Raw genomic sequence first — 72,089 nt, forward strand, 5'->3', positions numbered from 1 at the left:
TCCTGATGATTAAGCTCACTTAATTGTGCCTTTTGACAGTAGACTTTGTTCTATTATGTGCAAGTTAAGAGTGATACAATTTTGAAACAAAGTGCGATTTGAGTCTTCCTATAAATCTCTGTAATTTGTTCCTGAAACTCTAATGGGAAACCTGTAGCGAGTGCTATGCTAGCAGTGCACAGAAGGAGGGTTGCTGGACGAGGAGCCAGTGTTCCCACACATGGTGTGTCTGTGAGTCATTGGACAGAGCCAAGTCGCAGGAACACGAGCAGACCCTCAACCTTCTGTTCAGCCTAAATGCACGCAGAAGAAGGGAAAAGAGCAGGTGTGCCCTGGGGAGAAAGGGAGCGATCCTACACCAAGTGACACTAACATAATGTTCACTCTGGAGGCATGTCAAAGTTGCCAGGGAGGGGGAAAAAAAAAAAAAGAAAAATAAATACAAGAACCCAGAGATCGTTATGAAAAATACGGTCAGCAATTTGGATAATTGCAATTATGCAACCAGAGAAGCCAAAATAATTTAGTCAGTGTGATTAGGTATGTAGTAACATTACTGCATTAAAGATATCAACAGGCTATCTAGAACCAAACCCACATTTTCCTTCTGGATAAATGTTATGTGCCACCTCTGGCATGGTAGTGCCTTTATGGAATAATCCCATTTAACCGAGCTGCCTTTCACCAAATTTCCAATGGGATGTACAGAAACTGGCCATCTGTCCTCCTCATCTCTCCTGCATGCAGAGGTTGGGGAACCACAGTGCAGCAGCTTCATGACCCATTAGCTTGCACTAACTTCCTCTTTGCACACACCTCAACCTTTGCAAAAGGAGGTGATCAGCAGATTTTTATCACACTACAGATTTTGGAACACTTACTAGAATCACAGAATCACAGATTATTAGCAATGTTTTAGCACCGCTTTCTTGGTGGGGAGTGCAAACCCCAAAAGAAAGTCTCTGTTCAGCCCTGTGCTGCAGGGAGGATATCAAACAGAAACACTCAGAAGGGCCCTTCTAACCATGACATCCTACCTCTACTTGCCTGGGGGAAGAATGGTTTGAAGGCAGAGATCTGGGTTGCCTGTGCAAGTAAATTTGGAGAGAAGGGAAGTGTATATGTTTTGGCTGCCACTGAAGTCGTGGGGAGGTACTGAAACACCAGAAATGCCAAATAGTGCTTCCTACAGTGGATCTGCACAGCTGGGCCGAGGAGAGGTGCCAGGCAGTGGGTGAAGCAAAACCTGCTCCTCTTCTCCCCCGGGAATGTGTTCAAGCCCAAGTTCTCCCAGGTACTCAGCATCCCTGCATTCATGCATGATTGGCTCACCCTGGTAAAGACTGGCAGTTGCACTCTTTGCAGAGCTGCAGCTGCCTGCCCAGTGTTTTGATTTTATTGGTTCTTTGTTGGACCTTTTATTGATTCTTTTGGGTGACCGGTGTCCTGGCTTATATAAATTTTTCACATAGTACATTCAACTGGACTGTCCCGTTCTTAAGCTGGCTGGCAATTGTTGCCCTCTCTGTGTTTACAATCATCCTGTATTTCATTCCACTGAGATATATTGTCCTTGTCTGGGGTAAGTAAAGTCTATTTTAACAGTCTGTGCCACTTAGGAAAAAATGTTTTTTAACGGATGAGTTATATTGCCAGTAGTTTGCTGTATTTATGGTCATGAAGCTCCTCCATGATAGAAACAGACAGGTTAGTTAAAAATCGCAACTGTGTAAAGATTTAAGCCCACCTCTAAAATGCATTTTTCTCAGCTGGCATTCTAGACTTCATCATACTATAAACATGGAGCCATGAGGATTCTTTGTATATCAAAAAGTGATGCTTTGTCTAGATATTACTCTGATTTATTCTCACCACTTATACACAAACAGAAGCATTTAAATCTATATAGTGTATTTAGGACAATATGCCCTTTTTACTGCACTACTTTGTCTTTTGAAAGTGTGTGTAAACATAACAGCAAGAAACCTGTTTAAAGAGTCACCTTCAGTCTGACAGAAAGGTATATGTGGTATTTGGCCAGCTGATAACGAGCAGAAACTGAGGGAGCTGGGGTAGGCAGTGGTGAAGGGGTGTTTGTGTTGTGACTGAGCTAAGTTCTTACCAGTTATCCTTATATTTATTCCTTAGAGTGATTTTAAACAGCTACTGTTAGCACATCAGATGCAAATCATTCATTTGTTCATTTTTAATGCAGTTCTACATCGCTAGCAGCTGTACCCTTATTCAACGGTGTAAAACTGTGAAGAGAACTCTCAGTTAAATCTTTCTGAAGACAAGAATAACAATCATTTCTTTGAAAAACCTTTGAGTGTGAGAGACGACCTAAATTCATTGAACTGACACTGGACAATGTGTTTTTTTAGATATAACTCAGTATTACTAATACTCTTACAGAGTCTTTGCAAATAAATGTAACACAATATACAAAATGGGGAAAGAATAAGGAGAATTTGCCCCCCCTTTGGAAAAGAGGGAATCAATAGAACTATAGAAGCAGATGTATGGGCTTACTGTCTTTCCTTGTCTCATTTATTTGCCACATACCTGTTATCCCTAGGGTGCAACACAGCCTTTGATTGTTACCAAAATTTGCAATTCTTCTTTGCATATACAACACGGTAGGCCTTTTGTTTTACTGAAGCTACTTGGTCTGTGTCCTTTTTCTAGTGTTTTTGCACAGAATTGGCATCTTGGACACTTGGCTTCATACATATTGATTTCATGCAAGAACTTGAGCTTATAATACCTTTCCAAGACCCTCAAAACTGTAGAATCAGCACTGTTGGTTCACAGGTTATATTAAAAGACACTCAGCCCTGCAAGACCCTGGGATGTATTACACTTCCCAAAAAAGGATATATTCGGGTCTCTGTTTCAGGTAGGGCAGAGCCCAGACTCCTAAACTCTAGTTCACACCTCCCAGATCATGAGTGACTGGCATAATTGCTATTTTTGATGCATCTTGCACATGCTCATGCCCATGTGCTCGCTCATGTGTGCTTTTGTTGTTGTTGTTGTTGTTTTTCGCCTAGCAAGCTACCTAGCTAGTCACTGATATGACTTAAGTGCCTTTGTTCATAAGAGGATCCATATGCACATTTTTTCTCCTGCACTTCAGTTTGGGTGACTTCTTGCTCATCTGCTGTCTAGGGATTCTTTCTTTAGATAATTGTTCTGCCTTCCATGTTGTGTTGTGAGGCGGGACACAAAACGGCATAGATGAGGATCCAAAATCAGTGGAATCCAAACCTCCTTAGGGATGAAATGCATTAACACAGAGCACTCCAATGCTATGTGTTGGTTTGAGCCACTCTCCCTTCAGCCTAGGAAACTGCCCTGAAAATGTCATATTCCAAACACATACATACCTGTTTTCTCCATTATTTTACATTATTAGCCTCCCTGGTGTATATTCATTTCTTCATCCTGTTCATGTATCCTGCGTTTGAAAGCAAATGAGCTCTGTTGTTTGACTTTCATCCGTAGGAATCTTTGAGCTGTTCTCTAGCTGTGTCTGCCCATTTAGCTCTTTGGGAAGGCAGATTTTTTTTATGAAAATTCCTGTATGCTATGGCTGGGCTTATGTATAGCTGTCTATCCTCTGTATATCCATGGGGACAGCCTCTTTCAGTCTGCTTTTGCAGCAGACTCTTGGTTCTTTCCCTTCCAACCCTGTTTCTCCCTTGGTAGACTACTGGTCTTTGAGCTGCATTGGTCACAGTGGAGTAGGAAAAACCTCTGCACTCAAATCTCATTTTGCAGTGGTGTAGAGTCCTGGTAGCTTCTACAGCTATATGTAGAAAGCAGTATGAAGAAAATAGTTTTTATCAGAAAAATGTCAAGCTTTTAGAAAATACCTATATCCCTCATCATCTTTTACTTCCTCTGTAGTCTCTCATCAGTTTTGCTGCTCTCTTTTTTTTTGAGCCCTGACCTGGATTTATTCATGCATTTATTTTCCATGTGGTAACTAACTGGTTCCCTTTATGAGGAGGAAGGGATAAGGTTGAGACCATATCAATTCATCGATGTTTGGTGTGGTGGCCATGTTCAGTAGACAGAGTGGTAGACATTGTGTTTCTTAGTAACTTCATGATATAAAGAATCTTCTCTGTTTCTCTGAACATGCCTCCTATTGCAGCATCTTTCAAAAACGAGCTTCAGGTCTTTCACGACCCCTGCTTTTCTCGTCTACCTCCTTTAAAGAGACAGAGCAGCATTGCTCTGAGTGGGAAAAGGGAATCCTCTCCTTAGTTCGTGCAGTGAAAGAGGCAGAAAAACTACAAACCTCACAGGATATCATTGTTCAGGGGCCTTTTCCATTGTTAAGCCCTATCCTTAAAGGCACCCCCTCTCCTGAAGGTGTCCCACAGAAGGGAACGATCTGCAAATGGTATGCTTATCTAGAAGGAATAAGCCACTTGCTAGCACTAAAAGAAGGACCAACTAAGACCTTGAAATTACAACAGCCAGTAAGCTCAGACATTACAACATTATGTCTTCCTTATAAGCCTTCACCTATTAAGGTAGCTCCAGAATTCACTGTATCCTCTAAAAAGGATGGAGTGTGGTTTACTGATGCCTCTGCCCGAAGAACAAGCACGGGGTGGAATTATAAGGAAGCAGCCCTGGAAATAAGCTCAGGACGGTCAGTAACTGAGGAAGGTGACGGTAGCGCCCAGGTCGGGGAACTCCGAGCCCTGCTGTTAGCTGTGGAAAACGGAGCTGAGGTAATTAATACTGATTCCTATGCCACATTTAAGGTAGCAACAGAAGGGATATGTCAATGGGAGGCAAATAATTGGGAGGAAAATCGTGTACCAGTGTGGAGGACAAGTGACTGGCAGAGACTTTTGGAAGTAAGCAGACACCGACCTTTAGAGCTAGGATGGGCAAAGGCACATGCAAAAACTAGTGCACCAGCGACAAAGTGGAGTGAGGAAGTCGATAGGTTAGCGCAAGTGCAAATAGTAGCTGCTGAAGGAGATGAGTGGCAAAGGCTAATCGAATGGTTGCATGTAAAAAGGGGACATTCGGAGAAAAATGACCTATATCACGACTGTGTGGCACGGGGATGGCCTGTGTCAGTAGCATTAGTTAGTGAAATCATATCAGCTTGTCCTCAATGCCAACTCCGACTGAAAATGAATCATCCTAATCAAGCTCCCCCTCAGCACATTCAAAGAAACAAAGTCTTATGGAGCACCTGGCAAATTGATTATGTAGGACCATTAAGATCCGCTCATGGTCAAAGATATATCCTGGCAGGCGTGGAAGTAGTATCCAGACTAACCATGGCTATGGCAGTAAGTGCAGCCACTGGTGAGAATACTGTGAAAACCCTGCAGGACTGGTTTAGCAGCCTCCCAGCACCAGAGTGCATACAAAGTGATAATGGCAGTCACTTCACCGCTACTGTGGTGCAAAACAAGAAGGAATAAAATGGGTGTTTCACACTCCCTATTATCCCCAACCTAATGGTATAGTGGAAAGAGTCAATGGCATGATTAAGAAACATGCAAAAGTGTCACAGCCTAACTGGGATCTGCGGCTATCCCAAGCAGTCTACACAGTAAATAACAGATGGGGAACTTATGGAAGCCCCAAAATACAAGCTTTCTGTCTCACAGGACCTCCTGCTCCCACCTTATCAGAGCCCTCAAAGTCACAAAATCATACACCTATTCAAATGCAGGTGAGACAACCCGTGATGGCACAATTGCCTTCTATTGGTGTCGTTCCTTTAATTTTGGCTAAACCTCAAGGACTATGTGCCTGGGAAGCCACTGATGCTAGCGGGAAGACACACTGCATAAGCAGTCGGTGGATCATTCCAGACGTCTGACCAAATATAATTGCTTGTTTATGCTTGCAAAATCAATAACAATATCAAATTTGTGCCGGTCAAGGCAGAGACCGAGCATTCTTCCTTTTGTTTTCCAGGATGTCAAAAACCCGGAATGCTGGACAATTGTACCTGGAAGCTACTGATAATAGTAGTGCAAAATTAGTGCATGATAAATATCTTCCTTTTATTCCAAATGGAGTAACCTGTTTGGCCTCACCCCACCAAGACAAGTCTTGTTTTCTCTTACAGTGATCCTCAAGACAGCAAATGAAAATGCTGCGCCTGAACTGCTGGACTGAAGTCTCTCTAGCATGTGCTTCTGTTATTATTGTGATTTCATTTCTCATAGTAATTTTAGCGTGCAGGCTCAAATCATAGTTCAAAAAGAATGGCCTGTTCCAGCATATTATCTCTTGTTATTAACATACTCTGTTTAGTAGCTCTCCATTCTTATCTTCTGCACTGCTTTATTATCACTACTTTTAAATAAAATATGCCTATTTCCTTACACCCATCAGAAAAATAGAGGGTAAGATTGTCCCCCTTCAAAATAATCATAACTTAAATTGCTCTTGGTTTGGGGAACTTCAGGACTTCACAGGTTTTACACCATTTGGCCCAGAATTTTCTTTCGGTTCAGTATTAAACAAGCCAGTGTTGTGGTATTGCCAAAATGTGATAAGTTGCTCCAATTGGGACCAACACAATTGGGTCAGACACTATTGGCCAGTTTACATTTCCCTAAAAATAGGCTGTCTGTGCCATAATCACAGCATAAAATATAAATCACTAAGTGAAGATTTTGTGCCTTGTAATGATTGCCATATAGCTTCTGGTGACACTCTGGCTGGTTTGATCTGGGCCTGCAGTGATGGCAATATGTATACCTCCTTATGGGCTGGATTACCTTGGGCCTTCCAATATTGTGCCCCATGTGGAGGAGGACTCCTCTCCGACCCCACTGGATGGCTCGAACAAAACGGGCAAAAATAGAACTGTCAGGACATGTAGAGGGATGGCAGGACTAAGAAGAATCCAGAGTCTTCCCATCAAGACTGGGGTCCTGGGAGCTCCAGTTTGCACACAATAAATAATAAATGAGGGTTAAATGTTTAGCACAGGTATGGTTATATGTGTTACAGAATGTTGGAGAAGGTATGTGCATGTTAAAAGATGTGGGGGGGAAACGTGTTGGGATCAAAGAGAAAAGAACAAGGTTTGGGTTTGAGAAAAAAAAAAAACTCTGTGGAACATAAGAAAGAAGAAATTACAGTTTAGTTCTGAGGCTCTTCCCAGGATCTGTCTTAGATGGAAGGATTTTTTTTTTTTTTTTTGGATTTGGTCTTGCTACTGTGCAAATGCGATTATGGTTAAGTAAGCTAGCCTATCAAGTAGAAAAACTAGCTAATGCCACTGATACCAGTACACAGTTGCTCAATCGTCAATTACAAGCCACATCAAAAATGACTCTTCAGAACCAGATGGCACTGGATGGCACTGATGCTGTTACACCAAAATGGACTTTGTGGCTACCTAAACCTCTCCAGTACCGACTGCTGCATTTATATCCCTAATGTTACAGAGGATCTCGATATCCAATTAGAGAAGATATGACAGGTGGCGAAAGACACCCATGAACTCCGGGAATCAATGAACACTAACTGGCTGGTGAAGGTGTTTGGCTGGTTTGGCTTTGGTGTCACTGGTTGGATCCAAAGTTTAATAGAATATGTGGTGATGTTCACTGTGATGATAATTATCCTAAGTATAGCAATATCCTGTGTAAAATCTACTATAATGAAAGCTATTAACGTAAAGATGATTGTACCGCTTGTACCCCTTTACAGGTGGATGCCTGAGTACTAAGACTCTAATTTGAGACAAAGTTTGTTATAATCATTACTTACTATTGTAACTCCAATAATTTCTGTATGTATTCTTGTAGAACTAGACTCCCTGCCTTTTCTGTAACTCCCCCCGTCTAATGTACCAATGTACAATCACTCGCTTAACTGCATCATGTTTAGGCCATGTACTGTTAACACCTAAACGACTTCATGTGAAGCTTGAGTGACTATAGTCATGGGGTGGATAATGTGGAAGAATTGTTTGAAAGCAGGAACTGAGAGGAAAACTAGGGCCTAACAGAAGTTTTGGCATTACAGAAGCTTGCTTGGGGTGATACACAGTTGCCACTTTCAGGATGGTTGGTACGCACGGACTCAGCTCCTCCACGGTTCCCTAGGCAACACAATCTGCCCTCCTCGCAGCTGCAAAGGGGAATAACGGAGGATGGAGCGGAGCGAAGACACCGCGGTCAAGCTCTGTTGCACTCCCTGTGTTGGGCTGCTGCTAAGTCACACAATAGCTGTCTAATGGGAGATATACGATAACATGTCCGGTGCTGAGCCAGCAAAGGTGGCAAATCACTCCTTTCAGATGAACTTTGCTTGAACTTTGCTCATTATAATGTGAAAACCATACCTCCATCCCAAAAGTTACCCACCTCCGAGATACGACCACTCCTCACTGAGCATGCGCTCTAGATTTTCGGTTGACTGTACCTTTAAATGAAAACGAGAAACTTTTTCACCAATCAATAACAATATTAAGTATGACTCTAGTCACTCAAGCTCCACCTGAATGTAAAGAAAAGTATAAAAGGTGAACTAAGGATGAAAAGGAGGAGGGGGGAGGCAATCGGACCTACAGTTGACAGACTGTTCGTGAATCCGATACTGCCAGAGTCGAGCTTATAGTGGATCACACTATTTGGGAACTCGATTCGCTCCTAGGAAGGCGATCGGACCTACGGTCCACAGACTGTTTGTAAATCCAATACTGATTTGATCTCTCTCCCCCCCACCACCACTACCACTATGGCTTTCAAACTGCAACATTTCACACCTTCCTGTATTTTAAATTTCCATTTGACACTTGACTGGAAGCATAATTCATATCTAAAAAAACTTAAAGATCTTCGCTGTGTATAAAGTAAGAATAGAGAAGGATTTTAAAAGAACTTTTATAAAGCCTTTGATTAAAGGGAAGGAAATTCCTTCATTCCATGGGCTGAAAGTCCCAAATGTAATGCTTCTCAAATTCTTGTGAGTTTGTTTTTTCCCTTCTTCCCTCTCTCTGTCCTCTTCCAAAACAGTTATTTTAGTGTTTATCATTTAAATACCACCACCACGAATTGCGTCCCCATTCTGTGTCAGTTATAGGCTCCATGGAGCACATATTTACACCAATGGGTAAAGACTGTTGTGTTTTCCGAGCATGTGTTAACTGGTCTGATGTGCAGCCGTTATTAAGCGCAAAAAATATGTGTCTCACTCCCTGTGTCTTGATTCTGCACCAATGGGCATCTCTTTTGGGACAAAATTAAGAAAAAGCCATTGCAAAACAGAAAACCTGTAGTTTGTGAAGAGAGGTGTATTTAAACTGTGTGTTATTTGAATTCTTCATCCTCTAAAAGCCTTCTTTTCCTGCGCCGTTTGCTGTTCTTTGTTAGGAATTACTGTTTATAATTAAATACAGTGCTATGATTTTTGCTGTTTGGCTTCTTTCTCTCTGCTAACTCAGAGGCTGCACTTTGATCAGACACTCTGCAGCACAAATAGTGGCATTTTAAAAATAAATCAAAAAAAATTTTTTTGAAGTAGTTGACACGCTTGATACTGAATCTATCAAATGTCAGCAAGCTTAAAGCCAGAGTTTGTATTTACCTTTTGATTTAAGTTATGATAAAGCAAAGGAAGAGGTGAAGAGAGGATCCAGAGTCATGCAGTGTGTTTGCACCAACCTGTCACAGGAAGGAAATTGAGCTCATGTATTATTGAGAGGAGAGAATTGGGAGCTTGATGTTTGCCATCCCCAGAGCCACAGCAGTTGGATACAACTGACAGTAACAGAGATTAGAGAAGTGGGGCTGTAACAGATAAGGCATTAGGTGTGTTTATAGGAAGGGGTTTGCATGGTGGTTGCCCTGTCTCGGGCTAGTTTATTGCGTTTCGTGAGCAATAATTTAAATGATCAATTTAAAAGAGGGAAAATGGCAATTGTGTGAGTGGAGGACGAACTCTCAGCTTTAATTTTGAATTTCCTGTCTTTTCTCTGACTCATCCTGAGCATTAAACTCCCTCTGCTTTAAATGCACAGTTGAGGAAACGTGATATGTGCTTCTGTAGCTACCTGACAAGTTCTGAGTTTTAAAAAATATGAGTTCCTATACCAATATTTTAGTTCATTTGCACAGACCCCTGAAGGGTGAACATTCAGCTCTGATGCTGAGCAATAACCTTTCAACCTATGTCTTGTATCCATATAACAAGGAGCATGCAGCTCTCGCACCAAATTCCTTCATCTGGTGACTAAATTCAGTAATGAGAAGCATACCCAAATTCTGGTATTATGTCTAAATAATTTGTTTTAAAAATAACTTCTCAGACCTTGGGTTCAGCTATGAAAGTTATTTGATGTCTTTTCATTTCCAACCATTTCTGTGTTTAGCTATTGAGTGAAGAGCTGGATGCACTGTGTGTGTGTAGACCCTGTATGATAAACTCTGCAAGCAAACAAGGAGAGAAACTTTCATTCTTAACCCATAATTGGTCGAGTTATGCCAGGGGATAGGGTTAAACTGAAGCAGTGGGTGGGTTGGCCCCTCTCAGAGGGGCAACCTGTCCTCTGGTTGGAAGTCAACCAAAAAACTTGGAGCTGGCGAGTGGATGAGGAGCTCACTGTGTTGGAGAACTTCTCTGGAACATGTATTCGGTTTTTGTAAGGTCTTGGGTCTTCTTCTAAGGTCTTTTGGTGGAAGAGGGAAGAAGAAAGCTGGAAAAATTGGCAAGGTTCAGAGTTGCAGGGAGGTGACAGTGATGATGATGATGATTTCCTTCCCTGCTGAAGTGTAGCGGGCCTGGTGCCCACCTGAGGTAGAGGGAGCCGGGCCTCCCGCCGTGTGCCTCAGCTGGCCATCGGTGGGAGCCCGAGTGTGCGGCACATCAGCCTTTCAATGTTGCTGTTGGCTAATATCCACTGTAGGCAAACCAGATCATACCCAACCAGAGAGCTTCGTCTCTCTCAAACATGGTAGCTGCTGTGGTAGAATATACATTTGAAAGGATTTTTCTGGATTTGTCAAAAAAAGAGAAAATTCAAATCTTAATTTAATAATGGTAGCGAACTTCCTATAAGTAGAGCTGTGCTTAGAGCCTTTGCTGACCATACCCATGGTTTAATCTTATCAGTTCCCTCCCTGTTTTTTTTTGCATTGAGTTTGAAAAGCCCCATCAGGGAACAAGTAATTCCTCATGTTCCATGAGCACTCCTAAAATCGCAAGGGGTCTATGGAAAAGATATGTTATCATCAAGCCACCCAGTATCCGTATGAAGTTCAACCTTTAGTAGTTGAAGAGCCATTATAGATAGTGGGTCCCCCATGCTGAGCAGGGGTGCTTTGAAAAGCTTGCAGGGATGATTGGTTGTCCACTGCAAGCTGCCACATCTTGTTTGCTCTCAGAGGAGGACTCCCACAGGCCGAACATATTAGGATAAAGAGAAGAGCATGAGAAAAACCTCATTTTAAAAAAAAATCAGCGTTGTAGCTTTAGTGAGAAAGAACAAATGTTATGTTTTAAGACTACATGGGCAACTAAGACAAATAGACAAACAAGCTAAACAATTTTGATTGCAATTTTATGTGACTTCCTTTACATAGAGATATCTCATTTAAAAAAAAAAATACTTAGCTTTGCCCTCCCTCATTTTTTTGAGAGCATCACTGGCTATAGCTAAGCCGGTGTATAAATGGTTACATATCTTAGCAAAACCTGTGCTGGTTTTAAATAAAAAACCATGCACCTTAGGTGCGCTGGCAGTTAAACAGGAATGAAGTCGTCTTTGCGTAGTTCCCCTGAAAACCTGTGACATTTAGCAAACATGTACATGCTCGTTTAGGTAAGGCAAGAACTTCAGATTAATTAGACTTCAGCTGTTGGTAAGTGACAGGCCACCAAGGCAAACCTGCCTGTGTCAGCACTTTTGCATACCCTGACTGCTTGGGCTTTCCGTGTTTTATTTTCACTTTCTACTGCTTTCAACACTGTTGACAGTGTTCCCGCATCACTCAGTCCTCCTGAAAGATTAGTGAAACTTGTATTGAATGAACCCAAAAGTTGGAGCTCAGGTTCTTAACTGGACTTCTGCAAATTACTCCTTCACTCTTTTTTCCTTCTTTTCTTTCTTCCCTCCTTAGTCAGTGGGTAGGTAATGGGAGGTAATAGTTATTCCTGATGTTGTTATTGACCAATAAAACAGTCTGTTTTCTGTTTTTTATGCTATCATCAGCTTTAGGCAGATAGAGGTTTCTAGTATTTCTAATTAGCTATTTTGGAGGTGTTTTAGCGTGCTCCAAGGAACACCTGGTTCACAGATGCCCCTGCGTCCTAGAGTTCTTAGAGTCCTGCTGCTTTAACATTGCATCTGTGCTACAAGGATTTCCAGCAGGACAAATCGCACTAAATATTATCCAGTTCATCTTTTTCTTAAAAGAAGACGTTTTGCATTTCTAGAACTGCATAGTATATGGCACTAGAATAGTTAGCTAGTGATATCCTGACTTAAAACAACTTGCTAGGCAAAACAGAATCTTTTTTTTTTTCTGCAGAGATTACAAAATAGAGTGCGACAGAAAGAAAGATGTACTTTCAGAATGTTTCCTGATGAAGAAATTGGGGAAAAGAGCTGTTAAATTACTTTTGTAGGCTCTCCCTACAAATGGGAACTCAAATGTGTGGCTTGGGACTGGTCAGGGAGCTTTTCAATACATAATCCTTATTCAAAGTGAGAGAACGCCAGGGAAAAATGGTGTCACCATTTAATGAAGGGTTTGCCATGCATACCCACTGGATGTTTAAGTTAGTGTTACACATGGAATATTAACTCTGACTCTTGCAAACTTTTGAATGTTTAATTTTGCCATGTTAAGAATGTTCATTTAGCATATATTCTTTACAGTATCTTGGAGAGATGTACTTGAGACGAGTTTAAATAGATAAGTAGGATTTAAATGCCTTTTTTTTTTTCTCTCTGAATGACATTATGGCAAATATTTTTAGAGAAACTGGATTTAACAATATCATTTCTCTATCAGACATAATGCTTTTGTTGCTTTAATTTGTATCTCTAATATATTGCATTAAGGATATGAATACTCTGAAGCACTTGCCTTTCCAGATCCACTAGCTCTTGCTGTAGTTTTCCAAGTCCCAATTATTTTTTAAGTCCCCAATTATCTATCAAATTTGTAACAAAAGAAAACTCAAAGATTGCCAATTTATCTGCACTTGTTGCATTCCTAAGAAAGTATGAGGATAGTATTTTTTCATTGTGTCCTGCAACACAGAAAACTGAAGTTCATTTTTAGGCCATCTCACATACAACAGAGGCTTTTTGGTGCTATTTTCTTGCTGTGGAAAATCAAAAGGGCACAAACAGAAACAATTCTAGTATGAGCTGACCCCTTTATTTTATTAGAGCAAGCTGTTCTGAGTGCATGTATAAAAACAATAATCAGTCATTAAACACTGAGCAGTTGTAACGAAGATCTGGTTCCAAGACCAAACCAGTGTGAGTATCTTCAGAGGATTAATTGCTATGAGATCATATATCTCAGCTGCAGAAAGGCTAAATGGAAGTTTTTGATGCAGCTGGCTTGCTTATGTAACTTATTCCCTCTAGTCAAGCAACATCAATTTCAGAAGGAGCTATTATCCACACACTTTCTTTTAGGGCTCTTTTTAAAATATTATAAATTGCTATTACAGAAGAATTACAATTGGAAACGTTACTAATTAGTACTTCCCTTCTGAAGGCTAAAATTTTAAATTATTCCAAATCTATTATTGAATCCATCAAAAAAATCTTATTCTTAAGCAGCACTTTTTTCTCTTTTCCGTTTAGAAGCCGGCCTCTCCTCAGCCCCAAGTCTGGCCAGGGATCTGTACAAAGATGCAAGGCAAGAAGAGTGTTCACTGCTGTAGAGATGTGCAGCAGGAGCTCTCCGAAGTACCCAACGCCTTCCCATTTCCATTCTTCTTAGGCAGCAGGATTGCTCAGTTCAGCTGCCTCAAGAGCCTCAGTACCTTTAAAGAACAGCTCAGGATTTTCTCTTTCTCTTAATTAGTTAAATGGACCATCTGATAGGACATGTAGCACGCAATCCTAAATTAGGTTAGAGGATTAGTGCAGAGGATTTATCGTGTGTAGCTTGCATGTATTCACAGGCTGGAGAACAAAGTTACCACACTAAACAGGGTTTAATTTTTAAGGAGATCCATACTTACTGTCAGCATCTGATGCCCAGTGGCTTGTCTGAACTGGCTTGCCTAATTCTTTGCAGGTTCCCCTGCCAACATAACTAGATTTGTGCCACCGCTTCCAGCAGCATCTTTATTCCGGAGCATCCCAAGAACATTACCAGACCAACATTGTACACGTTGCTGGTGTAATGGATGTGTTGAGACACTGCAAGGCAGCACGACTTAGAGTTGAGCCAGGAGAGCACAGGGGCAGTGGAGGGTTTTTTCCATGTTTCATTTATTGATAGATATTCTGAATATTAGTTTTATGAAAAATTATTAAAATAGGTAGGTAGATACTTGTAAGGAAAAAAGTGGCTCGTTAAAATTCAGGTAACTTAAGGATTGCTGGGCTTGAAAGCCAAAGTAGAGTAAGGCACAGGAGTGGTAACAAAAATTTCCAGGACAGAAAAAGCAAAGTTTAATTTAGTGCAAATGACACAGCATCCTCCCGAGGTCAGCATGGACATCCAGATCTGTCTGACAGCTGGAAGGCATTGGCATTGGGGAAGTTTGGCTAAAAAAAAACGCACTGAATGAGTGCATCTCACTTCCAGGAAATCCTGAAATCATGGGAGCTGCTACTAGGGTCTCTGTGAAACTTCCACTTTCTCAGTTGCTGAGAAAATAACGTTTGCCCAATACCAGTGCTTAGCAGTCAAGCCTTAACCAGGGGAACTAGCTTGGAAGTTAAGTGCTGAGAAGATGTCAAACAGGGAGCTTATGTCCCATCACCATAGATTCCAGTGTTGCCAGTAAAGACTTCAGCTGTTCTCCAGAAGAAACAATCATGTTTGCAGGTATTTCTTGAAGAAACTGTGAAAGCTTTTGAAAAGTTTCTAGCTCCCTAAGATATGTATGTACTAACCAATTACCAGAAAAAATATTTTTCAAATTAGAGTCATTACTAGGCATTACTGGGAGTGTATTTGAACAGGCTACCTCTCCGAGAGCTAAAGTAAAGGGTGAAGACAGATTATAAACTGAACAAAAATTTAGCAGCATCTTATTAAATAAAACTAAGCACAATTCTAGCTGCTGATCGTGGAAGTCTTGTTCTGTGTGCTCACAGAAGCTTTCAATGGTCTTTTCTGGATGGAAAGTATTCAAAAGTTCCTGTTTTACTGGCAGGGACTCAACATAATCCAGTCGCAGTTTCCCATTGGAGTCCCTCTGCTGCAGAAGCACCAGTCCTGCGGGAAAAACAAACATGACTAGTGACAGCATATTCAATTTGGCAGCTGAACAAGATTTTGGGTTGCTTTTTCTGACAGCAGCTAGGAGTCCATTTAAATTCCTTTTTATACTAAGTTAGGTCGATGCAACTGATAGGTCACATATTTACCATCCACCAATTTAGAAGTAGACAGAACCCTTAGAACAGCTTCTTTATCATTTTTACCTTAATTTTCTTACTGATTTTGCTAGGTTGCAAGATAAAGATTATTCACCTAGAAGTGGAAAAGAGATTCAAATGTGTCTTATTCTAAAATTTCAAGTAGCAGTACATAGAAAATGTAAAAGGAAAGTATTATTGCTGATGTCAAATTTCATTAAGCATTTTACAGGCTGTTATATTTGCTGAAACTGACTCCAAGCTATAGTTATCTCATTACAATGATCTTTATTTTTCCTTTCTGGATGGTGCAGCTGACTGTCCTAGGCCATGAAGCAAGATAAACTGTTTTGGTAGGAATCCTAGTCTCCCTTAACAACTAAGCTACAGGATTTGTTCTTAGCAAATTGCTGAAATGCAAAAGTTAAATACTATAATAAATAGATATAAAGTAATTAAATGGGAATGTTTAACCTGTTCAGATTATGCTAGATTCTCTTTAGTAATTCTTTTTTATTAGTACAAGGGAGCTATTAGTATTTAAATAGTTTGCAAATGTCTGGATAAGTTTATGAAATGCCACACCAGTAAGAAAAAAATGAAGGGGGTTACACATCCTAGAGGTGCTGATTTTCATAGAACGACACAACAGAAATCCTTGTATGTGGATTTGGGCTACAATGATAAAGTAATGATGCAGTTTGATAACTTGAGTATATTTTCAAGAATCTATTTTAATTACCAGATGCCATGGCTAATGATTTCACCTCATTACCCAGTATTAGAGTGAGATTACAGCAGTGCCGTTTCATTCTATCGCTGATTTTGTAAAATAACTAACTTTGGCAAGTTGAAGAGGGGGCAAAAAGTAAAAAGAGACTGCAGGGACGTATTGAGCTGGGTAAATACCCGTTGAATGAGTCGCACGCTTTCTGCCACAGCGTTGTCAGCTACTCGACAGGCCCAAGGCCTGAGTGTGACACAGGCCAGATATGGGTACGTGCAGCCTGTGGCCTTGCGAGAGGACCTTGATGAATGCAAGTGTGAGTAGATCTACTCCCCCAGGACAGCAGCATCATCCATTGCCTGCTCTTTGCAACAGCCCTGGAAAAATGCACAGCTGTCAGGGCAATGCCACTTCCAGTTGAGGAGCCGGGCTTGCTAAAATATTGGCTAGTGCATCACTGAGAGCGATGGAAGAGAGTGCAGGTATTGGCTTGGTGTGTCAGGGCTGTGGTGCAGGAGAGGCATAAAACACCTGGGAGCCCCCGAAGTGCCACTCAGCAGACACAGAGACAGAAGTGCAGGGGGATGTATTGACTGCGAGATGGTGCTGGTATGACACGCACAGAAGTAGCCTTTAGGGGGCAGGAGAAGACTGCAAATCCAGCCATCTTCTGCCAAGACTCCAGTAACATTTTGTTTCTCGAGCTTAATTAAGTAATAGGCTGTCTAAATACAGGGCATTCTTTTGCCTTATGGCTGTACACGGAAGGATTTTTTTTTTTTTTTAATTCTGAACTAAAGATATAGTGCACAGAGATTAAATTGACACAGCAGGTCGCCAGGAAGGATATCACAAATCTTAGTAAATGAAAAAAAGCAGTTGATATCCAAGTCCATTCTTTCATTCTTTGCAGCTGTTCCGGATGGGCTCGGGATTCGGCAATAATCAGCCAGAACGAGGTGACTACATTAAGCATTTATTCAGCCGAGAGCACCTAAAAGCAGCAAAGTATGGATAACTACTCACGAGGTGATACCTGCCAATCTGGACCCGAATGTCCTCTTGAGTTGGCAGACGAGAGAGAGAGTTGCTGACCGGCTCCCGCGGAGACAGCGTAGGCCTCAAAGTCAGGAGGATCTTCTCCCCCCGCTCTCTCCACACTGTCCACTTTTATGCTCGGTGCATCCTGGCACGTACGGTCAGTACAACCCAGGAGGCAGGCCGGGGGGTGGACAAACGCCACCTCTAGTTGCGCAACTCTCCCCCCCAGGTACGCAGGCGCGCATGCCAGTCGGGGGTCTCAGCCCTCAATTCGAGGGTCCTGCCTTCCTTCTCTTCTTCCTCATTTCCGGGTGTTTGACCTCCAAAGCTAGTTTGGAGGACATCTGCGGTTAAGTTGGCTACAAGCCCGGCCGAGCGGCCGGCTTCAACAGGTTTCCAGGGGGGCTGCCTGTGAACCGGGCTGAGCAGCTGCATCCCTGTTCCTTATCGCTCAGTCTGGGCAGGCAAACATCTTCTTTCTCAAGGTCTGGCCTCTTCTTCTCACAGGAGATTTTTATGACTCTACAGATCACAGAAATTTCCATCTCCAATACATGCCACCCCGTGATCTGTAGAGATCATAAACAATCATAAGGATTCCCACCTCCTATACATACCACCCCGCAATCTGTAGAGGTCAATCTATTGTAGCCAAGCACCCGAAGAGATAATTTTTTCATAGCAGTTCAACCACGTCTCGTGTCATCATCACTATGCAAGGGAGACAGCATATGATAATATTGGAAATAGAAATAACAGCTCGAATAACAGTATCTATAGCCATGGCCAACCCCGTGTCCATCGTCCAAATGGAGTCCAATCACCTTCCATTCTCAATTGATGAGTCAGGTCCTGTAACGCCCGGACCTGGGCATGCATAGACGTGGTACGATCGCTTAGAGTCATGCGGCACATGCCCCCTGCCTCCTCACATCTACGGTCATGTACAAGCAGAAGCATAGCCATTGCAGCAAGGTTGTGTGCCGAACCGAGTTTACATCTACTAACAATGATGGCAAAGCTGTCGTTGTAGCACTGCAGGATTTTTCTAGCCAGCATCCTGGTCTGTGTAGCGTGGTGGGTGCTTGCGCGGCAGTGATCCCTGGAGCAATGACGTTCTTGCATCTCTCTCTCTTTTTTTTTTTTTTTTTTTTTTTTTTTTTGAAACCTGGTCCCTAAAATAGTAAGCCGCCCTACTGTGCAGGGTGGCGTAAGCAGTCCAATGGGCCTACGTGCAGCAGAGTTAGCATAAGCAATTTTTCAGGAAAGTTCTGTGGTTTTGTGCACAAGTTAATTACGCTGTCACTCATGCCAGCAGCAGGCTGCTTGGCCTACATTCGCCTCCTAGATGGTCCTCAGAGACAGAGGTGGCCATCACTCACATCAAGGTCTGGCATGGCATGTGTCCCCACTGCTCAACGCCTAATGGGTTGCAACCAACAGCGGAGCTCGAGGTTCTTCTTGGTGGCGAACACAGAGGCCAACCCAGTCTTGCCCTTGACTATGGTAGGAGGCACTTAGGCTTCAGCTGGTCATCAAGGCAGTCTCACTTGCCTCATGCAGTAGCAAGGCACTATTATGGCAGCACACACACAGCTTGTCATTAAACATGGGTAACACACACAAAATCATAGCCTCTAATAATAACTACATTGTGAGCATGTTGCAGCTTGGAGCGGGTCAGGAATGCCAGACAGCAACTTCATAGAAGCTGGAACTGACTTCGTTTATTAGCTTTTCATGCAGTACATTTATATGATTCTTAACAATTAGTGATGTAATTACACAGGCTCCTAATTGGTAGACAATGATCTAACTCAGACCCTTACAGCCCCCCTTACTTGTTTAGCTCATCCTTTTAGTTCAACAGCTCTTTTATTCCCTCTGACCTTGGTCTACTTTCTTATCTCCTAGTTAGCACTCCCTTTGTTCTTTCACTGAAACCTGAAGGCTGGAATTGAGCAGGCCTGCTGGGCAGCCATGTACGCGGCTCTCTAGCCATCCCTCTACAATTCCCCCTTTTTCTTTTGTACCAGCAAGGCCTGCTTAGTAGTACAGGACACTTCTTCCTCTCATGATGTTCTGCAGGCTCACACTTCCCACCGCTAGGGTACCAGCTGTTTGCCTGCTACATCTGATGTATGTGAGGTTGCTTCCAGCTAAGGCCTCTCCCATTTTCTCTGTCACCCATCCGATTTCAGAAACCAAGCATAGATAATTACTCTTGAGGTAACACTCGTCGGCAGGATACTGAGACTGAGTATTCTCTTGAGTTAGCAGATTAGAGGGTTGCTGACAGACTCCCAACTCGGCAGGCGTCCCCGCAGAGACAACGTGGGTCTCAGTGTTAGGAGTCTCACCGCCCCCCCCCTTTACGCTCTGCTTTATCTGTTTAAGCCCGGTGCATCCTGTCACGTAGGGCCAGTACGTGCCAGCAGGCAGACCGGGGGCGGGTGGACAAACTCCACCTTCAGTCACATAACCTTCCCTCCTGGTCGTGCAGGTGCGCATACCAGTAAGTGGTCGCAACCGTCAGTCTGAGGGTCTTGCCTTTCTCATCTCCTCCCTCTCGGGTGTTTGACCTTCAAACTAATTTAGAGGATGTTTGCAGTTAAGTTGGCTACAAGCCCGGTTGAGCAGCCGCCTTCAGCTGCTTTTGGAGGAGGTCGGCTCTGAGCCTGGCTGGGCAGCCGCCTCCGCACTCCTTATCTCTCAACCCGGGCAGGCAAACATCTTCTTTCTCAAGGTCTTAGGTTCTGTTTTGTACAACAGTTTTATGATTCTACGGATCGTACAAGTTTCCAGCCTTCAACCATACCTCATGTCAGCATCAATATACATAGGATGAAACACATGATAAAGAGGAACATAGCAAATAGAAATACTAGCCCTACTAGCGGTTGCTATCCTCGTCTAAAGCATTACAATTCTTCAACCCCCACTTTAAAAGAGAAATCAAATCCCCCCTTTTCTTTAGATTAGGTGACCCCGGGAAGCAAGCCAGCCTTGAGGCGTCAGATTCGGATTGCGTGAAAAAGCAGTTAATAACCGTGACATTAAAGCGCGCAAACAGGTACAAGCAATCATTAAGCCAATTACAAACAACAGTCCCCATAGTAACAACATTAACAACGATTTCATCAACGATTTTATCCATCCCCCAATTCCTAACCAGTCCGTTAGTCCATCTAGACCGAAGAATCCCACATCCTTTGTTACTTTCTCTGTATGCTTGGTCAGGTCGTGGAGCTGTTGATGTATCGCCGCTGAATGATCCTTCAAGTCCATGCAGCACATGCCGCCACAGTCCTGACACCCATGTCCGTGAGCAAGAAGCAGGAAATCAATAGCGGCACGGTTTTGTAATACAGCGTGTTGTACCTGGGTTAAATCATCTGACAATTCGCTAAGCACCATACTGGTTGCGTTTGCCTGCTTGACTGCCCAGCATGCAAGATGTTCAATATTCCTGTGGGCTCGGGCGGCTGACACCCCAGGACCGAAGAAAGACGCCACTATCACCTCCCAATCATTCCATAAATCAACATCATCAATGCAATCACTGCTTATAGCAACCTTTGTACTTCTTCGTCGCCTAACTGCTATTTTCCGGCTCCCAGGAGGCCCGTGGGGCCATATCATACTAAGGCGACCGATTGTGCAAGGTCCTCCCATGGGCTGGGCTGGAATGCCAGCCCAGGCTCTATTTCCACATATAAGGAAATATCCGGGAGGAAGTTTACGAGGCAGAGCATTACCTTTAACTTCAGGGACTGACCCGGCGCACCAGTTTTCCCAACTTAACCTGTTTCCATTCGGGTTTACAGGGGTGGTGTTATTGGATAAGCGGAGTGGATAAGGCAGTGGTACTGCCGTGGCACTAGTATTTAAAAAAATGCAAGCAGTAGCATTAAGAGAATCTAGTAGCTCAAACTCCTGTGGGGGGTTATCCATATCCAGCTGACCGTTAACCCACTGGTCGAACTGCGACATCACGACAGACATGTTCTTATAGTCACACCAGCTGCTACTTGCGTTCTTACAACTATCATCATAGTGAGCCGCAAAAACCACCGCTTCGCTATCGTTAAGTGGGACCCCTACCAAACAGGTCACAAAGGGTGTGCTGGGTGTCGCTAAGCTAGCACAAAATTGTGTAGTATTTAGCTCCCTGGCCAATGTTACCCAGATATTTTGCCGAGGGTCGAACAGCCATGGGTGGAGTACCGAAGCCTCCCACTCACAGACATTAAGGCCCACGAGAATCAGCACCAGAAATGTCTTCATCTTGCGTGGGTGGCGTTGGCCCCTCTGCTACCTTCGTCCACCTGCTGGGCACCCACAGGGGACCTGAAATGGTAGAAACACACATGTAACCCCTGCCGAGGAACAGCACTTCAGCAGGACCTTCCCAGATTCCAGTTTTCGGGTTTCGGAACTGTACCCACATTCTGGTCTCCACGGGAGGAACACACTGCGTGTGCTTGACAATAGGGGGCACTTCCTCTGCACCAAAAATGCACAGATGATTTAGCACAAAGAGAACAACTGAAAGGCGCTCTTTTGGGTCAGAAATGTCCTCAAACTTTCCCAGATACTCTTTCAAGGTTCGATGGGCTCGTTCTACTACTGCTTGTCCCGTAGGGGAGTGTGGGATACCCGTACTGTGCTCCACCTCCCAGGTATCACAGAAATGATGGAGTGTCTGACTAACATACGCGGGGCCATTGTCAGTCTTAATCTTTTCAGGTACCCCCAAGACTGCAAAGCATGCTAACAAGTGTTTTTTTTACATGTATGGCCTTTTCCCCAGGCTGTGCCGTTGCCCATATGACTTTAGAAAAGGTATCGACACAAACATGGACGTATTTCAGTCTTCCAAAGCTCGACACATGCGTGACATCCATTTGCCACAGCTCTAAGGCCCTCAATCCTCTCGGATTAACCCCGATACCCAATCCTGGACCATGGTGACTACACTGTGGGCACGCCTGCACAATTCCCCGTGCATCTTCCAAGGATATCCCGAACTGTCTTGCCAAACCCTTAGCATTAGCATGCAACATTCCATGACCCACTCTTGCTGCCTCGAACCGACTGAATGGTCCCATCCGAGGGGCTACACTCACCAACTTATCTGCTCGGGCGTTCCCTTCCCCTAGGCCTAATTCCCATGTATGGCTACGGATATGTATCACGCAGTAGGACTCGGACCTCATCATAATCGCCTTCCTTAGTTGAAAAAACAACTTTCCCAATCGCTGATCTTCCATGGCCTTAATCAAGGCATCTTCTATTCGGTCTACCACTCCTGCTACGTATAAGGAGTCAGTGACCACATTCAAGGGTACTGACACCCACTTGGTGAAGGCCCAAACTACTGCTTTCAATTCCAAGGTTTGAAGGGAATCCTTCTTCTCCGCGGATAAAGTCTGAGACTCCCACCGATCTCCATTCCGCCAGGTAATTGCGGCCAAGCGCGACTTTTTACCTGCATCTGTGAAAGCTGTCACCGCATTTGCCAATGGTCGCTTGGATCGCCTAGGGCGTTCGACCCAATCATAATTGTTTAACAAATGACCGATTTTCCCCGACACTGGGCGCGATATTATGTCCCCTGAAAAATCCAACAACGCCAGCTGCAGAGCTGTCGAGTGCCTAATTGCCCACTCTAAATCTTCCTTTTGTATCGGTAGACCTATCATGTTTGGCTCTTCACCTGCAATCGCTACGACCCGATCCCTACCTTTCCGAATTAGAGATCCCAGAATCTCAAAGGGTGTCGCAAGGGCTGTTTTTGGGCGCACTGCAGGGAATACCCATTCTAGCACCGATACCTGCGTCTCTCTCCCTTTTTCTTTTGTGAGCTGACTAATTACAGCAGCGTAACTAGTCGGCCCCTTTAACAGTAGTAAGGTTATACCGAGGTCCAACCTCCGGCGGCGGGCTAACCGCTGAGACAAGACCTGGGAGAGATTCTGAAGGCACTGTTGTTGCTGCTCTGTCAGGTTGATTGGCGTCGCTGGGTCGGTACCTTTTAGTAAGGGCACTAACGGTGCAATCTCATCATTGGTGATACCTAGGACAGACCGTACCCATTGCAAATCCCCCATAAGGGTTTGCACATCAGACAACGTGCGCAGGCTCACCTTCAATTCTGCCTTCTGTGGCCTAATGGTAGCCTCTGATATAAGCCAGCCCAAGTACTTCCAAGGCTGAGCACGTTGTACCTTTTCAGGTGCGATTTGCAACCCTCGCTCCCGAAGGGCCTTCGAAATTACTTCCTCCTCCTTTACCGTAATAGGTTCTGCTCGCGCAAAAAGGATATCATCCATATAATGATAGATCAATGTGTGTGGCCACTGTGTACGCAATGGCTGAAGGGCCGCAGCCACAAACAGTTGGCACATTATCGGACTGTTCTTCATTCCCTGGGGTAACACTACCCACTGACAGCGCCTAGCAGGTGCTGCCCTATTTATGGAGGGTAGCGTAAATGCAAAACGGACAGAGTCCTGGGCTTGCAGCGGGATGGTATAGAAACAATCTTTTAAGTCAATTATCAACAAGTACCAATTTTCCGGGATCATAGAAGGAGAAGGCAGGCCGGGCTGTAGAGCCCCCATTGCCTGCATCTGTTGATTAACTGCACGAAGATCATGAAGTAACCTCCACTTCCCTGACTTCTTAGGGATAACAAAGATCGGTGTATTCCATGGGCTAGTGGAGGGCACCAAATGACCCGCCTTTAACTGTTCCTCTACTAACTCTTCTGCTATTTGCAGCCTCTCCTTCGTTAGCGGCCACTGCTCCACCCGGATAGGGTCTTCTGTTATCCAGGTGATAGCAATGGGCTGCTCGACAGTAGCCGCTAAGGAAAACCCTGTCCTGACGCAGTTGAGAGAACCACTCCTAGCTGGGCCATGCACTCCCTGCCAATCAACATCTGAATAGGAGCAGGCAACGGCAGGATAGACACGTGAGTGCTGACCACTTGATGGTCTATTGTAAGCTGTACAGGGTAAACACTTTCCTCTGTTTGTTGAACCTCGCCTACACCTCCAATGCATGCTGCTGCTATCCTTTTTGGCCAATGCCGTGGCCAACACTCGCTTGAGATGATGGTGCAATCTGCACCAGTGTCCATTAACCCTTGACAGCACATGTTTTGGCCCCGGAAACTCACTTGCACCTTTACTAACGGCCGATGTTTCATGTTTAGAGTTAAGAGGGCTTGTCCTCCTGTAGATCCAAAGCCTTTTTGCTTCCGTGACGGCAATGAAGCCGCCCGGGGATTAATAGCCCCTAACAAATTCTGCAAAGGAACTAATTGAGCCAATTTACTGCCTTTAGCAATAGTTACTGGTGGGGTCAATGTGTATACCACCAGGTTGATTACTCCTTCCGAATCCGAATCAATAATCCCAGGTATTACAAAAATACCAGACATTCCCGCCAAAGATCGTCCCAATATCAACCCCCCACTTCTTTTCCCTGACCAAGGTAAGCCCTTAAACTGGGATGGGATTCGCACGGGGGAGGCATCTTGTAGACAGATGCTTACTGCGGCTGCCAGGTCAATGCCCAGGCTTCCCCTTGTGGCAGGCAGCCAGAGCTCCCCCCCTGCACCATTGTTCTCCTCGCGCGGGCAGGGTTCGCGCTCACATTCCCGTTTCCCGAACAAACAGTACCAGGGGCTGATCGGCACGCCTTTTGGGAATGAGTGTCTCTCTGACATCGGGGGCACCAAACACGCCCTTCATCACAATTCTTCCGAATATGTCCCCGACGACCACACCGAAAGCACTTAGGGCCATCATCACTCGGCCGTTTCTTCTGTCCCTTTCCCACAAGGGGTTGCAGTGCCGCCGCTAACACTCGAGTCGCCTGCGCCTGCTGAGCGGCTGAGTCAAGCAGTGCCTGCTCTACCCGAGCCCCTAAGAATGCTCCTGGGTTTCCCACACCCCGACGAACAATCTCTTCAAGCATTTCCTCAAGGGACACTCCCTGAGGCAATGTCACCAGCACATCCCTAGTTCGCTTATTAGCATTCTCGACTGCTAAGGACTGTGCCATAAGCCTCCTAGTTCTTTCATCTAACGCGTCCATTTCCTCTAAGGTCTTAAGCAGACGATCCACAAACTCACCAAAAGGCTCGTTTACACCCTGTTTAACATTTACAAAAGACGGCCCCTTCTTTTCCTCTGGTAAGGACATAAACGCTGATAAGGCGGTCTGTGTCACGAGCCTCAAAAGAATAGGAGGATACTGCATCTGCACCCCCACATCCGCGAAGTTTCCCTGTCCGATGACCGTTTCGGGCCGTAAATTAAACAACGGATCATCCTGCCCCCGCGGCACAGCGCATTCCCGTGCCGCGTGAGCTGCCCACTGTCTTTCCCATAACAGTAACTGACCTGGTGTCAAGATTAATTTTGCGATTTGTTGACAGTCACTAGGAAGAAGCATATCGCTGTTAAAAATGTAGGATAGCATTTGTCTGGAGGGCTCGCCTTTGATCCCCCAACGCACAACCGTATCCCTCAATTGACTCAGAATTTTCCAGTCAAATGGATCCCATTTACCCGCTGCCCCCCCTTGACCATCCGGCTCAAAGGTTACCGGGCACGCTACCCTCATAGCCGGCTCCCATTGACCCTCCAGAATTGCATCCCTGATAACCCCAGACCAACGCGAAGAGGAAACCCGCGGACCCGAAAGCCCCCCGGAAGCCCCCGACCACCCCCCATCTGTGGCTCGCCCATCTGCCTGGGCTTGAACCAGCGCTCTAGAGGCTTCTCGGAACAGCTTATCAGAGGGTCGGTCCCGGCTTCGCTCTGGTGGTTGCTCCTGTGGTCTATTTCCAGCTGCCCCTGCCGGGAGTGATGGCGCCGATGGCTGCTGTGGCGATTCGGGAGTCGCGGTCGATTCGGCTGGCGCAGGTTCCGGTGGTGGAGGTGATGACTCCAAGGGACGCTGAAGTTGTGACGACCCACCTCCGAGAACGCTATCGATCAACTCCTTGGCGGTGCTCTTTGGGACTGCAGTGGCGCCTCGTCCAAGGGGGCCCTTCTGCACTGCCGATCCCTCAGGAGTTGATTCCTCCCCTTGCAGCATCTGCGTCGCGGCTGCTACCATTTTCTTTTCAGCCTGCATACACTTGAGCTGATTCGCCACCTCGCGCCAAGTTTGACCCAGTTCTTTGGCAGCTTTGTTGCCCTCCAGAGTGGCTTCCCATAATGAGTTCCCTATCTCACGCCACTCTGTTATACTAAAAACAAATTGTGGCTCCTTTAAATGTCCTTTCTCCCTTGCCCACTTAATCAACTCATACAGCTTCTTCGTGCTCACTGCTGCTTCCCTTTTTGCTAATAAGTCCAGCAGCAGTTGTTCAGCAGCTTCTCGCTCCATGTACACGTGCACTGGGAATTCTGCTTCTAACCGTTACCCCACGCCGTCTTCCCGTGTGCGCAATCACGGCCGGCTTACCCGCTCCGGTCCCCTTCTTGGTCGGATCACTCGGCTGCACCCGTACGTCGTCCTCCGGAATCCCGCCAGGTCCCTGTACCAGTCCCTGTTCGGAATCTGGTCCCTGTTCGGGCGCCACTTGTTGCAGCTTGGAGCGGGTCAGGAATGCCAGACAGCAACTTCATAGAAGCTGGAACTGACTTCGTTTATTAGCTTTTCATGCAGTACATTTATATGATTCTTAACAATTAGTGATGTAATTACACAGGCTCCTAATTGGTAGACAATGATCTAACTCAGACCCTTACAGCCCCCCTTACTTGTTTAGCTCATCCTTTTAGTTCAACAGCTCTTTTATTCCCTCTGACCTTGGTCTACTTTCTTATCTCCTAGTTAGCACTCCCTTTGTTCTTTCACTGAAACCTGAAGGCTGGAATTGAGCAGGCCTGCTGGGCAGCCATGTACGCGGCTCTCTAGCCATCCCTCTACATGAGCACACATATTAGAGTCATTAAACACAGTCTGGTTATAACTTTCATTACTTAGCACGTATTTACATGTTGTTCTAGAACACACCCAACCTTTCCCTACATAAGCTAATATGGTTTTACTATTACTCTGCGGATTGATCCCATAATGCCATCCACCCTCTTCAGTATGAAAAGGAAACATTGTTCGCTTTGAGGGCATCGTATTCGGCGGTGGGTGGGTGGGGTCGGGTAGAGCACAGATAGACCTTCTCAATGGTGACATCTGCCAGGGTCAGTACGTAGGTGGTGGCTGCGCGGAGGCCCTGGTCATGGGTGAAGTTCACAGATCTCCATCACGCTTGAAGCTGTTGCTCTTTCTCTGTGGCCACGTCCCAGACGATGTTTTCAGATCTCGGTGGGGAGGACTCTGTTGTCTCCGTCTCTCAATATACCTGCAACGACACTCTGCACCCACGTCTGGGCCTGGGTGCAAGTCAGGACAAAGGAATCATTATTTTGTTCAATTCCCAGTGCTTGCAACACACCTCATGATCTCTACATAGGGTCACTGGCCCTTCCGTGCCCCTCATACTGGAGCTTGGGTGTCACTTCATTCTTGTATTCTATACTGAAGTTATGTCCCTAGTCTCTCTGCAAGGATACAAGTCAGAGTACAGCTCTCAATTCTCCTCCTCCCTCCGGAACATCTGGTCCACTTCCGGGGAAAGGTGGGGGGGGGGATGGGGAAAAGCGGAGGGGGAGGGTTTGCCTTTATTTTTGAGAAGTCATCCCCCGGGATCCCATTCAAGTATTCCTCTCTGGTTTAATACCAACCCTTCCCTAGCAGGGAAGAGACTAGAGTTCGCTCCAGATTCATATGCTACAGTCAAGGTGGCTACCGCACGATTCACACGGGAGATCCCTCTCATCAGGGTAAGGGGCATCCACTCTTTGGTCAACCCTCTATTGTTGAGCACCCTGATTGATTGGATCACCTGGACCTTCCCTGGTCGCAGCACCCCAGCAGCTTCAAGAGTCTGGTGTACGGCTTGATGGCAGTCAGTCACAAGTTTGCCCTTGACAGGCTGGTCACCCAAACCCCAAACAGAGATTACTTCCCCCTTGCGCTTCTCTGGGTTCCTGTGCACTACTGTGACCTCCGCTCCCGTGTCCACCAAGGCATGAACCGTTTGTCTATTTTGTTCTGAACAATAAAGGGCACGTGTAACAAACGAACGATCGTCTTGGCGAGCGATGTTACATTGGAACCCTTCAGACACTGGAGCTTGGCCATGCCCCTATTCTTGTTTTGGGCGTCCAAGCCCCTCCTGAGGGGGAGAAACTGTCTCCAGCTTCTCCTTCAGTCTGAATCTTAACACTGTCTGCTCTATATCCTCCCACGGGTGCAACACCTGTGATCTATCAGCCTTGGACATTATTCCTGAGCGCTGCTTCGCAGCCTGGACCGCACGAACATTATATCGGCGTGCTAGTTGGCGTAATACTTCTGTTGGTTTCCCATCAATTTCCTGTCTATTAACACCCTTCTGTAAAAGCAGACGGAAGAGCCAAGCTCGGTCCCCGCATTCCGACCCTGCCTTCACACTCAGCCCTCTTTTCTCACCGCCGCCTTTTCCATCCACCTCTAATGCCAATCCTGGAAGGTCCCCTATCTGTTGCAACTTTTCAATTATGTTCTCAATAGGGTTTCCTTGTTCTGACATCAGAACTGGAATTAGATAGGGGCGCCACGCTACTGGGCATCCCTCCAACAACTGATTTCGCATCCCAGGTAACAACGGCTGTTGCAGATAAAGTTCTGGACTTCCCAATTCTATAGCAATCTTCATGGCATTTGCCTTAAGCATCTGACATGCTTGTCTTATAGTTACCCAGGAGGAGCTGGATGGGGGCCAATCACCATCATTAGTGTGGCGGTAAGCGAGACCCTCAGCTACCACAGCAATAAGACTCTTGCCGCTTTCCGTCCACTCTTCGCAGGGCGGACTGTACATACATGTCATTAGTTAACCCCAAAAACCTCGAGGCATCAACATTGTCAATTATCACCGAATCAGCCCCTTCTCCCATTAAGCTTACCATCCAGGACTGTGGTTTCTCCCCGGCTTGTTGTTTATATTTCGCTAGCAGATTCTTAATATCTTCGGGGGTGAAATCGGTTAGCTCATCCTGTCGCACCACTTGTCCTGCCCTTGGCAGCACAGCTTTCCTTCGTATTACCGGGGCAGCTCGCCTTTTTGGTTTGTCCTGCGATGGGCCCTTCTCCTCTGGTGTGGGGACTTCCTCGTCTGATTCCCAAATATCCCCATCCCAAGTTTCCGGGTCCCAGTCAGGGTTGCTGATAATAGTCCACACCCGGCTCCCCTTCTGCCCCGGTTTTCTCCCTCGCCTGTTCTTTACCACTTGTGTCATGTACTGTGTCACCAATCTTATATGCACACAGCAGAGCACCTCCCATCCGACCGGCATGTTGCAGTCGGACCGAGTTCTTAGTACGGTCAGTCTCCCCAAATTGACCCCAGTACTGTAACACTGCCATGGGGTCCTTCTGGGTCCATGGTTCTGGAGATACCTGGGTGCAGGTCTCCCATCGGTTCCACAGAGTATTCCATGGTTCTGGCCCCCATTCAGGACGCTCCCTCGGAGGTGCAGCCTCCCTGCAGTCGCCAGTGCTGCCTGCAGCTCTCCCGAAAAAGAACCACTGCATGTCGCACACACAATAAAGACCACAAACACAAACAGCACGAACACGAGTTCTATCAAGTGGCACGACCTCACCTAGCTATGCACTCCACTAGTGAGTTCCACTGTTTAATTGCTGAATTCCATCCTCGTCGCCAATTATGTCCCAGATGGGCTCGGGATTCGGCAATAATCACGCCAGAACGAGGTGACTACATCGAGCATTTATTCAACCGAAAGCACCTAAAAGCAGCAAAGTATGGATAACTACTCATGAGGTGATACCTGCCGATCTGGACTCGAACGTCCTCTCGAGCTGACCGGCTCCCGCGGAGACAGCGTAGGCCTCAAAGTCAGGAGTTTCTTCCCCCACCCCGCTCTCTCCACACTGTCCACTTTTATGCCCGGTGCATCCTGGCACGTAGGGTCAGTACGACCCAGGAGGCAGACCAGGGGACGGACAAACGCCGCCTCTAGTTGCGCAACTCTCCCCCCCAGGTACGCAGGCACGCATACCAGTCGGGGGTCCCAGTCCTCAGTTCGAGGGTCCTGCCTTCCTCCTCCTCTTCCTCATTTCCAGGTGTTTGACCTCCAAAGCTAGTTTGGAGGACGTCTGCGGTTAAGTTGGCTACAAGCCCGGCCAAGCGGCTGGCTTCAACAGGTTTCCAGGGGGGCTGGCTATGAATCGGGCTGAGCAGCTGCATCCCTGTTCCTTATCGCTCAGCCTGGGCAGGCAAACACCTTCTTTCCCAAGGTCTGGCCTCTTCTTCTCACAGGAGATTTTTATGACTCTACAGATCACAGAAATTTCCATCTCCAATACAGCAGGTGCTTTCTTTTATTAAAAAAAAAAAAAGTTATGTTAATTCTATTACTACAGTATATTTTAAGACAAGATGTATGTTCCCTGTCACTGAAGGAAAAATATTGTTCAAAATATTTATCATGCGTCTGCCTAAGGGGCAATATATCTTTTTTTAGAAACTAAGGCATCCCTCCCACCATTATCCCTAAACAGCAGTTATCACAATTACAATATAGAGTCCCTTCTTAAACTAATTACCAAGCTAATTGTGTTCTTCAAAGGCAATCACATTAATTTTCATAAATGCTGAACAAATTTGTGTTGAAATACATGATTATATAGAGATTTACTGATCTATTTTTGCAAGCTAGTGTAAAAATAGATCAAAACAAAAGAAAATCCTTAGCACTGCTTGGTGCCTAGGTAGTCTTTATCTTCATTAATGAGTTTGGAGAATATAGTTACATATGGTGTAAAATTCAGAATAAAAACATAACCATATTGGGGAAAAATGTGAAAATCCTGCTTAATGCTATATTCAGCTGATCAAGATAAGTGTGAAAACAGTAATATTTTATTGTGACCAAAACAGCCTGGCTTAAAAATGTTTGAAAATAACATTGTATTTTAAGCCAAAAAAAAACCCAAAACAGATCCTGGTAGGCACTTTGCATGCACTCACTGCCGTGCCGCAGGAGCAGCCTGCCGATCTCCAGGTGTCCGCTGGCCAGCGCGTCGTGCAGCGGAGTCACTCCACACGCCTGGCAGAGCAGGTCGAGTACGCAGTGCTGCCATGGTTACACGCCTCGTGCAGGGGCATCCAGCCGGCGTATGAATTAAGGCAAGTTTTAGGAACGGGCAGGAGTGGTACTGAAATGCTAATGCTGCCACTCATTAGGCAGCCAAGCGCTTTACTTGTTCACGCGTGCTAGGGTCACAACGGCACGTTGGGATTTTGAGCTGGAAATTGAGTTGAAAATCATTCGAAAAAAAATAAAACATTTTTTTTTTAAATAAATCAGTAGAAAATGTGATGAGTGTTACCACATACTCTAATTATAAATTAGCCTTTCATCAATTCTTGCTTTAAAGTCCTGATTTTGAGTTGCTTAAAATAACTAAGGCAATGTTCATGCTATAAATGTAAACTTTATTTTCAAATGGCTCTATCTTCAAATTCTCTATCTGGCTTAATTTTTTAATTCTGTAGAGAAAATAAGGAACTTACCTTTAACATTAATGCCTCTTCCAGGGAAAGAGAGAAGCTGAATCAGTCTCTCCACTTTGTTTCTTATGCAAACTTTATGCAGGACTGTCTCTCCTACCATAAAAAATTAATAGATTACACTAGACTAGGCAAGATGGCAACTAAAGAAAATAGTCAAAGTGCACAGAACTAGGAGATCTGGCTATATGCCAGAAAATTCAATAATAGGTAAGATTTTCCTTTGTCCTGTTTAACCATCTTTTAAGGAAATTCAAAAAAAACCCACAGAGCTTCTGTTCCACCAAAAATGAAATGTACTGCAAAAGGTTTAGCACAGGAATTATCTCCCCTCAGTTCAAGGTTTAAAGCTTCAATCACACTATGAAAGCACCAAGTGATCACAGAACACCAAAAATACTGGGTTTTGAATCAATAAAACTTTAGAGTGCAGTTTTCCTCCCTTAAATTTATTCATGAACCTACATTAAAATGTATGGTTCTTTTTACACAGTGTTTATAGCTTAATTCAAATGAATGTTTCTGGCTAAGCACAAGTGCCTCTACACACCCAAGTATAATTCAGAACTTCAGATCTGTTAACAGATGGTTTGCTCTTTCTCAATAGGCTGCCTGACTTGGCTACAGTAGCAAGGGAGGGGGGAAAGAGAAATAAATTAGGGGGTCCTAATAAAAAGAAAATAAAAGAGAGAAAATTCTCTGGAAAAAAATCCCAAGTCTTAGTATCATGTAAAGCTGAAGTGTGAAAAACTGAACAGCAAGCAAGTGACAAATGCTGTATATAGGTAAAGATACCATTAGTCTCTGCATGATAAAAACTTCAGACCCATTCTAAATGCTATTTTGCTTTCACTAAGTGATTAGATTTGAACAAGAGCCAGAGGAAAATCTTGATGCCAGGTGAAAGATGACGCACCAAACATCTTAGGAATGAAAAATATCTTGGGCTAAATCTCTCAGCCTTTGTGATAAGATTAACATGGTATATTTTGTTATATTAATACTTTCACTGTGTAAATCTGTCAGCTCCATCCTCGTTCTTTTCAGCAGAAGGTACTACTTATGATTTTAGCAGGAGAAGAATAGAAAAAAAAAGCTTTTTTTTTTTTTCTCCCTAGTCCTTCAGCTCACTTTTCTTTGTAAAAGTCAGCATGTAATAATTCACATCAATTTTACTTGCAAAAGCAATAAAGAGGGACCAATTTTAAAAATGCATGGTCTGGCTCTGTTACTGAAGCTCGCTCAAATCCCCAGAGAGGGTGAGGTTTTATGTCCGTCAGTGTTTGTGACACAATTCTGATTCTAATTTTTTGAATGATCATGGCTTTCTTTTGCCAGTTTTTTCTAAGCCTCCTCATGGGTACCATTGCTAATATAGTTGTGTTTTAAAGGATGCAGGCAAATTTCTGATGATGATGATTAAAAAGTAGTTCCAGAAAATAAGCCTGTTCAGGTAAAGCCTTATGTAAGTACGTTTTATTAAATTTGTATAATAAGTGGGTCCCAAATGAATTACTGCAGTGCTGTTTTATTCCTTAGGTACTTGGTTTCCAGTATAGCTAAGACAAAAGCCAAATGCCTTTCAGAGTCTGGGATGAATGCCTGGAAGAAAACAGTCCATATGCTTAACACAGCTACGTAACATAGCATCCTCCTCGGGCTTTGTTCACAAAATGTCTAGGCCTGAAAGAGATGAAGACCAAATTAGACTTTCAAATCAGAAGACGTTGATCCTAGCAAGCACAGGTTGAGGTGGATTAGCAAAGTAAGGTGGGCAGGGTGGGAATGAGCTCGCCCAAGCTGCACGCTGTATTTGCTGTCTCGAGCAGGGGGCAGGGAGGAAGGCAGCTTTATCCCACCATATCTACAATTCCTCCTTTCAAACGGATGCTGAAAGAAGAAACAGGAACCAGAGGGAAATATTTCCTGGACGCAGGCGGTCATTTTAGTTCAGCATCCGTAAGGATGAGATTTCTAAACCTGAAACTTGATTCGACCCACTGAAAGTCCTTAACGTGAAATAGATAAATAGAGTACCTTTAATATTGATCTTGTAAAGATGAACCTCTTCAATCAAAGGGTGGCAATTCTCTTTGGTACGTGAAACCTCTGCTTTTGCTCGAAGTTTCTTCGCAAATGGAGCGCACTCATTAAAGAATAACTAGCTGAAAATACAGCAAAGTGGACGCATGTCTAAAACCTATACATTATATTTTAAGATAACATATATAATTAATATTGTTACAGCATGTATATATGTCATACTTAGATCCATGCATTTCAGAGCTATTTCTGAAATGTCTTAAGTAATTTCTTAGCCTTTTAACTGTATTGAAAACAGTAAAAAAAGTAAATTTCCCACAATTAAACTTTTTTCAAGATAAATCCATAAATCTCCATTAAATTTAATATTGGGAAAATATATCAGACCACATATCTGGAGGATGAGGGGTACAGGGGACCCTCAGCCTAGAAGTGTTACAGGTTTATAGTGGAGCTTTCTGTCAGTCTCGGTAAACAACAAAACAGGTCACACAAAGTTCAAAAAATGTGTCAGGTCAGGAGCTGTCCCCCAAAGCAGAATAAAACTGGTGATGTTATAGGTATTAATCACAGTAGATCAGGCAGCACTTCAACTTGGTTCTGCTTATCACCATTTAGAATCAGTAATGCCCTCTGAGACTCGGGGCATGGCTGTTGCCCTATTTTCCTTCTCTTTGCTTTCTTCATCTTCCTTGTCTCACGCGTTCCTCTCTCTCCTAAAGCAGGCAAATAGGAACAGAACTGTTGCAGAAGTAACATTATCAGTGACTGTGTGCAGGGTAAGTTAAAATGTAGTTTCTTCTCTTGTACTTTATGTAATAAAGCCATCCACCCATAGCTTGCTGTATCTGAGTTTTTAAAAATATGATCCCTAAATGATGTTTGCATATATAGATTGTTTAAAGTCACCTTCTGCAACCTTTTTCATATTGATGTTTTAATGTACCTTAGTCAATATTTCACCCTTGTATGCTGGCCTCAGAAGTGAGTGGGCTCTGTCTGAGCAAGAACGTAGGAAGTTCTGGGCCTCTCTCTTGGGATTTTTTGGCAGCTGAGAAAATTTTGATCTGGACAGCTGTAGTCCTACAGAAAAGCTAATTGATTCTCAGGGAGTTAATGGAAATATTTACCAGCTTTTCTGCTCCAAGCCTGGGGAGCAATTTGGCAAAGAAATGCCACTCTCCTAAAACTGAGGGTTGGACTAAGCCAGTGAGCCTGGTGCAGACACCAAGCAACCTGGGTGCTAACAAGCTCTTAGGTGCTCTTGCACTGCTCGGATAACCTCGGATGGGTGGCATAGATGTCTTGGCTTCTTTCCAGAAATTCAGAGGCTCCAATCCACTTACACCCCTCTCTTTAAAAAGTCATGTAAGTTGTTCCAGTTTGGCAAAAGCGCAGGAAATAGCTCAGAAAGGGGACTCATTCAATGATTATCCAGAGGTGGAAGCAGATTACGTGTCACCATATCTAAAGAGAGATACTCAAAGAAGGCTTTGAGTACCTAACATACCAGAACCTGCAAGCTACTCGCAACTGGTGAGGGACCCCTTGCTTGTGCCCAGCAGAGTAGGAGGGCACTTTAGGGAACCCATAGAAAAGCTGAGCTGACAAGATGCTACATGAGGAGAGGTGGCAAAATGGATTCACAGTTGATACTTACTGTATGGAACGAGAAAAAGGCAATTGTAATCCAAGTCATTCAATTTGTGGTAGAGACTGATTGATCATGATGGCAATATTAAAATCAGCCATTGCTACTGTGGATGTGTTAACATGTGTTGCGGTTGGATGGGGGGGTGTAAATTTGGTAAGAGATGAATCCCCTTGCGTTCTAGCCGATCCTCAAAGGTTAGAGGGACTGGGGGCGGCTGGACTCCTCTCTTAATAGGGATACCAAATACTGTGCCAGCTATATGCCCGACTCTGGCAGCATCGGATTCACTGACAGTCTGCTGACCGTTGGTCCGATCGCCTTCCTAGGAGCGAATCGAGTTCCCAAATAGTGTGATCAACTATAAGCTCGACTCTGGCAGTATCAGATTCACGAACAGTCTGTCAACTGTAGGTCTGATCGCCTTCCAAACAGCGAATCAAATTCACAAATAGCACAATTTATTCAAATGCAACATTTGGAAAACAGGTTTCGGGTGTCAGTACAGGAAATTCTCTACTACAGTGTGGTAGATAAGATACAACTTGAACGGAAGATACAATGAAAGATAAGATACAACTTGTCTATAAGCAAAGGATTTTAGTTAGGATTTTAGTGAATCTAATTAAAAGGTTTTGAGATGCTTTTCAAACACTCACCATCACATGAAATGTCAATGATGTAATGTGCCAAATCAGCTACTTACGTAAAAAAGACATTTCTGTCCATAAGGAAACCTGAGAGGATCCAGTATTCCACTACAGTTCAAAGAATTGCATTTAATAGATTAGCAATTTCACATCTGAAAGCCTAAAAGGAAGAAAAAAGTAGCATTTATAGAGTGGTATTATATAACAAATCCACATTGATGGTATCTTAGCAATAATATTAAAGAATATCTATAGACAAAATCCCATCAATTGCCAAATCATTTCTACACTGGCTTGTTTGTTTGTTTGTTTGTTTTCCTGCTCAAGAGCTAACTGTTACATCCTGATCAGTAAAATTCATATGCCACTGATGCCACAACAACCAAGATTTGACATTGGAGAAATACAAATTATTTGGAAACATACACTCTAAATTTTCCTAAGGAGTTAACAGGCCAATATACAGCTCTTTAGCAGGCTATCCAGCAAGCACTGTGAGATAGCAGACATGTAACATTTATTCAGTAGCACTAGTAATCCACTTAATATTGGCTGGGTAGAACACCACTGCTAGTGCTGGGGATAGTTGATCCAAAGGTAAGTCAGATCTCTCCATGCAACACTTCAGCAGGCCATGCTGAAATACTTTATGCAATGATTCTGAAGTGAGTTACTCCTCTGACCACGTAGCAAAGTCATGATGTGTGTAACTGTGAAAGAAGCGTAACCTGGGAGAATATGTGCATGCACAGTGGCAATACACAGAATTCATTTGCCAAAAGCCATCCACCTAAGGTGGATCATCGCTGGGACACAGAGCTTCTACACTGCTAAACCCTGCTACATGCGTTCCTGTAGAAGAGAATGTCTGCTCGGACATATTGGACAATGGAAAATTTTGGACAAGAGACAAGTGAGTAAGTACTTACTTTTCAACTTGAGATTTTGAAGAATCACTTAAAGGAAACAGAACTGTTCTGTCGTTTGTTGTGCTGTAGTACCACAATGAATTATTTTTCTGATAGTCCTTGGAGACCCAAATATGTTCAAAGATCAGTTTAAAATAATTTAATAGGATTCCCTCAGGAGCTGAGAAGCACCAGTGACTGCTGAAGTGTTTTCAGTTTGAGTTTCATCAATAAATCAAAATCATTTGTAGAAAGCCTACATAAATAATGTCCGTATACTTAACAGCAGCAATAGACTTTCTTGTCATTCAAAAGGAAAGGAATAAGGGCACTGACAAGAGCTTGCCCGGACAGGCTGTGGAGTCTCCATCATTGAGGTGTTTTAAGAACTGGTTGGACAGACGTCTGGTAGGAATGGCTCTGCACTGGAGAGCCTAGATGATGGTTAAGATCCCTTGCAGCCATTCTTTCTCTTATTCTGTTTGACTACTTGAACAATTAGGTTTGCCTCTCTCTTTTGCTAATAATTCATTTCAGATGAAATGTGGGATCTCATAAAAACAACTAAAAGAACCTTGCTATGACAGGTCAGCAATATTTAAATCAATTTTTCAGCTAATATTTAAATATTTAAACATATGTATTACTGCTTACTTCCTGAAGATTCAGGAGTAGAAAGTAAAGAAATGATTTAAAATGCATTTAAATGTCTTGAAGTATGCATGCCTCCTTTATTATTGGACCCCACAGCAAAATACTGGTGAATCAACTCGTCAATAGTTCTTCAAAGTAAGTAATTCATACAAATGCAGCAAATCAGAATTTTAACAGAGAGAAGTGACAAGATCAAGGTCAAACATATTTAGTCTCAGGTAGATATAGATGATCTGAGGTAGATATAGATGTGGAGCCCAACTATTAAACTTTTCTTTCTTGGTTTACAAGCACTAGGTTGTCTTATTTGATCTATGACATCAGATACAAGGAAGGGGAGAAAACCAAAAATCCTGATCTTGAGGCATTAAATAACTACTGCTAATACAATAATGATATTCCACAAAGTCAGAAATACAGTTGCAGACTAAATCTGGCTGATACCCAAGCTGCAACTCTGTCTGCACAGCTGGGTATCTCTACACAGTGACAAGGAGAGCCCAGATAATGCCAAGTGGCATAGGCTTAGTTGGTTGACATTATGCTAAAGCAACAGCAGTATAAACAAGAGCTTCTCCTTAATATCATGAAGTAAATGACTCGGTGTTGCTCTCTGGGGAAAATGCTCTAATTTATGGAAAGCGTTATCTATCTTAAAAATATTACCATTTTTTTTTCAAACACAAAATAATAGAAACATAGGAATGAAAAGGGAAACAAAGAAAACTTCCATTGAGCATGGGAAATGCTACCATGTCTGACAAAACAACACTATGCACATAAATAGCTCCCGCTATTCAACTAAAGGGGTTAAAACTTTAAAAGAAAACTCCTCTGTTTTTTCAACTCTACTGCTTTCTGTTTTACAGCTGTATTTTCTTTTGAAATTTAATTAGTACCTTTAACTACAGACCAAAAGAAAATGAAAAATATCAACAAGTAAAAAAAATTAGTCATTTTTTAGATTTTAAAAATAAAGTCTTATAAGGCTAAGTGATCTGTGAATGTCAATCACTAATAAAACAACTTACAAGAGCTAATTTATTATTTGTACACATATAAAACCAATCCTTTTATTCCTGGATATGAAATAATAAATTACTCATATAAATGACATGAGTTGCTATTTTATTAACAGATGCAATTTCAGATTAAGTAAAAACCTTTTTAAAAAGAGAGAGAGGTTTTTGTTTACACTGCTATTTAGATAAATTGTCAGACTATTAGTCACTGATATGTGATACTTCAATCAACTAAAATTGAGAATATTCAGAAACTACTGATTTTGTCTCTAAGGTTTACTACTATAACTAATCTTTACTCAAACGTGGTATGAAGCTAATAAAGTTATAATAGATTGTTTCTTTATAAGACAGCAAAGTTCAACATGATTCTTGCAGCTATATTAAGAAACCATTCAATTCTCCTCCTCCTCCTCTCCATAATGTATTTTTAAAACTCCAAAAAAACACTTTATTACTATAAAATGTAGTACTTCGTGCATTAAAAAATAAAATCATGCAGAATTATTCTTTCAAACAATATTCAATCATAACAAAATAACTGGGATCCAATTTACCACTTTTTTTCCCCAAAATCTATTCCTTGTTCTTATTGTTGAGAATCAAAACTATCTATCTCACAGAAAAAAGCACTGAAGTGAATAGAGGCTGTGTTACCATGCAAGAGTCGTAGCAGTACAATTGATGTCTGCTAGCTCAGCAAACGCAATTCCTAGATTGCCATTTCATTATTATTATTATGTTTTTGTCAAGTACAGTGCTCCATTGATAGAAGTTTCACAGATTTTTTTTTTTTTTTTTTTTTACTGCATATAAAAGCTCTCCTAAGAAAGCATTTAACTTGCAGGAAAGTTCATTTTAACTTTCTGGGTTTGAATTACAGTACACACCTTACAGAATTGTTTTTTCTTCCTTTTTTTTTTCATGTGGCATAAGCAATTTTTTTAGGACAATGCAGTACTCCTCAAGTGCTCGCAAGAAAGCTTCAAACAAAATGAAATGATTCTCTTTCTCTCCCCTTCCTAATGCTATGCGAGGTTGCTCTTATTACATCATGAGCAACATTAAACAGTATTATTGGGATGACAAATATCTCTGCTACTTGCTACTTGGGGATATAGTATCATTGTGAAAAGCCATTTAGTAACTGAATGCTACTCAAACCATTACAAACAAAAAACCTCTTTGTTCCTTTGTGCATCTAAACTTCAATTAAGAGCTTTTATTCAAGGAACCTTGATGAGGAGTTTCATATCAAATCCATTATTTACTTTTGAGCTATACCATTTATTTTAGAATTATATTTGAAATTGATTGAAATAGTTCAAGTGATGGAAAAGCTACCATGTCCTTTGGCAGTGCATTTTTAACTACAAGGATTTGGTATAAATTTTACCCCCCTAAGTTGTCCCAGCATATCAACACAGTGATGACTGAGGGCATCCAATTTCCTGTCACTAGTTTTATTCTGGTACTTTCAAAATACAGTAAATCCTATATAGCACAAGAAAGCAAATGCACCCAGATATATAACTATTTCTTTATATTTCTTCATTCTTTCTTTTTTCTTTGTTTTTGATACAGGTTATTATAGATCTGAAAAAAAACCAAATACCTTCAGGGCATTTAAGCCAGCAAAACTAATCAACCTAGTTCACCATTTCACCTTGGAGCTTCTAACTTAGGATACTACAGCTGTTTCTGTCTTGCTCTCTTTTATATTTTTATGTTATTTTATTCATGGAAAAGGAGAAAACATCTGATTCTAAATAGCTAAAATAAAAATTGTTCACTTTTATCACTTACATGAGAATGTGTTAGATAGGCCTGAAAAAGCATTTCAAGAAATTATTTTTCTATTTTTATTCAGAGCATTTAAGGTGTTTCTTTCTTCCCACAGGTTAAGCTTCTGCAAGCTGTGAGACATGGTCATCTCCTTACACGCTGCTACTACCAGATGCTTTATTTCTGTCCCTATATAGACAGTGGCAATGGCTAAGTAGTTTCTTTAAATCAGTTTCTGAGAGGCATTATGTGCATATTGTCAATGTACTGCTTCTTAAGCAAACAGCTTTTAAGTAGCAAAGCTGGTAACAATTTATCATAAACTTAAATTGAAGAAAGGAAGGAAAAATTTGTATCCAATTTGCTATACTTAATGGCATGGAAATATTCTGGTTTTACTTATGTATCTCTAAATGGTAAGTGTTTTATTTTGAGTTTATTTTTGCCAAAAATTGTAATATATAAATATGAAGCTAAAGAATAAGGCTGTAAGAAAGACTGTACAAAATAACAGATATTATCAGACAGCTCTATTATAAGGCCAGAAGTCATACCTGTGAGGATATTATACATTATAGCATGTAAGAGGAAACCAGAAAAGCAATAGGAATCTAGGGTTTATGCTGAAGGGACAATTTATATTTATACACACACACACACACACATATATATACAGGTATGTATCTATAAACATAGACACATATATATATTTATATTTATATATATATATATATATATATAAATTCTAAAGGTGAGGTAAGTTTCTGCATACTTTATGCTATGTTTTACTTTTTCTTAAAGTTTATTTTTCATATACTTTGTGCTGTGTCTGCCACAAGTGATTATTCTGCTTATGAAAAGAGCAGTTCATGAAACAAGTATGGTTGACAGCGCTGGAACTTGTCAAAAGAAGGCATGATAGAAAAAATAAAATGGTGCCTAAATTCAAACTGCAGACTCAACACCAGGAAACACATGAAAGCAGTCTCATTTTCCAAAGGAGCAGAATGGCCATGGGAATCAACTGAATATTAGCCTGCTTGGTGCTCAGTGCCTCTGAAAAGGTAGATTGTTTAAATATAAATACGGGTTTAGAAGCGTAATTTTAGGTACTTTTAAAATATCTTGACCAAGTATAAAAGGCAGCACTGTTTCAGTACGACTTCCTTTGATATTCCTCAAAAAAGGTAGGAGGTTTGGCTAGGTAAAATGAGCAAAGCTGTCATTATGTTTAATCTTTCTGCTTTCTTAACATAATGAAGTAGTAGTATTATACTGAAAGTGCTTTTTTCTTGGGAATACTTGATTTTCTATTGTTGTTCTGCTACTGCATTGAAAAAGTGAATGAGGTACCTATTTATTCTGTGCTTTCACAATAATTTAAAAGAGAAAGGAGAAACAGCAGTAAGTTTGTGATTTATGTGAGAATCTAGAAGTCAAAGATGTTTTAGAAGGCCTCTAGTTTCTGAAAAGAAAGAGGTGGTATAGAGGACCCTGGGTATCTTTCAGGTCAATGTCCTGCTGGTCAGCAGGTTACAGAACAGCAATTAAGTTGCCTTCAATTCCATTTTTATGAAAAGATCTGGGGAAGATAACAAGTGAAACTAGAAGACTTGGGAAGAAAACTGGGGCATTTACTAAAATAAACTTATGCATAGCTGTAGAAAACAACAAAATTTGTTTTGTTAGCTTTCCCTTTCCAATATTTCCTGAATCCAGTCATTGTAAAATAAGATAATCATCTGTTACACCTTATTGTTTGACAAGATATGTTAAACTTGTGTCCCTAATGACTATAGTAACACCTGCTGGTAAGGGCATGTGAACATCTGAATGTAGCCACCAAGCTACTTGTGACTCCAATTCGTTTCTTCTCTGTAGATCAATATGAGAATCTTATGTATCAATTCATTTCCTTTAGTGGAGCAAAACCCAGCATGCTTCACAACAAAAGGCAGATATAACAAGCAGTTGCAGTACTTATATATAATACCTCACAAAGAAACGAACAAAGGGACGCCTTTTTAAAAGTATGTTGGTCTTCATTATTTTATAGCATAAAATTCATACTCACATCATTTGTTCTATTCATTTCTTTATGGGAAAGTATGACCCAATCTGATAAAATATTTATGTGTTTGGTAAAAAGCACTGAGGTTTCACTTGCCAGCCAAAAGGTCTTCAGAAGAACTGTCTGTGGCATGATTTGATGATGCTGTGAATTGGCCCCTTCAAACAACCTGTAAAATAAGAGTGTGAAAAAGCCTGAATCTTCGTGTCACTTTGATTACTATAGTTACTAGACAGGAACCTTGTCTTCTGTCAAAACACACAAAGGTTTGGCAATTTTAAGTATAGAAAGATCAGACACAATTTCTGATGAATAATAAGTACAATAATGATGACTATTACAGTCGAACTGTAGGAATTCTAATATTGTGCTAATATTATATAAAGTACAGGCAGAGCAAAACCAAGATTTTTTTATCTTTCAAAAACTAGAGATAATTATCTCCCTAGTAAAAGATAATATTTAATTGATTTTTAAAAAAAATATCTGTAGGTTCAAACTCCTCCTTGTCTAGAATGAAAACTGAAATATTGTAAAGTCAAAAATGTAACTTTACGAGAAAAATTAAATGTCTATTGAAGCCTGTATTATAATCAAATACTAGGTTATGAAAAGTTAGAGACCTTAAAACACACTTAGAAAAAAAAATGCAAATTGCAGTAAGCAAACTGAGAATTAAGAAATACAGAAGGAATTTCTGAGCAAATACATGCTTGTGAGAACTGTAGGGACATATTAAAATAGGGCTACAACCTGCTGCAGATACAGAAGTGCATGTGAAATTGTGGAAAGTAATAAGAAAGAATTATCCTATAAAACCCACCTTACTGTCAGAAACTCTACTTCAGCTTTTACTAAATCAAAGAAAATACCTTGCTCCACAGCAACCTTCATCATTTTAAAGACAAACTTTTATGGTTTTAAAGCCAAATTTTCAGGGAAAAATAACGTGTTTGAAACGGGCTTTTCGGTGTGGACATATTTTGATAATAGTGTAAACTTCTTAATTCTTTAGCTGTTAAATTTCTCTACATGAGTTACTGTGTAATTTCTGAATTTAACAGTACTTTGTAAAAATCCTGTCATTACAAGGTACTCTAGTACTATAGAACTCCTGTAAACCTTAGTTTAAATGGCAGTTTGCATAGATAATGTTAGATAAGTGTTGCCTGACATCGACAATCGACTCCGTCCGCCGAGGCGGCCAGGCACGTCCAACCCGCACCCGGGCCAAAGAGCACAGACACCAATATGGGGATGCTGCAAATGGCGTTTATTGATGGATAACAAGGTGTTATATAGCTAAGGTTTACAACGTCACATCCGCCTGCTTACATCATAGACTAAACACTATTGGCTATTAAGGGCCCTATCTTTCCGTACAGCATGATATCTTCCGGCCGCCGGACCCTAACTATCTGCCACATCTCCCCCCTCCCTATGCATAACAAAACTAGCTAAAATATAACTATCTTATTCTTACTTATTCTTATCTTATTCTAATTACTTATTCTCATTATTATCTTATTCTTATTACTTACTCTTATTATTATATTACTCTTACTTATTCTTAGTATTATATTATTCTATTCTTATAGTTTATAACAATCTTAAGATTATGTATCATAAACTTGACATAAAAACATAAGGCACAAAGTGTAGAAGGTAGGGGATGACAGGTAATACCACGGTATAGGGATAGGGTGCACCTTGGGATAACTTGAGGATAATACTGAGTGGATATATTCTTAAAGCCGTTGTTGGCGTTCCACTAACATGATGTTAACCTTCTCTAGTCGACTCTTGACAAACAGCATGAGTTTATTCAACATACAGGGTCCAAAGATCAGTGTCATCATGATCATTGCTATCGGCCCTATCAAGGTGGATATCAGGGTGGTTAACCACAGCGAACCAACCCTCATACCAGCTGCGTTTTGGAACAGGGTTCAACGGGCGCCGGCCGGCAAGGCATGGCATCGAAGATTGGTGACCCTGTAGTTACTTTTGTACTAATTGCTCGAGATTGTTCCATCTGTTTTGTTGTTTTCTGGATTCGGTCGGTGTGGAACTCACAGGCTCGGGCGGGACGCCTATCACCGGGGCGTCCGATGATCCAGTCCTGTGAACAGAAACTCACAATTTTCATTAGTTTTATCTTGAAGGTCTGGTTTAATAGACTTAAGCGGGCACCACTTGACTCTGCCATCTTTCCTGACAGCGACCTTTGGGTCGATCTTGGCATGGGGGGAGTGCTGCCAGCGAGTCCCCCAGCCAAGGGCAGTTTGCTGCAACATGGCCTGCCTGGCCACATTTAGAACATGTCATTACGTTGGCTATTGCGGCATGAACAGCCGCCTGAATTGGGGTCAGATGCTCTTCCTTTGCAACATGCTTAATCATGTCTGCGATACTTGCCCCCGCTGGCAATGATCGCAAGATTTCTTTGGTTGCGGAATTGCATTGTTGGCGTAAACATTCCACTACGACCGGGCTTTTTGCCTCCGCAGGCAGGGCCGAAGAGTCGACCGTTGCTTGGAGACGATCTACAAATTGTGTAAAGCTCTCACTTTCACTTTGCTTTATTGAGGACGATGGTGATGGTCTGGCAACGACTCTACAGGCTGTGCGAATAGCTTCTCTGGCCGCACGAGTAGTTGCCATAACTTCATGGGCCCGCAGGCCATGGGCCTGCGCCTGGGGGGTGATCATTGTTGGATCTGTACCCATTAACCGCTGCAGGCTGGAGCCGTGTAATGGGTGATCTGCCCCAGTTACTTGGGCTAAACACTTTGTACAGTTGTCTTCCCATTCTTGTCTGAAAACGATCATCCCTGCTCCATCAAAGATTAGCCTACAAGTTCGCTTTATATCAAACGGGAGCATATCGTCCCCCCCGAAGATACCATCTATGAGGGTTGAAACCATGGCAGAATTAATCCCTTTATCCGCAATTGCCTTAACAATCGTTTGCACATCCTTAGGGTTTATCGGCGAGTAGACCCTCTGTCCTGCCTCCGTCACCCGGACTGGGAACGCTAGCGCGGCCGATGGGGCCCACTCAGCACACGCGATCTTTATTTCCCTCCAGTCCATGAGAGGAGTTTCTTCCTTTCGCGGTTTTTCTTTAATTCAAATGGGAATATTTTGACTTTTAGTTCTTTGGCTCTTAATTCTGTTTACCTTCTTTTTCTCCTTTCTTAAGTTTGAATCAGTTGTGAGCCACTCGTCCTCACTAGTGTCGGAGCCGGAGCCGGAGCTGGAACTCGACTGACTGGTCACCTCCGGGCTCCGGTACTTTTTCGTTGGGCTCCAGCCCCGCCTACTTTCCCCCCTCCTTAGCTCGCCCTGCCTCCTACTCACGGAGGCGCGTTTTTTCAAACAGTCGCTCCGATTGGTTCTCGGCCCCCCACTCGGTCCCCCCCCACCTGACCGGTCATTTCATCATAGAAGGCTATCAGGTTAAGCATCAGAAAGCATCGGACAGACTCACTGACATAGGCCGGACTGTTATCCGTCTTGATGTGCTCGGGCGAGCCTATGACTGCAAAAGATGTGGTTAGATGCCTGCAGACATGTAGGGCCCTTTCACCAGTCTGCGCTGTGGCCCACACAAACTTAGAGTAGGTGTCTATGGACACGTGGACATACTTGAGGCGTCCAAATTCAGGTACATGTGTGATGTCCATTTGCCACATCTCTAATGCCTTCAGGCCCCCGGGGTTCACACCAATGCCCAGACCTGGCCCATGATGACTACACTGGGGACAGGCCTGCACAATTCCACAGGCATCGAATACAGTTATATCATACATCCATGTCAGGCCTTTGGCATTAGCGTGGAACTGTTCATGAGCAATTTGGGCGATTTCAAAACGATTCAGTGACCCATGTTCACGCACAAAGCTCACTAACTGGTCAGCCCGATTGTTACCCTTTCCCAAACCTAGTGTCCATTGATGACTCCGGACATGGATGACACAGAATGCCGTCAAACGCCACCTCACAGCTCTTTTGATTTATAGAAACAGCTGGAACAATCGCTGGTTACGAGTTTCTTTCAAAAGAGCATCCTCAATTCGCTGTACTACTCCGACAACATACAGGGAGTCCGATAAAATATTCAACGGGGTGTCCTTCCAGTGCATCAGCGCCCATGTGACAGCCGCCAATTCTAAAGTCTGCAACGAGTCACCTTCCACCGCTTGTAGGGTGTGGGCTTTCCATAGGTCCTTCTCCTTCCAGGTGATGGCCGCCCTTCTGGAGGTTTTCTCTGTATCCGTGAATACCGCGAGGCCATCGCACGGAGGTCTTTCTACACACTTTGGTCTTCCTACCCACGAATAGCTGGTGAGGAAGTGGCCAAGCTTTCCTGCAGGCCTTTCCAAAGTCACCTCCCCAGGGAACTCCAAGAGCGCTAACTGCAGCGCAGTGGAGTGCCACAGGGCCCATTCCAGATCTGCCGCCTGCAGGGGAAGGTGGATCGCCGCTGGCTCACCCGCCGAGACTGCCAGCACCCGAGTTCTCCCACGGCAGACCATGTGAGCCACCGCTTCCAACCGAGGGGTCACGCTCTTGCGCGGTTGAACTGAGGAGAAAATCCATTCTAAAACTGCAAGGTAGTCTTCTCCCCCTTTTTTTTTCTTTTGCCACTGCATGATGAGGGCAAACACCGAGATTGGGTTGGAGACGACCATGAGGTGCATCGGGATTTCAGAGCATTCCTTCCATTGCGACATTCTCCTGTGTGCACTGATATGATGTATTGAGTAGGCTATATGGATTCAGGTCTGTCCAGGTCTGTCCAGTCGCTTTGAGGAATACCTAACACCAGTGCATCAATTGATCCGCTGTCCCACAAAGCCAACAACTCTTAATTTGGGTATAATTAACAATACGCCTAAGTAGCATAACATATCCATTAGTGTTAAAAGTAGCATCAGCTTCTATAATAGCGTTAAAAGTAATTTTACCTCCTAAAAGCCACAATATACAGCTAATAATAACAGTAACACTTCTTCCTCCCATGTTGTTCTTCTGCAGGCTCACACTTTCCACAGCTAGGGTACCAGCTGCCTGCCTGCTACATCTGATGTATCCGAGTTTGCTTCCAGCCAAGGTCTCACCCATTTTTCTGGCACCCATCTGGTTCCAGTATCTGTAATGACACAAGCATACCCTTTCTCCCAGGTTATCAAGTCCAAGGGTCCCATCCATTTTCCCGTGTTCCAGTCTCTCAGCATCACCTTACACGGACCCGACTTTACTTCTGTCAGGGCTCCCTTTAGCCCAGCCCTGTGTTTGACCATCAGAGGGACTAGGCTATCCTGGGGCAATCTCAAAATTTTAAAACATATTCTGCTCTTGCCAATTTTTCGTTTTTCGTAGCTGGCGTTTCAGCGTTTGGTTCATATGTTCCACTATGTCATGGTCCTCAGGATGTAATAGTATGGTGAAAAAACGATCTTTCAAATCGATTATTAAGATGTCCGAATCATTTTGAAAGGTTCTCGATTTCCATTTCTATTTATGTTTGCATAGCTTCAATTTGGTTTCCTCCCCAGAAATTGCTTGGGATTTCTGTATATTAAGGAGGCCCCCGCTCCAGTAGCATTGAGGCTTTTACAGTTTGTAAGGACTGTTGCAGGTCCTTCCGTGTCAGTTGCACTGGAGCTTGGCCGTCGCTTCATTCTTGTTTCCCATGCTGAAGTACTTCCCTAGTCTTTTTCCAAGGATGCAAGTCAGAGTACGGCTCCCAGTCCTCCATCGGTGGGGTGGGTGGGCGGGGGAGGTGGGGGGGGACGCCGTAGTCTGAGTTATTCCTGACTTTCCCGTTTTCAAATTCTGGACTTTCTTGTTGTGCTTATTTAGCCCTCTCTGCTGATATATATTACACAATAAAGATCTAAAGACCACAGATACAAACAGCACAAACACAATTTCCATCCAGTGGCATGACCTCACGTAGCTGTGCACTCCACTAGTGAGTTCCACTGTCTCAATTGCCTAATCCCATCCTTGCTGCCAATTAGGTTGCGAATGGGTTTGGGATTCGGCAATAATCACACAGAACAAAGTGGCTACGGCTATTCAGGTGAAAGCACGTTAAAGAAGCAAAGTATGCCTAATTACTCGTGAGGTAATACTTGTCGGCAGGACACTGAGACTGAACATTCTCTTGAGTTGGCAGATGAGAGGGTTGCTGACAGGCTCCCAACTCAGCGGGCGTCCCCGCAGAGACAACGTGGGTCTCAGTGTTAGGAGTCTCACCCCTCCTTTCTCTCTGCACTGTCTGTTTATGCCCGGTGCATCCTGCCACGTAGGGCAGTACGTGCCAGCAGGCAGACCAGGGGGCGGACAAACTCCGCCTTCAGTCACATAATCTTCCCTCCTGGGTGCGCAGGTGCGCATGCCAGTAAATTGTCCCAGTCGTCAGTCTGATAGTCCTGCCTTTCTCATCTCCCTCCCTCTCGGGTGTTTGACCTTCAAACTAATTTAGAGGATGTTTGCCGTTAAGTTGGCTACAAGCCCGGTCGAGCAGCCGCCTTCAGCTGCTTTTGGAGGAGGTCGGCTCTGAGCCTGGCTGGGCAGCCGCCTCCGCACTCCTTATCGCTCAGCCTGGGCAGGCAAACATCTTCTTTCTCAGGGTCTTGGATTCTATTTCGCGCAATAGTTTTATGACTCTACGGATTGTACAAATTTCCACCTTTCAACCATACCTCGTGTCGGCATCAATATACAAAGGATACAACACATAATAGAGATGAACATAGCAAATAGAAATAATAGCCCTAATAACGGTTTCTGTCCTCACTTAAAGCATTACAGTTCTTCAACCCCCACTTTTAAAAGATGAATCAAATTCCTCTGCACCTCCCTCCTGGCTTTCATCAAGCCTTTAGCAACATAAGTTTCCTTGATCTCATTCGCCTTCTCTTCCCCGGCCCCCCTTTCTCCTTTTTTCAAGGCGATCTAACAAGCGGAAGCCGGGGCACAGACGGTGCAGGCGCCGCAGGTGCAGGCACAGAGGCAGGCACGGGCGGGGGGGTTAGCGATGGATCTCCAAACACCAGCGGTTTTCAGTGGCGTGGCGGTCCCAGTCCTGAAGTGCTTGCAAAGGCTGCCGTGGCTCCGATGGCCACTTTGCTTTTGGCTTTCACATCGGGTTTGAATACTAGGTGGGGCTCGGCTTTGAACCCATTCTCTCTGCACCAGATCGAAAGCTTGCAGAGGGTCTGTTCATCAGCCTCCGTCTGCACTCCCACTGCTTCGCTCTTCCCGAGCGCCTCCCGTGCTGCCCTCCAAGTCTCCCTCTCCTCCCTTACTCTCTGGAGGACCTGCCGTATCACTCCCCATGTCTTTAGATCTTTCGCACTCCCTTTAGACATACCATATTCCGTTAACGCAGTGGTACATCTCTGCCAGTGCTGGGGGAATAAAACTTCCCCGGCACTGTTAACCGCCCCTTCTTCAAGGAGCCGCTCAGCAGCTCTTAACTGCGTTCGATTTCATAGAAATCCCCATTCACGAGCACACGATAATACGACCTTGATTATCGCTTCCATGATCCGCGGATCGCACGACCGCCTGCGGTCCGCCGCCTCGGAGTATCACGTCGGGGTCACCACTTGTTGCCTGACATCGGCAATCGACTCCGTCCGCCGAGGCGGCCAGGCACGTCCAACCCGCACCCGGGCCAAAGAGCACAGACACCAATATGGGGATGCTGCAAATGGCGTTTATTGATGGATAACAAGGTGTTATATAGCTAAGGTTTACAACGTCACATCCGCCTGCTTACATCATAGACTAAACACTATTGGCTATTAAGGGCCCTATCTTTCCGTACAGCGCGATATCTTCTGGCCGCCGGACCCTAACTATCTGCCACAGACAAGATACAGTTTTCGATCAAATCAGGTGACTGTCTAACATGATGCAGATGACTTTGAAGTGCAGAATATATTTTTGAATGGAATTTTGACTACTGGAAGGAACACATACCAAAAGAATAAAAAAAAAATTGCAGGGTATTCATATTCTGCCAGGAAGTTCTATTAAGAGCTTAATATATATGATAAATTATTTCCCATTCAAATGGCTTGCGACATGTTCCTAATCAAAATGATTAAATGTTCAATTGCAATGATTCAAGTTCAATGACTTTCAAGACTAAGAGCATTTTTGCAATCATGTATTTGTAGTCACTGTTATATCAAAGTATTTAAATATTACGTAAGGTGATATGAATTAATTTCTATTCATGGAAGTCACAACAACAAAAAAATCCCAAGAATGCAGTAGCAACCCAAACAGTTGATGTATGCAGAGCTTTATATTTGTAGATACACGGAATTTAATAAGACTTGCTGAACAAGACTAAATTTATGACTAAAATAAAAATACAATATGAAGCTTCATGTTTGGCATGATAAAATTGAAAGCAGTTTCACAACTGCAGAAAGACACATATAGATAGATATAGAGGTGGAGCCTCTCCCCACCTTAACTAGTATATAAATTATTCTAATTTGTGAAAAGCTTAACAAAAATAAACATTATACAACAAAGGAGTAGAGAAAAAGCAAATGTATTTTTTTTCCTTTCCAATAAATGTCTCTACCTGTGTGCTAAACTGAACCATCTAGTGAAAGGTCCAGACCTCAACTGCCATGCTAGACCTTCATATGCAGTTAACCTATACAGGTAAAAAAGTGACTCAAGTACAACAGAACTCCAACTATCCTCCCCTGCCCCAATTTGAAGTAAAATAGCACTTATCTAATCCTCATTAAATTTTCTTACCTTACAAGCATCTCTATCAAGGACCATGTACCTTTCTTACAAACAGGACACTTGAAGAAGGTCCAAATAATACCTTAAGACAGAAGGGGACTTCCAAGGAGGATCAAGTTGGAGAACAAGGTACAAAACGTGAAGAAGTTTAGCAGAAAATATTGCATCGGTGTTTCCCTGTAATAAAATGAGAAAATAATATTGGCTCCATATTAGCCAGAGATCCATGATCACTAAGAATTTATACATTTTCTTTATTCCTCATAATCCTAAGTGACAAAATTTAATTGTGATCAAAGTAACATGCAATTTAACGCAAAACTAGAAGCAGCAGAACTTAGAATTTCCCTAAGAAAGGATAAAAACAAGCGCAGCTTGCATCACTGCTTAGAATAAACCTTGAATTGAATGCAGTATCGGTGGCCTACTAGGTTAAAAAAAAGTCACACATTTGCTGTTCTCCAAGCAGCAGAAAGAATTCTGGACTGGCTCTTTAATAATATTTAGTGCACTACATTCCTATGGCTTATAAATAATAGAAACGATATTATTTTCCCCTTTAGAATAGGCTGCATTAAGGCTAATGCATTGATGAATGTGAAGGGTTAATACTTCACTTTTGAAAAGAATCAGTAAACACACTGCTAATAGCAAAGATTATAATATTTCCATGTTTGTCACAGTTAATCCTGCAGAGCTCACCAACAACACGTATTCTAGAAGCGAATGAAGAAGTTGCACAGGTGGTATACAGTACTTTTGGCCAGCTGCAAGTTCACTGATTACATCAGGAAAGAAATACTCTTCTACTAGTCCTTCAAGTACACAAAGTGAACCTAAATAAAATATATTTGTAAGAAAGAACACAGTTTAATACAAATGGAATACAAATAAAACCTAAGAAATTTATAAGATGTTGGTAAGAGATCTATAAACCATATAACTGCTTTATCTCCCTAGCACTCATTCCTGTATAGGATATCAGAGAAGCTGCTAATGCTACAGATAGTAGAGGTATTGATCCCAGTGTATTTCAAAGCTCTAAAGAGTTTCTTAATGGCACAGAGCTCCCCTCTTACTCTGCCATTCATGACAGCAAAACATTTAACATTTAAGCTATCAGAGGACCCATAAGGATCTAACAGCTTTCAGGACGTGCTAGATCTGTCCTGCAATTTCCCTATTACCATCTGTACTTTCAGCTTTCCAAACCTTTCTTTCTGTAGATTACTGATATGCAAGAGGAGCTAGTGCAGATGTTCTTCTCAACTGCACTGCTATTCACCTCTCTTCTCCATCCAGGGTCAAGCTAAAGCCAAGAGGTACAAGCCAGTTGCAACCACACCACTACTAGAGCATAGTGCCTGGTAACTTCTGTTTGAAATCCAGCTACTTGGCTGTAGGCTGAAGCCTACAGAGAATGAGAGTCTCTCAGAGAATGAGCTCCATCTCAGCTTTAGGTACTTGGTTTCCTTACAAAGAATTGTTATTGACCTATAACTGATTTAGGCTACATAACTAACTGGCTTAATGGCAAGAAAAATGACATGAACTAAACACTTTAGAAAAATTAAACTAAATCAAAGCAACCACAAGAAAGGACTGGAAAGTAAACTTGCTTCAGTGCACTCTCTAGCCTGCCTGCTACTGAAACAATCATCTTAGCTGAAAGTTTGAGTCTACTAGCAAAAATGCATGAGTATTGCAAGCAACAGCACACATTTCTCCTTCGTTGCTACTGCAAAAATACAGTGCTTGAATAATTTCAGATGCTGTAAATCATATCAGGCCATATTTGTTTCTTTTTCTTCTAACAGTACCAGGTAAAGATCTGCTAAGCAGTAGTATTAAAAAGTTTTTTCAAGTTAAATAGGACAGTACTGAAAGCACCGTGAGAAAGACCAAATCTTGACATACACCCAGTATTCCAATGAAGTTCTATTTATCTCTTCAATAATTTTGCTAGTTTGATGGCATAATCTAAATATTTTTTATATTCATTTGATAGCTAATTTCACACTAAAGGTGTGTTTGTCTAACTTCAGGATAAAAATCCTTGTACACAACATGCTCTCTCTGCAAGAATCCTTACCTCTGGATTGCATTCATTCAGCTGGTCTATTTGGGTAGACATGTTTCACAGTCTGTAAAACAGGATAAAGTCAAACTGTACATGGCATACCAACAGACATATTCTATAAACATTGTATGAAAAAAATGTTAATTTATAAGCATGACGCGAGAAAAAAAAATCTACATAACAGTCTATTCATATTTTCCTTATTAATATTTAGATCACAAAATAATGAAACAGAGTGAGAGGGAAATAATATAGGTAATTTTTCTCCTCCTTAGTTTTCCTGTTATTCTTTTCTTTGCTCCCTGTTTAAGCAGTTGTTACACAATAACAACAATTTTATTAATTTTTGTCCTCAAATAAATGTTAGTGTTTTTATTCTTTCCATTTTTTCTATGACAAAATATAAATTTTCGATTCATCTTGCAAGCTGACTAAGATCTGAAGATATGGCAGTAGATGCAAAAAAAAATGTTATTACTACTATAGGTACCTTTAGGTACAGCCTAGTGTTATGATCATATTTTGTCCTCAGGATTATGATTCTCCTGCTCATATCCACATAATAGTTCAAGGGAAAAACAACCTGCTAAAAGTAGTGCAACTCCAAGCAATTAACTGTTTTCTTTGCAGATAGAAAATAATGCTTAAAATTCTTAATGATGTACTGTGTTGACCATGATCAGAGATAGTATCAACATTAAAATGAAAGACTGCATTTAGCTTTATTTTTATGTGTAATAATAATTTTTAAAAAATCAGCAAAAAGTCTGCTTGCTCTAGGATATGGTAGGTTTGTATAACTTGTTAGTGCAATTTAGGTATATAACAGACAAGTCACTGAAAGACTATAATCTGATATAACATTTTGTTGGACAATATTAGCAATTATTAGATATATTACACTGAAATTTCAAGTAGTCTACCATGTCATGCCCATGACTATCCCAACAGGGATAAACACTGCAGGATTAAACACTGCAGGCTAGAAGGCATTTGAATATCAAAAAAATTTAAAATATCTAGTATCTATATTGAAAGATAAATTATAAGTATTTTATATTTTATGCTAAGAAAGTGTAACTAATTGTTACCTACCTAAGCAAAATACATATGTTTTTGTCCTGATCCAGTGTTGGGGGAGATTTCGATACGATCCCAAGAGCGAGATTAAGACACAAACGAGGTCAAATGCCATACAACCTTGTAAATTTTATTCTCATAAGTGCGATAGGACAGAGAGAAAAAGAAGGGAAAAGGAAAGAAAAGATAAGCAAGAGGGAGAGGTGCAGCAAGATTACAGTTACCACCACCACCAGTCCAGCTAAGTGTCATTGGCTCCGCTTCGGTGCAGGTAGAGGTGCTTCGGTGCAGGTGATGTTCCACACCCCTCAGTGTGAGTGATGTCCAGCGAAAGAAGCCGTGCATCTCGGTGCAGGTGATGATCCACACACCTGGGGAGGGAATACGTGCTCCTCATATCTCCATTCTTGAAGTCCGCCCCTTTGTGTGTGCTCTGGTGTTCCTCTTCCCCCAACTCGAGTGCAAGCGCCGTTCCGTGGACACTCCTGAGTATTGTTTGGGTCTTGTGCTCATGGAGCTCCTGGAGCTGATACCACAGTCCTCCCAGAAGCAGGATGCCAAGGCCAAGAAGTCGTAAATTGTATGGAGATAAGATATCCCAGTCTTCCTGGAGACGGGACGCCAAGGAGTCCTAAATTGTATGGAAATATCCCAGTCCTCCCAGAGATGGGATGTCAAGGCGTAAATTGTACAGAGATAAGACACCTCGAGCTGATAAATGGGATGCCTAGGTCAAGAAGTCCTAAATGGTATGGTAACAATGTCGAGACAAACACTATCCAAAACAGTCTCTTACAGTTTTATCACAGCATTTTTCATTTCAAAAAGCCACATTAGGAATGATTTGTTTGGTCTCCCGTGCAGCTAGAAAACGATACATTTGGATAACTTCAGTATTTTGTATTTCCTTCTACGAAAAGAAAAAAAAAATCATTATGTTTTAATTTAAAATGGCATAGAGAACTAATGCTCCAAAATGGCTTTATGTGCTGAAGTCTTTGCATATATCCTGTTGTAAACTCAAGTGTGCACATGCATGCTAATGTATTTTTCAAGAGTCAACAATACATGCCAGATAAAACAGCTGTGGAAACAAATCATTAATGTTGTAGGTAGTTACAGCATGGGCATCCTCAGTATGAGCTTCCCCATAATTATTTCTCTAATTGCCTCCAACCCTGGCCCAAGCTCTGTGACTGAAATGCAAGCTGAGTTTCCATAATGTGTATGTTCTTTGGACTTTTAGAAAAGCTAAACCCAATACCACATATTTTCAATCAGAAGAAAGTATAATAAGGATTTTTTAAAATACAGCTTTTCATGAATTTAACCAAGACCAGACTCTCATTTCATAAAAGGCATGACAATGAAATCCTTTCAGTTGTTGTAGAGAAGGATGAACAAGACTAGTATTTAAATCTTGCACATTATTTACTTTAGTTATTTGATCATTAAATTCACCTATCATTTCTGGTTCTTTCTTCAGCACAGGGAATGAGCAAGTATTTCTCAAACTGTTCTGTAATTCAGAGTGACACCAGACCCACTTCCATACAGAAGACTCTCAGCAAAGCCAGAAGGTAATTTTTGTTATTAAAATGTAACTGCAATTTGTGTTTAAAAATTATTTAAGGATATGAGAACAATACATTTTGGTAATGTCCAATATGTGTTTATTCATCATATGTACATAGATCAAGAATGAAGCATCATCACTGTTTTAGATAAATACACATAAAAAATAGCCTCCTCTTGAAGTGTAAAATGTGATCATTAGGACTGTAGAAACTGCTGAAGGATCCCTCTTAGTCACTGTACTGATGGCCATTTTCTTATTTGGAGCAGGTGTGGCAGGACTTTTTACAACTATAGTGAAATAAATTTGCTTGGGGGGGCTCTTGTCCATTCTACTTCAAGCACCTAAATCCAAAGGGAGAACCTAAGTACTACATGGAAAACAACAGCAGGAAATAAGCACAGTGGTGTTGTACTGAGAAGCAGGCCACAAACATTTTATACTCTTAAGAGATTTTCAGTGGAAAGCTTCAAAAGCTGCACGTATTTCATTCTATTCTCAGATGTTCCCTTAAGTGTGCAATCAAAACAAAAGTATTTGGCATATGGATAATTATACCTTTTTAAACAAATAACATGTTTGTTGCACATTACAGAAATGTAATAAATGCTTTCGGTAATTTGAGAAGAGCTCTAACTAGCTTTTGATGAGCCAAGGATGACTAAACTGCTACTGAAATAGGAGAGTTCTACTCTGAGGCATTAAGTAGTCTTTACTTCTTGTGGCACTTCAACATCCTTCTAAAAACACTGACATTGAAACAATATAGATGATCCCAGTACCATCTTGCCAAAATGTTATAAATTCCAGCATGTATTCAAAAAAGCATTTGAAGTATGTGTTAAATTTGAGAATAACTCCCTAAAATCATGCATATGTTGTAACATCTTAGAGATCAAGGTCATTAATGACAATCTTTCAGAGTATTTCAACTTTGGAAGTTATGAGTTTGAAATTACATGAACAGATATTGAAAAACAAATCTGAAGCAATGTATTCATTAAAAAAAAGTGACAGAATAGCATGAAAGGCAATGACTATAAGCAGCTCTACTGAAATAATGAATAACACTGTGTTGCTGAATTACAGACCTGATTTGGAAACAAAGCCTTAGGAGATGATGTGTATGTGTGTATGTTGAAGAGAGGAGGGTATTTATTTCTGCTAGAAGTAGCAGTCAAGTAGCAGCCCTACAGATTTACAAAGCTGAAACATTCTCAGTTATGTCCTAATGAAATATGTGCAAAGTATTTCTTGGAGAAACCCAGTTTATTTGTTGATAAAGCCTAATATGATAGACAAGAGTTGTGATTTGATTTATGCTTTATATATGCTTTATTTTTTTCCTTATAAGAGCCTAAGCATCTGTATTGGAGATGAAAATTTCTGTGATCTGTAGAGTCATAACAATCTCCCATGGGAAGCAGAGGCCAGACCTTGAGAAAGAAGATGTTTGCCTGCCTAGGCTGAGCGATAAGGGGCAGGGATGCAGCTGCTCAGCCCAGTTCACAGGCAGCCCCCTCCAAAAACCTGTTGAAGCCGGCCGCTCGGCCGGGCTTGTAGCCAACTTAACCGCAGGCGTCCTCCAAACTAGCTGTGGAGGCCAAACACCCAGAAATGAGGAAGAAGAGGAGGAAGGCAGGACCCTCAAATTGAGGGCTGGGACCCCCGACTGGCATGCGCGCCTGCGCACCCAAGGAGGAGAGTTGTGCAACTAGAGGCGGAGTTTGTCTGCCCTCCAGCCTGACTCCTGCGTCGTGCTGACCCTACATGCCAGGATGCACCGGGCATAAAAGTGGACAGTGCGGAGAGAGCGCGGGAAGGAGAAACTCCTAACTCTGAGGCCTACGCTGTCTCCGCAGGAGCCGGTCAGCAACTCTCTCTCTCTGATCTGCTGGCTCGAGAGGATGTTCGGGTCCAGTATCCCGCCGGCAGGTATCACCTCGTGAGTAGTTATCCATACTTTGCTCCTTTTATGTGCTTTCAGCTGAATAAATGCTCGATGTAGTCACCTCGTTCTGGCGTGATTATTGCCGAATCCCGAGCCCATCCGAAACAGCATCTTAGCAGTTTTCGGAGTTCTTTAGATGCATCTGAATAGTAAAGCTAAAGCTCTCCTTGCCTCTAAAGTGAATTAGTTCGTAAAGTCTAGGAAGAAGTCTAAAGAAAAAGACATATGCAAGTTTATGAACATGTTAAGACAGAATGCTGTTATTACACCAGGTGCAAAACTAGAAACACTTTATTCTCATGGAGATCAGAAAAAGGTGAGGTAGCCATAAATACTTGACACTCATTCCTCTATTAAGAATTATATGATATCCATCTTAGCTGAAAAGTGATACAGGAAATAGTTTCCATGAAGAGGTTTCATTAAGAGAGTAAGTACTAGGCTGAGATCTCATGTTGATGTGTATTATTTATTCGGGATGTATACACTAAAACCTTTCAATGCCCCCTTTAACCTTTTCATAGCAGCTTTACTGATCATTAAAATGCAGAGGTAAATTTTCTCTGCATTCTGGATCTGGAAAATACAAAGTATTTCAAATTATGTTACTCCTAGCAACAACCCCAGCTTTAATTCCTACTTGATCACAAAAGTAACATTTTCTATTTAGCAGCTGACCATAAAGTCATCGTGTAGTCTAAGGAGTTCACAGTCTAAACAAATCTCCCAAGTCTTTTGAGTATTTCCAGGTCAAAATGCTCTGAAGATTATTATTAAATGCAGAAGTCTGAATAGTACATCCGATTCTTCCACTGCATCACAAATGTGGTCTGAATAACGATCATTTTTTTTTGATTTTCACAAAATAATCAGAAAAGTTGGAAATACTGGGGATATATGAGAATTCAACACATGTTATGGTAAAAACAAAGGCTGTCTGGTTTAGAATTCAGTGGAATTTGTGTCTGTTGCATAAGCTTCTAGTCAGTCCACAAAGTGGTGGTTTGGTGCACAAGTTTATGAACAACTGATATATCTTATGACAAGTATATTCCCACAAAGAAATCTTTACAGTTGACTGGAATGAGGTTCCTGTTACTTGTTAGCATAAAATATGGGTAGGTTGTCCTTACTGAACTGTATTAATATTCTGATTCTTCCACCAGAATTGGTTTGAGACACCAGAAATGTCTCAAACTGTAAAGGTAAAAGTAAACCACTGACCAACTGCACAATAGCCATGCAGCTTTCTGCATTCATAAGTGGAATATAGAGATATAAATCTCTTTTCATATCATCCTTTATACCAGTCATGGAGGCAAGAATACAGCTTATAAAGTTGTAGAAGATTAAAAAAAAAAAAAAGGTGAACAAAAAAACAAGGATGAGTACAAAGAGGAAGAAGAAAGTATTCTTCCTTGATGTTATGTCTACTGGTCTCAACTAAAATATTGCATTAGGAGAGACATTTTTTTCAATTAGAAAGCTGTTTTATTTTTAACTAAATCAACTAAACAAATCATCCAGGTTGACTGTATTCTTTTCAATTATTAATGCTGTATATTAATCAGGGTGACATGAAAAATTAATTTTATGTATGTTCTTTAACTTATCTCAAAAAGGTAATCTCTTAGATACTGCACAGGGTAATATTGAGCTTTGAAGAGATATTTTTCTGCAGGAAAACTTTTATTATCGATGATTATATGAGTAATATCTCTCCCTGCATTTTGAGATGAATATATGGTTGCCTTTCCAGCTTCTAGAACTCTAAATAAATATAAATTTGGAAAGATGTGTTTACTGCATTATATTAATATTGCTTAAAACTATATTAATGTTCACAAACCAGAAGCATGTAAGTGCAAGGGAATGAGGGTTCTAGGTGTGTGACACTACACAACCTTCAGTCGGAGGATAAAAGAGCACTTGAGAGCCTTGAGCAAAGGAAGGAACACACTTAAGAAATGTCTTTTCACAATTTAATGCTATTAATACCACCTCCTACATATCTGATAGAAAGCTTCTCTCTGAGCATTTTTTCCAAAGATAAAATTCTTAGATTAAAACAGCTATAATTTATTACATTATGTCCCCCACAATGATAATTAGTGATGATGATAATTAATAGGAGTTTTGCCACAAATCAAGTGGTTTACCAAAAGTTACCGAAGTAACACTGCTTTTCTGAGTTTTAACATGGTATTTTCATATTGGAAATATGAAAAATACACTTTTGAACTTCATTTTGAAGTCATTTAGAGCATTCGCTGCCACCCAGGAAACAGATTTGTTATGTTTGGGGCAACATTATACATAAGAGTTTTCTCAGAGGAGATCTCCAGAGAGGTACTGTTGCAATGCTTCATATTTCTGAGAAATTATGACAGACAAGACAGTGAAGAAAAGAGTCTTTCTGAAATGTTGAATATATATTCATTTTACAAAATCCGGATACATAAATAGAAAAGTATGCTGGCCTCACACACTTAAACATCCAATAACTAGGGATTCGTGGAAAGAAAAGAATAAAAGGGGAAAAAGCCTTTTAAGTGTTAAGTGTTTAAAGAAAAAATAAAGCAATCATTTCTCAAAGCTGCAGTGGCCTTTACAATGGAAGGCTATGCTTGCTGGAGACAAAAGAAAAGCTACCTGTCAATGTTTTCTGCCTGAGTAAAAGGATGTCCACATCAGTGTGTGGCAAAAAAAAATAGATTCCTTCCCCAAAACTCCCTGTTCATTTGTCTTGCTGCTCCTGTTATTGGTTACTTCTACTGTTAACAGAGAGTTGAACAAGACCACATTTCAAGAGTGTTATCACAAGGATTTGCAGAAGCAGTTTTCACTGGAAACAAGTACGTTTTTTTTCAGAAGTCTAGCAGAATGAATGCATGTTTCTGCAAGACAGCACATAGTAAACTTCTCCACTTGGTTATGGGAATAGCCTACTTAGAATGTCTTCAGATGACAGATTAGATCTTTAGCTGCATCTGGAGTGATGTTTATGAATGACAGGCAGGTATCATGCACCTTGCAGCTCTGATACGATGATCAACTAGGTATTTTCCTGTTTGTCTGTCCATCTGTGAATCTGTGATTCTGTGATCTGCGATATGCACCTTGTTCTCATGTCCAGTAGAGATGTGCACACACCCAGACCTGAGAAGTGCTCCCAGCTAGCTGGGTTTTCAGCTGAGGAGAGGTGGATAATACCTTTTCCTGTAATAAACCACAACAACTTGTAACGGATAGCTCTGTTTCAGGCACAAACTTTACATAACACATTGCTTGTGAGTCAACGTAGTACTTAACTCGGAGAATCCAGTGTGTCGGGGGTATGGAAAAAATAAATGTAGTCCCCGGATTTTTGCATTTCCTGTTGTTTTCCTTTTCCCAGATTTTCCTTCATCCCTTCTGAACTAGCTATATTTACATCATGCACAAAGATTTGTCACAGTACAAATTAGGGCCTCAGAGCTAGGGAGCTGTTGCACAGATGTGGCACAGAAAGACCAGGTTAGTCAGAATATGGAATGGATTAGCAAGACAAAGTTCATGGGTGGCTCAAGCCACCCACTGAAGCAAAATAATGTACCCTGTTCTGGCTACCATTTGCATGTAATAAGTGGACAAAATAAACGAATACTCATAAAAAGCATAAGCCTTGTCTCATGAAGAAAGTCTCTGTATGCAATTTACCGAAGATGCAAATAAATGACAATGTGTGTTATATTTGACACTAGCACACACTAAAAGCAAGATAAAAAAGCAGTGGTTTTAAAGATTTAAAGAAGTCAGTGTGCATTTAACAGTGTAACTATTATAAAAATGTGTGGAAGTATACTTATGAAAACAATTCATATATTGAAGACCTGAGGTTGTTAGGGATCAAATTATTTGGGATGGAAAAACAAAAACTTATTCAATTAAGTGTTTTTTTCTTTCATTACTTCAGCTTTAAGACATATTCTCCTACCTTTTAATAGGATCCCTTTGTTTATCACCTTCCTTAACAAGGAGGACAACTTTCCATCTGTGGAAGGCCCCTGGAGCACTAGTGTGTGTCAGTTCTTTGCGCCATCTTTTAGGTGCAGATTGCATTTGAGGTGAATAATGGGTGTCTTTTTCAATTTTATATCCCCATTTGTACCTTGTTTCATCAAGCCATCTGCCACTTTCAGCACTATTAATAATGTACTCCTTAGTATCCACTTTTCTAAAAAGCAAATGAACTGTCAGCCATGGAAGATTTTTTTGTGTAGACAAATGGCGATCAACTGAAGATCTAATATAAAATTAACTTCAACCTTTCCTGTGCAAATAAAAACTGGAATTGTAAGTATCATTTTAAAAACTCCTTTGTACTGCAAGAGGTCTCCTTTTCACATTTTAAAATCAGAAATCACAATGCCACTGAAAATGATCAACTTGTTTTCTTTTAATGATGAAGTACCTTTTTACCCTTTCCAGATTAAATACCTGCCTGTCTTCTCAAAAATCTGCAAATGGAAATGTGCAGCTTCCCAGATCTTATTCTTGTGACTTGCATAGAATCTTGTTTAACATTTTACTTTTAATACCATTTGACACTCTTACAAATGTACTAGAACAGATCTGAGGTACACTTGACGTACTTACATAACATACAATAATGCTGTCAAATCACTTTAGTTTTTTTGCAAAGACTTTAGTTTTAGTAGACTTAAGTAACAAAATAAATACAATTAAAAGGAAAAATTAATTTCTTTCCTTTATATATATTTAATGCTACTAGAATTGTAAGCAAGGTGAATGCCAGTATTGGGAGGATATGATTTTAGACTTCTGTCTTTCCCCTTTCTTCTTTTCACATCCTTTTCTCTCCTCCCTTGGCTCCACCTTCTCCACCTCTCTTCTTTCTTCTTCTGCATGTCTGCTTTTGATACTCTCTGTAATGATCTTTCCCTTTTTCTCGCTGTCTCTCTCTCCTTTCAGATCAGGTCAAGGGCTATGGTTAGTACCCTGCTCCTGTATTGAAACTATACCTACAGAGGATACTGCAAGAGAAATTGACTGGAATTATGTAAACCTAATTGGTTTCACAGAACAGCAGGGTTGACTGGCAAAATGTCTCAGAAAAGGAGCACAGATGGTACTTCTACATAATCTAGCATAGGTACCAGTGGACTTATGACAGGAAAAGGCATGCTGCATATAACCTATATGTTAAAACCACTTTAATTTCAAGAGTTCCATCTCAAAAAGTGAGCAAGCTAAGAAGTCCATGAAGGTCAATGTTTTTAGTGTTTATGTTCATTTTTGGAAAGTACTAAAGGAGATTAAAGACAAATTGTTATACTATTTGGGAAAAAGTCAGGGGCAACAGGAAGGGTTTCTACAAATACATCAGCAGCAAGAGGAAGACTAGGGAAAATGTTAGTCCTCTGCTGAATGGGGAGGGTGCCTTGGTGACAGAGGATGCAGAGAAGGCAGAGTTACTAAATGCCTTCTTTGCTTCTGCCTTTACTGCTAGGGCCAGTCCCCATGAACTACTGAGCCCAGAGACAAGAGAGAGAACCAGGAGAGAGAAGGACTTTCTGCTGGTCGAGGAGGATTGGGTTAGGGATTATTTAGGCAAACGGGACACCCATAAATCTATGGGCCCAGATGGGATGCACCCAAGAGTGCTGAGGGAACTGGCAGGGGTCATTGCTCAGCAGCTCTCCATCATCTTCGAGAGGTCATGGAGGGCGGGGGAGGTGCCGGAGGACTGGAAGAAACCAACGTCACTCCAGCCTTCAAAAAAGGTAAGAGGGAGGAGCCGGGAAACTACAGGCCGGTCAGCCTCACCTCCGTCCCTGGAAAGGTGATGGAGCAGCTCATCCTAGAGGCCATCTCTATGTATGTCAGGGAAAAGAAGGTGATCAGGAGTAGTCAGCATGGATTCACCAAGGGGAAGTCGTGTCTGACAAACCTGATAGCCTTCTACGATGAGGTGACTGGCTGGATGGACGATGGGAGAGCCATGGATGTTGTCTACCTTGACTTCAGCAAGGCTTTCGACACCGTCTCCCATAACATCCTCATAGGAAAGCTTAGGAAGTGTGGACTGGATGAGTGGACAGTGAAGTGGATTGAGGACTGGCTGGATGGCAGAGCCCAGAGGGTGGTGATAAATGGGGCCGAGTCTGGTTGGAGGCCTGTGGCCAGTGGTGTCCCGCAGGGGTCAGTACTGGGCCCGGTGCTCTTCAACTTGTTCATCAATGACTTGGACGAGGGCACAGAGTGCACCCTCAGCAAGTTTGCAGCTGACACCAACCTGGGAGGAGTGGCCGACACTCCCAAGGGCTGTGCTGCCTTTCAGAGGGACCTGGACAGGATGGAGAGTAGGCCAGACAGGAACCTCAGGAGGTTCAACAAGGACAAGTGCAGGGTCCTGCACCTGGGGAGGAATAACCCCAGGCATCAGTATAGACTAGGGGTTGACCTGCTGGAAAGCAGCTCCGCAGAGAGCGATTTGGGAGTCCTCGTTGACAACAGGTTAACCATGAGGCAGCAGTGTGCCCTCGTGGCCAAGAAGGCCAAGGGGATCCTGGCCTGCATCAGGAGGAGCATTGCCAGCAGGTCAAGGGAGGGGATCCTGCCCCTCTCCTCAGCCCTGGTGAGGCTACACCTGGAGTACTGGGGGCAGTTCTGGGCTCCCCAGTACAAGAAGGACATGGAGCTTCAAGAGAGGGTGCAGCGTAGAGCCACCAAGATGATTAAGGGACTGGAGCATCTACCGTATGAGAGCTGGGCCTGTTTAGTCTGGAGAAGAGAAGGCTGAGAGGAGACTTGATCAACGTGTTCAAGTACCTGAGGGGTGATCGTAGGGAGGATGGGGCCAGACTCTTCTCCATGGTGGCCGGTGACAGGACAAGGGGTAACGGGTGTAAGTTGAAACACAGGAAGTTCTACCTCCATATGAGGAAGAACTTCTTTCCTGTGGGGGTGACAGAGCCCTGGAACAGGCTGCCCAGAGAGGTTGTGGAGTCTCCTTCTTTGGAGATCTTCCGAACCTGCCTGGATGCCACCCTGTGCCATGTGCTCTAGGTGTCCCTGCTGGAGCAGGAGGGTTGGACTAGATGATCTCTAGAGGTCCCTTCCAACCTTAACCATTCTGTGATTCTGTGAAAAAGTGCCTTAGGAATGAACACTCTCTCTCCACCATCAAGGACAATTATATAAAAAATAGTTCCAGAATTAACTAGTACTAGCTGGTATTGAGGAGTATTTATGAATAGTGAAACATAGCATAGTTTTACATTGTCAAGTTGACAATACGTATGTTATTTCCACTCAAACATCTTCAGATGTTTTAAATCTCCCAAAATATGATAACTCAGTATTACAAATTTTGTCTAAAGTGTTTTCTCATGTAAGCTTTTGCTCTATTTACTTTCTGATGACAATTCATCAGGCACAAGGAGTCATCCATATATCTCCAAATTCTAGTAGCTATAACTGAAAATGCCTAATTCTATGGTATGCAATTGCAAGTACAAATTCTGAGTACTTAAATCATTTGGAATATGATTTTATAATGTAAATGAAAAGTAACAATGCTTTCTGTTTGGGAGCCAGTTCAGAACAGATACAGGAAGATGACATGAACATTATTTAAGAGTAACACACACAATAACAAAGTAAATCTAAATGTGAATGTAGTGCTTTGCTAATAATCCAGGCTAGTGGAGCAAGGAGAATAAATGATGGTAAAACAGCCTGATCATGAAATGAAAACAAGAACTTAGAAGACTCTTAAGAGTTTTTTCCTATCTTCATGCTCTGATTCGATGACATTTTACAGCACATCTTTTACTCACCTGCAGCACAGGCAGCTAAAAACTTTTCACTCTTGCAAAGCTGATTTGCTAAGATATGTACAGTGTCTGTATTTCTACCAAAAAGAAAACAGAACACACCTTTATCACACACTTTCACCACTGGAAACGTTAACTTTTCTTGGCTGCTAATGCACCAGCCTAAGGCTCCACACAGCCCTTTTTTTCCCTCCTGCTTTCCCTCACTGGCAGGAGCTTGGATCAAACAGTACCTTGGTGTCAAGAACAGCACAGTCCAGTCTGCACAGCAATTCAGGCAGACCCCTTTTCTCTTTCTTTTTAAATCTAGTTAATTGGATTTTCCTTTGCTGGCCACCACTTGCCATCTGTCAGGAGAGGAAAGGGGGAAACAAAATCACGCAATGCACACGATGGAGGATCACACTAATCCCTCCGGCTCGGTCGTCGCCGCGGAGGACACAGCACCCGCGGCGGTACCCTCGGGGCCCCGCGGGGAGCAGGGCCGCTGCAGGAGAAGGCGCCGCGAGGGAAGCGCCGCCATCTCCTCCCCGCGCCGGGGGCGCCGCCATCCCACGCGCCCACCTACCTCGGCCACGGGAGCGCGACGGCCGCGCCAGACCCGGCGCTGCCCTCAGCCGCCCGCGGCCCCATTGCCGCCTTCCCCGCTCCGCTCCGCCCCCGGATATGTCGGCGCGGCCTTTCCGGGCCGTTGTCAGCGAAGTTCCGCCGTTGCTGTGCGGTGGACGTGGAGCCGAGAGGCGAGCTCGGCCGGTAAGTGGCTCCGGCAGGGCCGCCTCTGCCTGTAGGGATTAAAGAGTTAATATAGAGTGCACTAATAAGCTAGTCAATACTTAGTCTCAAAGGGCAGGAATTCTTGATAAATGGCAGGACAGGTGGCTCTGCATGGAGGGGTTGCCTATCTGCAAGGACTCCTGATATATGGCAGGTCAGGACGTTCTGCATGAAGGGGTTGCCTATCTACAAAGACTCCTGATATATGGCAAGACAGGATGGTCTGCATGGAGGGGTTGCTTATCCAGATGTGTCCCAGTCGGCAATAAAATATAGATAACATTGACATGAAAGAAGAACAGGAAAACGGGAGGGGGAACATTTTTTGGGTAAGAACGGTATAAAAGAGGAACGACCAAAGTGGTCGGGGTCCGTGGTGTGACCCCTGCGTGGGAAAGCCCGGACCCCAGCTAGCTGGTAATACTTATTATCTTTCTCTTATTATTAAAAGGCACAAAATATCAATGGTGTTTGCCTCTTTCTCTGTCAATTCGAAAACCGGACCTAACATGCCCTCGTGGCAGAGCCGAGCGCAGCAGCAGCAGCGGTGCTGAGAGGCCCCGCAGAGCCGGCCAGGGAGGCAGGTGGCTGCGCACATACCCAGCTGCCCGGCCCCGGCGCCCGTATCGTGTCCCACGGGAGCGGCACTTCGCCAGGAGCGTTGGGGAAGTCGGGGATGCAGCTGGGGAGCGTCGTCCTCGAGCCTCGGCCCGGCCTTTTGCCTCAGAAAAACACGTTTTCTGTTGCTCAACAGACCTAGGAGACTAGCGAGCCCCCTGATAGGGATGGGTGAAGGAAGACAGAGGAGCCCTTGCTGGGCAGAGGAAGCTGGCAGAGCAGCTGAGCAGAGCGTTTGGTAGAGCCCGATCCAAGTGACTCGTCACTCAAACAGGCTCGGGCGCGGGGTGAGCACTTTCTCTCCTCACTAGCTTCTCTACACCAGAGAAAGCTCCTGCCAGAGGGCCCTGCTCCATGCGATGCCTGATGCGCGCACAGGATGCCCACCGCACAGGATGCTCAAGCCTTGCACTCTAGGCCTCTCTAGGTTTATTCCTGCTCTGCTAACGCTTCACGTTTGCTCTGGATGCTCCATGGAGCTCAGTGTGGTTTCAAAGTTGCAAAGCTACGTGAAAAAAAAAAAAGGTTAAAATAGTGTTAGGCCTGTACGTCAAGCACTCAGAATGCAGGGAAGTAGAAATTCCAGAATTGAGATTGTCCATGAAACTTTATTCTGGCCCCTTGTGTACAGGACGTGCCAATATCTCTACTTGATTCCTGTGTCATTTAGAGTGCACAAGAAATTGGTTAGTGGTTAGTGGCTATTTAGTGAATAAAATTGGCTCCGTAGACTCTTCCTCTAATCCTGCAGTTGGAATGAAGAATGCGTTCTTCTTCATACTAAAAAAAAAAAAAAAAAAAAAAAAAAGGGCAATGATTCTATGATTCTATGATTATTAACTACTACTAAGTACTAGCCATGACTTAGCTAGTAATGCATAGTAGTAACTTTGTATCACTGGACTCTTAACAGACTTGAGAACTCTTATGCATATTGTATTTGCAGAGCTTTAACTGAAACTAGCTACTAGCGAGGAAGCCACATACTTATATGGTGGTCATTTGTTGTCCATGCATATTTAATACTTTCTGGGTTATATTTGGCTTTTTTTCCTCACCTGATACATAAAATACAATGGGGTTAAAATAATTAAAGTCTCAAACATTTCATATTTATTTGGACTTCAATATACATTACTATGGAAATGTAACATTGAAGACCATATTGTTACCTTTATTTTAGCAGTCTGATAATTTTGCGTTTCATTTATGTTCTCACTCTGTAATTTTTCATAATAAGCCTGAAATCTTTTCTTCTTTTTCATCCTTGCTGTGTTCTGATTATAGTAGCTAAATACCTCCTACCTCGTTATGTTTTTCTTATTTACATGAGTTAGTCCTCCTAGATCAAAGTGGGCAGCCTGTTTAATTGGAGTATTGTCATCCAAACAACTTCTTTGCTCTGATTATGTAATTTTCCGACGTATAGTGCAATTGCTTGGCCTTATAAACTATATTTCATTTCTTGGCTCTGAGTTTTAGATGGATGTCATCAGTGGATAACACCGATGTCCTCAATTCTTAAGAAGCCAAGACCAGAGAAATAACTATTCCATTTTTTTCTTTCTTTCTCAATCAGGGCTACTTATACTATTTCAGATGCCCATCTCTTTCAGACTTCTTTAAATGCTGCTTTCCCAGGTTTATTTCCTAGTGAGAGAGAGAGAGAGGGAGGAAAAAAAATCTTTTTTATTCCATTGTTCTAGTTTTCTGTGTAATACATTGTTTCTGTTATACCATATGTACATAATCATGTCCCAACCATGTCTTGTGCCTTGAAATTTCACTTCTTATGTTTTTCCATAGCTAGCTATTTCACTTCCCATACTATGTACAGTTACATTTGTCCAAGCTTCATTGGTGTTGCCATGGTCTATTTGGTTGCTATTGAGCCTTTCTCTTAACTCTTACCTTAACTCTTTTTGCAAATCTTCACCTCCTTATGCCTTGTTTTGCAACCTGGGGGCTCGGTTTGTCCTTCACTAGCATTTTGACCTGCTATGTAGAAAATGATATATAATCTTTTGCAGTAATTGTGATAATGGTGCAATCCATGCATAAAAGTATTCTCTGTTGTGAAACATGATCTTGCATATGTTTTTGATCTGCTAGAAGATATTTTTCATTATATGCATAGAATGTTTTCCATCATACAGAGATGGGATGCTTAAAGCTATCATCTTAAAAATGGGTTATCTAGAGTTTTTTTTCCCCCATCAATTACCTTTTGTACAGTTGGCCTTCTGTGCGTGTGTGTGTGTGTGCGCGCGTGCATATATGTATATCCTCACTTAGATAGAATTTGACAAAATAAAAATCACAGAGTCATTTGCAAATTTTGGTCAAACACCTTGTAACCTCAGCTTTGGTGAAACAACTGGAAGCTATCGTGAAAAATTAGTTGTAAAAACTAATGCAGAATGACATGTCTCCACACTGCCTTCATGTGGAGAAAAATCTAAGTTCATGCCATGTTTTAAATCATAGAATCATAGAATGCTTAAGGTTGGAAGGGACCTCTAGAGGTCATCTTGTCCAACCCCCCTGCACACGCAGGGTCACGTAGAACGCGTGGCACAGGACTGCATCCAAGCGGGTTTGGAAGATCTCCAGAGAAGGAGACTCCACAACCTCTCTGGGCAGTCTGTTCCAGTGCTCTGTCACCCTCACTGTTAAGAATTTTTTTCTTAAGTTCCTGTGGAACTTTTGGTGCTTCAGTTTGTGGCCATTACCTCTAGTTCTGTCGGTGGCCACCAGTGAAAAGAGACCGGCACCAACCTCCTCACTGCCTCCCTTGAGGTACTTATAGGCACTGATTAGATCCCCTCTCAGCCTTCTCTTCTCCAGGCTGAACAGGCCCAGCTCCCTCAGCCTCTCCTCATAGGGCAGATGTTCCAGGCCCCTGATCATCCTTGTAGCCCTGAGCTGGACTCTCTCCAGCAGCTCCATGTCCTTCTTGTACTGTGGGGCCCAGAACTGGACACAGTACTCCAGATGCGGCCTCACCAGGGCTGAGTAGAGGGGCAGGATCACCTCCCTCGACCTCCTGGACACACTCTTCTTAATGCACCCCAGGATCCCATTGGCCTTCTTGGCCACGAGGGCACACTGCTGCCTCATGGTCAACTTGTCGTCCACCATGACACCCAGGTCCTTCTCCGCAGGGCTGCTCTCCAGAAGGTCAGTCCCCAGCCTGTCTGCTTACATGCAGACCTAATATAGTTGAATAAATATACTGCTGAGTATCAAAATTGTATGTCAGTCTGCCAATGCTAAAGGAGGAAAGAAAACAAACAAACAAAAAACAGCTGGTAAGACTTCCCTTCTGTGGGAAAGGAAACCAAATAAGAAGGGAAGGAGGAAGGTGTCTGGCCATGACAGGGGGTGATTGTAGAGATCCAACCGTTATCCCAAAATGTTGGAAACAAACAAAGAAAAAACCCCTGACTCAGGCCTGTGTTATGATTAGTAGAAAGTGTAATTCTCTTGCTGTGGAACACTAGACACCACATAGGCATATACCTCTCTGGGATTTTGTGGATTTTTCAAAGATAGGCTTTGATTGTTTTGATGTATTCTTACTAGATACCATAGAATCTTTTAAAGCAGCTTTGATTAGTCTTAATAGGCCTAAACATGGGACAGGCTATTTGAAGTATTTAAACAAATATTTTACAACACAAGTCTTCTGGTGGGAATAATCCTGGTTATTCTGTTTTGCTTTTTTATAGATAGGAACACTTCAAAACCTGATTTCAACTTTAAGTAATTAAAAATAAGAAGACGCAATAGACTTCCAGATGATTAGAGAGTGCTGTGTCTCTGTGAAGAAAATATTTTATATAAAAATATATTATGCTTTGATTAATCTGAATAAACTTCGAATAGAATGCTAATTATACAATACTGTGCCTCATCAGAAAAAACAATTATTTTAAACTGATCTATGCGACGTAGCGAGTTGCGTTATCAAGCTTGCTTTGAAGACAAACCAACAGAGAGGAAAATGATTACAGATCACACTTTTGTGGAAGCTTGTTTACCTTGAACATATTTCCTGTTGTCAGATGCTAACCTTTCTTAGACTGTCACCCATATAGATGAAGCTACAAAGTCTGTGTTCCTTAAAAATTTAATTATATTACATTTGAGTAGCAGCCATTTGATCTATCATAGAAATTTATAATGCTCTTGAAATAGACCTTATGAGATCCACTTAATTGAAATTATTTTTCTAAACTTTTTCTTAATTCCTTTTATAATTACCCTTTAACATGCAATTGTCATGACTTGCATGTTGCATGTTATTTTTAAATAGTGATCTTTTCTGCCACTTTGAGATAAATTATTCAAAAACTTAAATTATTGCAATATTCATATAGCTGAATTTTTAATTGCTAGAGATGCATTAGCTGCATAGTGTATGCATCTTTCGGTATCTAGTGAATATACAATGTATTATTTAATCTTAATCCTTTATTTTATCTCTTTGGTTATATAGTAAACTTTCAATCTTTGAACAATAGACAAATTAATGCAAAAGAACAATAGGCAGATTAATGCAAAAGACATTTCATTAGTC

The 72,089-nt window shown here is 42.4% G+C and overlaps 1 protein-coding gene and 4 long non-coding RNA genes across 5 annotated transcripts in view; 1 reads left to right on the forward strand and 4 right to left on the reverse strand.

Moving 5' to 3' along the window:
- LOC148593571 (uncharacterized) overlaps positions 1-1,573 on the forward strand; it is a 3,057-nt gene extending 1,484 nt beyond the window's left edge. The window contains exon 2 of the long non-coding RNA XR_015913688.1: positions 1,473-1,573. This is a non-coding gene — a long non-coding RNA (uncharacterized LOC148593571). The remainder of the gene's footprint in view (positions 1-1,472) is intronic.
- Positions 1,574-14,922: 13,349 nt separating this feature from the next.
- Positions 14,923-31,602, reverse strand: LOC148593572 (SMC5-SMC6 complex localization factor protein 1-like). The gene is made up of 3 exons (XM_088530425.1): positions 31,588-31,602; positions 31,465-31,543; positions 14,923-15,425 (listed from the first exon to the last, which is right to left on the reverse strand). Exons 1-3 carry the CDS (start codon positions 31,600-31,602, stop codon positions 14,941-14,943), a joined length of 579 nt encoding a protein of 192 aa, XP_088386551.1. The 3' UTR covers positions 14,923-14,940.
- Positions 31,603-31,982: 380 nt separating this feature from the next.
- On the reverse strand, positions 31,983-35,236 carry LOC148593573 (uncharacterized). The gene is made up of 3 exons (XR_015913689.1): positions 34,622-35,236; positions 34,045-34,172; positions 31,983-32,103 (listed from the first exon to the last, which is right to left on the reverse strand). It is a non-coding gene; the product is annotated as an uncharacterized LOC148593573 (long non-coding RNA).
- A 16,351-nt stretch (positions 35,237-51,587) lies between these two features.
- On the reverse strand, positions 51,588-52,419 carry LOC148593574 (uncharacterized). The gene is made up of 2 exons (XR_015913690.1): positions 52,290-52,419; positions 51,588-51,764 (listed from the first exon to the last, which is right to left on the reverse strand). It is a non-coding gene; the product is annotated as an uncharacterized LOC148593574 (long non-coding RNA).
- A 7,565-nt stretch (positions 52,420-59,984) lies between these two features.
- LOC148593575 (uncharacterized) lies at positions 59,985-62,459 on the reverse strand. The gene is made up of 2 exons (XR_015913691.1): positions 62,251-62,459; positions 59,985-60,044 (listed from the first exon to the last, which is right to left on the reverse strand). It is a non-coding gene; the product is annotated as an uncharacterized LOC148593575 (long non-coding RNA).
- Between the last annotated feature and the right edge of the window lie 9,630 nt (positions 62,460-72,089).

This window comes from Tinamus guttatus, unplaced genomic scaffold, assembly GCF_059628265.1.
Source record: "Tinamus guttatus ecotype Peru unplaced genomic scaffold, ASM5962826v1 Tinamus_guttatus_pri_ptg000374l, whole genome shotgun sequence".
Lineage (NCBI taxonomy): Eukaryota > Metazoa > Chordata > Aves > Tinamiformes > Tinamidae > Tinamus > Tinamus guttatus.

Coding starts and splice junctions, on each gene's coding strand:
- LOC148593572 (XM_088530425.1), bottom strand. Junction 15,426..31,464: donor GCTGCTCCTGCGGCACGGCA/GTGAGTGCATGC, acceptor TTTTTCCCGCAG/GACTGGTGCTTCTGCAGCAG.